We start from the raw sequence: 72,089 nt of genomic DNA, 5'->3' as shown, positions 1-72,089 counted from the left end.
ATATTTCAAGTCTAAGGTTATAACTAACATGAACCGTAGGCTCAAAAGATTTGTTTCTATAAAAGAGGTGAAAAGAGTTATTTTTAGTATCTATTCTCAAAGTGCATCGGAAGAGAACGATATAACGGCTAAATTCTTACAATTCTACTGAGATATAGTGGGAGAAGACGTGTTCTGAATTGTGAGAAATTTTTCTGCTAGATGTAAAATTTTAACAAGTTTTAACCACACAAATATTTGTCTAATACCAAATGTCCCAAATGCGAGCGATATGACTCAGATAAGACCTATCAGTTTGTCCTTTGTTGTCTACAAAATCATTTTGAAGGTGCTAGTCCACAGACTCCAAGAGTGTATAAATAAGGTAATTAGTCCAATTCATAATACATTTTTAAAAGGTAGACTTATTTCTGATAACATTCTTATATATAGCACACGAATGTATGAATTATCTTAAATAAAAGAAGCGAGGCTTGGAATATGAAATGGCACTCAAGCTTGATATGAGTAAAGCTTATGACAGTGTGAAGTGACATTTTCTATGGTTTATTATGGAGAAGTTGGGTTTTAAATCGAGATTCACTAGCTGGATTTGTGAATTGATTATATTTGTTTCTTATTTTGTTATTGTGGAAGATCAACTCTATGATTTTTTAAATCAAATAGAGGCATCTGTCAAAGTGACCATTTATCCCCTTTTCTTTTCTTATTATATGAAGAAGGACTTTCCTTCTTGTTACACAAAGTAGAGCAAAACAATCCCATTCAAAAAATTTAAATAAACAGAAGAATCTCAATTATAAATTACTTGCTATTTCGGTGATGATTCTATTCTATTCGGTAAAACTTTGGAAATATTTGTGTTTCTATTTTAGAATTATTGGAATCTTATGAAAGTTTCAATGGGCAAAGAATTAATCTTAATAAATTGACCATATTTTTTAATAATAACACTCCAGTGCCGATTAGAATCTCCTTAACAATCCAGCTAAATATTTCTTACATAGGTGCATAGACTAAATATTTGGGTCTACATTCCCTTGTCAACCGCTCTAAGAAAGCCATATTCAACCCAATCAAAGATAGAGTTTTTAAAACGACACAAGAATGGAAAAAGTGCTTGTTATCTAATGGAGGAAGACAGGTATTACTCCAAGCAGTTAGTGAAGCCATATTAATCTACTCCTTGTCATGTTTTAAACTTTCGGACAACTTGCTAAATGAAGTTTATAGTATTCTAACCCATTTCTGGTGGGAAAATCAAGGTTATGAAAGACGAATGGTGTGGATTAGTTGGGATAAGATGACTAGGCGTAAAAAAGAAGACGAGTCTGATTTCAAAGATTTCAAAGCTCAAAACCTAGCTCTTTTGGGTAAACAGTACTAAAAAATCGCAACTCAATCTAACTCTCTTCTTTCTAGAATAATTAAAGGTAAATACTTCGGATTTAATTTTATACTTACAGCAGAAGTAGGAACCTTACCTTCTTAGAGTTGGTAAAGTATTCTTGAAGGTATGCGAGTTGTAGAGAAAAACATTAGTTAGAAAGTGAGTTCTAGTGATATCCAAATCTTCAATGAACTATGACTCTCTTCTCCTTGCCCCTTCACTATTCCACTATCTGCGGCACTACTATCAAATAGTTACCATCTGTTATGGTAAAAGACCTATTTTTGTCAAATAAATAGTGGAACTAAACATTATTGTCAAATCTTTTTCCTTTAAATATTGCTCAGCGAATCCTCTCCATAATTGCAGGATAAGGTGAAGACACAATACAATAGGTGATGAACAGAGTAAAAATATATGATGTTGCATCAGGGTACAAGATTACTTACCAATTTTACCATATTTTCATTGAATTTTGTCCGAACTTTATGCAATAGAGGTCAGTTTGGAGACATTTATGGAAGCTGAAAATTCCTCACAAGATTTTGCTCTTTGCGTGAAAAATCCTCCATGATAAGCTTCCTATTCTGCTTCTCATCCACCAGCGGTTCCCATCCACTTTGGCAATTTGTCCAATATGTAAGTCAGTTCCAGAATTACTCATGCACGACCTATTTTTATGTGGAGATGCCAATTTAGTATGGAAGAAGAGTCCTTTACCTTACCTAATTTTAGATCCTAGATATTCCTTGTTATTCGATTGGTGGAGGAATTTGGTGTTACAAACTGAATTTCAAGAAACAAACTCTCATATAACTCGATTGATTTTGATTATAGCTTGGAATATTTGAAAGGAGAGGTGTGAGCGAGTCTTTGAGCATGTCAAGGAGCCTTCGGAGAAAGTGATAGCAAGTAGCAATATTGCTTAAGTTAAACCATGAGCAATCTATTTTGTCTTATGCATAATGCCTCAAGATTTTTTTTTCTATTTACTTTTCTATGTTATTTTCTTCTTATAATTTCACTTGTTTCTGATTATTTAAGAATTCTCTTTTTTCTATTTTTCTTGTCTTGACTTTTGGACATTATATTTATTTTTCTGTTATCTTTAAAAAAAATTCAACAAATTATTTGTATTTGTAGGGAAGAAAAAAATCTGATTTCTTTTTAATCAACCTAATCTATCAGTGATAAGAATATTTTAGAAAATTTAAATCCCTTAATAATGTAAATAATGTGATAGCATATATATACACATAATTGAATAACAATGCAAGTTCTTTACTTGTTTTTTTATATAATAAACACATTTAAATTATACCATGATGTAATATATAAGTTATTTGAGTAACTAAATTTAACCAAATTAATTTAATAACTAAATATTTTAGTTAAAGAAAAAAAGAGATATAAGAGAAAGAAAATAATTTTAGTTAGACTTAATTATAAAAATAAATTATATACTTAATATTTTTTTAAGTTATATTGTAGTTTTAGTCTATTCCTTTACAGTTAACCTAGCTGATATTTACATGTTATGGTCATTTGTGCAAACTTGTAATAGTAATAATCACCATGAATCTTACTATAATTGCTTTTGCATATTTTAGGCTGTACATAAACGTCATACACAACTACACATTTATTGCACAATTTTGTTATGCTGTTAGGCTGCATTAGAGAGAGATAAGGACTAAATTAAATTTTTGTATTGTGCTTAATGTAAAATATGCTAGACTGAACTATATTTCAATATCATATTTAATTTAAAATAAATATCGCGACTGAGAGGTAAATTTAAAATTTGAAAAATTAAATAAGAATATTTTTAAAAAGAAATGTTACAAAAATTTTAATTTCCATCCCTAAAAATTTCTGACACAATCCCTCTCCCAGTCCCAACTTTCAAACGCTACCTTATAGTCATCTAACATCTTGTTTGGAAGATCATCCCCAAAATTTTACCGTCATATTTTAAAGCAGAACTCTATATCTTAACATTGATTAACTTAGACCGTCTTCAAACTTCTCATAAGCACATATTTCATCTGAGCCTGTTCATGACACCACAATATTTGCCCATCCTTATGTTCCATGACAGGGCTTGACTTGTCACCAGAAAATAAAATGAAAAACAAAATAAAATTAAGCTAATAGTAACACATGAATCTTACCAATTGATTATTAACCATATGGTACATGAAAAACAAAAAATATAAGCTGCTGCTGCAACCAAAAAGGGAGAATTTAGCGTCTCCCAGATGCCACCGATTCGGCAGAAAAGAGATACTTTACTCGGGAAAGAACTGAATCATGTGCAGGGTCATAAGGATGGTCTTTGGAAGGGATTTCCAGAATTGCAGGAACAGGCTTATTATAACTGTCAACCAGAAACCTTATCATATTTGCAACCTGCACAGTGAAAAAGTGTTAGATCTTCCCAGTGTGATCAAAATGGAGAAATAAAAGGGGCGGAAAAAAAAAGGCTAGTCATAAGTCATAACCCAAGCTCGTAAGCAAAATTCAAGTGATTAAGGCGGCCAAACAATGAGCAAATGGCATTGAATACATTTTGACTCTCACATAGAATAATGGTTGAATGAAATTAAAATGGAGCCAACAATAACAGTTAACTGTGCGAAACCAGGTTAATTAGGTATTTAAACCCAGAAGACTTCTGAAAAGCAGGAAAACGGCATAGATAGTGCCACTTTGGTCAGCTGAATAAAAAGTACCATGATGCATTATTCATTGGGAAAATTGTTCAACCAAAAGCTCGTGCGTAAGTTTTGAAAACCTGCTGCAATGCATAAAATATAGGATTTCTCATGAAAGAAGATATGACTTACATATTGGCTAATCAGCACAATTGCAATATCCTCCCTTGTTGTGAATTCTTTGAATGCATCCTCAATTTGTTTGACAGTTGTTTCTGGAAACGAACCAAAGTGGCGAAACATAAACTTGGGTAAAATCAACTTGATTTAAAATTGATCATAAAGAAAGCAGGAAACTAATGCTTAAGCCCCCCCCCCCCCCCCCCCCAAAAAAAAAACACACACAAAAAAAAGACACACAACAAAACCTGAAAAAAGAAAAAAAGGTTTGATGCTTTCTTCTGTATTTTCTTCCTAATCTAGTTACAGGATATCTCCTACTAGTTAAATTGTACATAGTGAAGTGATTTTCTATCAATAAAATTATTCTAAATAAGAGTTTATAAGAAGATAGGCTTTGCTTTTTTTATTAAGGATTTAAGGAAGAAATTCATCTAGCTGAACACAAGCATAATACAAGATAGTGGACAAGACTTCCTCTATACAAGGGGCAAGGGCAAAATAATTAAAAGTGTTATCTACAAAGCATAGCTTTCCAACTTCTCAAAGTGTCTCAGAGGGAAAGTCCTTTACAGAGATCATGAACTTTACACAAGCTGTATTTTATATGGTATCTATATATTAGAATCTAGAGTTAGTTAAACAGGTAGGAAGTCACTTCACCATGCACAAAGAACAACGTAAAATATAGTTCGATCACATACTTGAATCCACAATGAGATAATTTGTCTTTCTACGGATGTCAACGTTTCCCACTCCAGCCAACAGAAATCCAACAACAGTATCCTGTGTAAAATGTATTAGCCACCATAAACATGCAGGTTTCATAGAAGGGGGAGAAAATAAGCTTAAATATTAAAATACAATTTGACCCCTTCACACATCTTATGGCTTGTTTCCTCATATACACTAGCACCTTCAATCCACTGATTTTTTAATCAGTCTGAAGTCTGAACCATTCAACCAAGTCATATGCCTAACCATTCAACCATTCTTATACCTTTTGTTGTTCTATACCAGGAACAACATATTTTGTTATTTAATTTGCAGCGGTGCAAAATCATTTTATACAAATAGCAAAAAAGATCTCAAAAATATCGTGGAAACTCTTGTTGCAGACCTATAAACATATAATCAGGGTGATGACACTTAGAGAAAGACAACTAGAAAAACCCATCTTTGTTCTATCAATCCGCGTGAATGGGCCCTAATATACACATTTACTTCAATTGCTAACTTTTAGGCAATATGATCAGAATTCACAAGAAAACATGTATATGACATAAATTAGTCAGCATTCATGTTATTTAGAGATGAGAACGTTGAAGTTCACACACAGGCATACTATTTTCTCAGTTACAACTTGCAAACTGAAATAAGAAGTTAGAGGAAGTGAATTCTATGTGTCAGCCAATAGGCTCGATAGCTATTTCAACCTTCACAACAGAAAATTTAATAATGTTTAGGAGAAATCTAAAAGGCCTGCAACTTGAACAAGAACATAGCAGTTGTTATAAGGAAGAATGCGAGGCATTGCTACACTTTTACCTCATCTGCAATCATGGCAATAAGAGCTGAGTTTTTTGTAGGAATTTGAGCTCTGTTAGCCATTGGGGCCTGAAGATTACAAACACGAAAAGATGGAGATACTGTCAAATAGCAATAGTTTATTAGACACAGAGTACTTAGTATTGAACAATAACATGCAATTCATTCATAAAACATGTTATGCATAACAATATCATATTATACGATCATCACTGTGAGCCAATTTGGCATGCCTTTAAAACTTGGATGGAATCTTCAACAATAGTTTTTTCATATAGATTAAAAATCCTCAATGTATTTTGTAATTCTCAGTCAATCAGTGCTTTTGAACTGACAACAACAACAACAGATCTTACACGTGAGACATTTTGATCCCTAACTAGGTCATTTTTCTCTCAATAACAAACAGGGAAGCCAAAATAAATATGATCTATAATAAACTGAGAAACAGAATGCGAAGTGAAGAACCCTAAACGAAATATTGTGGAAGATCGAAGCACAACCAGCAATCCAGCATCAACATCAGAATAACTACACCGCAAAAAAACTTCAGCTCAGAACAAAGGAAAATTAGAACGAACCAGATCGGAAGGCCGGTAACTGGACGGTTGATGCGACAGAAAAGTTGAGAGGCGTACGGCGGCGCAAGGCCAACAGCAACGGTTGGCGACGGAGGTAGGAAGGTGCGCGGGTGGTATGGAGCAACGATTAATGCGCTATTCCGATAATGGCCTCTCTTTCTCCAAGATGATCAGTCCAAATTATGCATGTCAATTTGGTTTTTGAAATTTTTAACTTCTATTATTTTTTGGAGTTTAATGTTGATGTATGCCAGTTTAGCGAGGGCCAATTTTTTTTTATATGAAAAAAAATTGTGTATAATTCATCATCATAAATCATTGGTGTGTTTTTCTTGAATATAGATTAATTTTTTTTTAATTTTGAATAACAAATCAGACCCTCAGATTTAGGGGAGTAGAGAAATCTGAGGATCAGATTTCATAGGGTTACAAATCTGATTTGTATTTTTTTTTATTTTAAACCACAAATATGACCCACAGATTTGTGGTTATAAAAAAAAAAAGAAAACATCACAAATTTGACCTTTAGATTTGTGGTATCCATATTAAAAAAAACACACAAAATTTCCATCTTATTTAAAAATACAACCTTCTACCCCATATTAAAAATACAAAGCGCAAGAGCTTTCTAATTTCCTTTATTATTGAGACATATATGATGGATTTTTTATTTTCATAAATAAAATAAATATAAAAAATATAAATAGAAGATTCTAGTATTAATATTTACCATTATAATTATTTTATTATAATAATAAAAATAATTAATATATTTACTAGTATTATATATATTTCAGCTTAAAACTAGAAAAGATATAGAAAGAGAAGGAATTTTTATTTGTTATTGTAGTGTATGTATGTACAATTATGTTTACATTTTCAAATCTCTTTAATGTAATTCATTTTTGAAAATGTGTGAGCCGTCCATAATGAATGTCTACATCATAATCTTTATCATAATACTCCTTTTTGGATAACCATTTAGAATTATGCCTCGCTAAAATTTTATTAAAGAAAAATCCAATGAAAAAAATTTTAGTAAAAGAAAAATAGTATAAAATTCTTTGTGATGGGGACTGCCTCATTAAAAACTTTGTCAAGAAAAATATAATGGGAAAAAACCTGACAAAGAAAAAAAAAAGTACAATTTTCCCCTCTTGTCGATATCATTTAATGTCTCAAAATCGACGCATCCCAATCTCATGTACCAATCTTTCAACGGAGGATTTTGGGAGTGACTTTGTGAATAAATCTGCCAGATTGTCACTTGAATGGATCTATTGGACATCAATTGTCCCTTGATTTTGAAGATCATGAGTGAAGAAGAATTTGGGAGAAATATGTTTTGTTCTATCACCTTTAATGTATCCACCTTTAAATTGAGCAATGCATGCTGTATTATCTTCAAATAGGACCGTTGGAGTTATCTTATAGTCAATTAGTCCACATGATGACAGAATATATTGAATCAAACTCTTGAGCCAAAAACACCCGCGACGTGCTTCATGTATCGCTAGTATTTCAGCATGATTAGAGGAAGTTGCCACTATCGTTTATTTGTGGACCTCCATGATATAGTTGTACCACCATATGTGAACAGGTATCCTGTTTGAGATCTCCCTTTATGTGGATCAGACAAGTATCCTGCATCTGCATAGTCAACTAGTTGTGGTTTGGATCCATATGGATAAAACAATCTCATATCAACCATTCCATGAAGATATCGAAAGATTTGTTTGATTACATTCCAATGTCTTCTGGTTGGAGATGAACTATATCTTGCTAGTAAATTCACAGCAAATGATATATCGGGTCGTGTATTATTAACAAGATACATTAGCGCTCCAATGGCACTAAGATATGGTACTTCAAGATCAAGGATATCTTCATTTTCTTCTTTAGGACAGAATTGATCATTTTCCACATCCAAAGATCTTACGATCATTGGGGTACTTAATGGATGTGACTTATCCATATAAAATCTCTTCAAGATTCTTTCTGTGTATGTTGTTTGATGAATAAAAATCCCATCGTTTGTATGCTCGATCTGCAGGCCAAGACAAAATTTAGTCTTTTCAAGATCTTTCATTTCAAACTTTTCTTTTAGAGTTTTTATAATTGTTGGAATCTCTTCAATAGTTCCAATGATATTTAAATTATCAACGTACACAGCAATTATAACGAATCCAAATACAGATTTCTTTATGAAAACGCATGGGCAGATATCATCATTCTTAAATTCGTTTTTGGCCAGATACTCAGTAAGACGATTATACCATATTCGTCCATATTGCTTTAGACCGTATAAAGATCTTTGCAATTTGACTGAGTATAACCCTTGCGAATATTTATTGGATGGTTTAGATATATTTAGTCTTTCATGGACTTTCATATAGATATCACGATCTAATGAGCCATATAAGTAGGTTGTTACCACATCCATTAAATGCATATGTAATTTATGATATGCGGATAAACTAACCAAATAACACAATGTTATTGTATCCACTACAAGGGAATATGTTTCTTCATAATCTATACCAGACCTTTGTGAAAAACCTTGTGCCACAAGTTGAGCTTTATAGCGTACAACTTCATTTTTCTCATTTCGTTTTTTCACAGATACCCATCGATATCCAACAAGTTTTACATCTTCTGGTGTACGGATTACAAGTCCATCACGTTTGTAAGTGAGTCTAACTCAGCTTTCATAGCTTCTTCCCATTTTGACCAAACATTTATTTGTCAATATTTTTCGACTGATCTTGGCTCAAAATCCTTACTTTCATATATGATATTTAATGCTATATTATATGCAAATATTTTATTAACAATTTTCTTAATTTGGTTCCATTTTTAAAATATATCGATACATTAATATTTTAATAAATTTTAATTATTAATATTAATTATATTATATTATATATATATATATATATATACATATATATATATATATATATAATTAAGATAAATTATCAGTATAACAATACACTTGGAAAGTTTTAAAATCGTTGAAGTGAATTTGATATTTTCATTTCTGTATATTAATATATTATGTAAGATAATAGACTATGCAAATTATTCACGGTGGATTCTAAGGTGTTTTTTATTGTGGTTGTCTAAATTGTCTAATTTACTTTTATAAATAAAAAATAAAATATTTAAAGTTTATTAAATATTAATTTTTTGCCTTTTTTTAATAAGTTAGACACCATATCTTAAATACCATAGCATTTACGGTTATTTATATACAGTTAAAAACTACAAAACACGTGAGTACTCTGCATAAGCAAAGTTAGTCAGCGCTTAGGATTTTAAGGATGAGTTTTTAATAATTCTTTTTTTGAGTTAATTTTTTTAAAAAGATGTTATAAAAAAAAAGAATAATTTTATGTTTAAATATTTCATAGAAAAAGATATTTTTATTTATTAATTATGTTTAAATATAATAATATAAACATATTTTTTTATTTATTATATAAAAAAAAAATTTTAAATATTTATATAAAAAATATAAATTATAACTTCTCAAAAATATATTTTTATTTTTTTAGTATTATTGATTTTATTATTAAAAATTTAATAAATATGTTAAAAATAAAAAATTATTAAAAAATATTTTTTATTATCATCTAAACAAAATAAACAAATAAATACGTTAAAAATAAATAAATACTTAGTGCTTGTTTAGACGTCATATTTAATAAAAAAAAATTTCAATAAAAAAGTTTTTTTATTTTTTTAGTGTAATTTGCAAATTTCTAATAATAAAAGTAAAAGTATTAAAAAATAAAAAATATTTTTTTAAAAAATTACAATTTACATTTTTTTCAAAAGATCTTTTTTATATAAAAAATATTTTTTACATAATAAATAAACAAAAAAATATTTTTATCTTATTTTATCCATACATAATTGATATATAAAAAAATCTTTTTATATAAAATATTCAAATATAAAATCACTTTAAGTAAAGATCTTTTTCAAAAATAACATCTAAACAAATCCTAAACTCTCTTCTCGGTGAAGGATACATAGTTCATCGAGGTAATAATACTTATTATTAATTAATGATACTGGAAAAAAATTCATCATGAACCATATGGGAATAACAATATTAAATTCAAGAACGCATCAAGAATAACAAAATAATTTAGGAAAAATCACTTCTAAGAACCGTTAAGATTGGTCAATTAATAAAAAGGATAATTTAAATTAAAATTATTAAAAAAATCTACTTAAATGATATTTAATTATTTAGAGAGAAGAATTATCAAATCGTCATTATTGTTGATTGAAGATTGAACAATTCTTCTTAAAAAGATTATTTCTCTAAAAATGATTAGTCTTGATTCTTGAACGATGAATATAAATAGTCTTAATAATAATTGTTCCTAAATATATTGTTTTTAATGGTTAAAAAAATTTATTTAAAAAAATTGATTTCCTATGTCCACTTCTCGCTATTGCACCCATATATCTCGTGAAATTTCTGCCGAATCAGATCAACAAATTTGATTAGAATTTGTGAATAATTAATTCTGGGATAACCAAAAATTAAATAAATAAAAAGAAAAGAAAGAAAGGCGTGCCATGTCACGTGTCAGTGAGTCACAAGAGCAAGCATTACTCCCGTCAAAAATAAAAAGAATAAAAACACATAATTTTTTTTAAACTAAAATTAAAAAAATCTTTAATTCCAAGAAAAAAGTTATTCTGTCTTTAATAGAATATATATTTTTTAAATTAAATATTTTTTATTTTAGTTTAGAAAAAAATCTCAGAGCAGCTATCTAAAAATAAATAGATAACAAAATCTTCGCAAACAAATAGATACTAGTGTTAAATCTGTGCCATGCACGGGCTTATATTTAAATTTGATAAGTTAAATTAAAAATAATATTTTATAATCATATATTTTTTAAATTTAGTATAACACTATCATCATCGTTATATAATAAACGTATTAAATATGTTGTTTTATCTTTATTCAAAGTAAAATATGAATAGAAGAGTTCGAAATTTATAATATTCTTGAACCATAAGGAGAGAGATAAAAAAATAAGAACATATATAACTGTAATAATAGCATGTTAATTTTACCCTAAATTTTATATCAAAAAGCTAATAAAAATTTATCAACAACCTAGTATCTTACTAACTTCATTAGAAAATCATTTGATGTTGTGCTCCTTGTTACACATTTCATTTCAAATTTGAAAAAGTGTTATAGATAAATTAGTTATATCTATAGTAAAGATTTGTACAAAAGTGTAAATCATAACATGCTATTAAAATAAAAATAATATTATTATTACCTAAATATTATTAAAAACCTCTTTGAACCCGACATTTGTTGTTGATGACTTTGGATTGCCGTCTTCGTTTAGAATTAAAACCCTGAGGCCACTGCGACTCTTAACTCTTGACAAAGCAACATAAAGTTGTCCATGGGTGAACACTGATTTTGGCAAATAAAGCCGTACATGTGATAATGATTGACCCTGACTCATGTTAATGGTCATTGCAAAGCATACTGTTAATGAAAATTGTCTCTGTTGGAACTTAAATAGCAATCCTGAATTTGAATGGATCAAGTTCATTCTTTGAATGTACACTTTATCTCCAATATTTCTACCGGTCACTACCGTCGCTCCAATTACGTTGCTGCCAAGTTCGTTAACTATTAATCTTGTCCCGTTGCATAAACCTGAAGTCTGGTCTATGTTTCGCAGTAGCATTACAACGACTCTTGGCTTCAAAGTCAACTTGTGATTGGGTAGTCCCGAACATTTGATGTCATTTAGAAACTCTGGTGTGAACCACTCTTGTTTTACATCTTCATTCTCATCAGCTTGACATGTTGTGTCAGAGTTCAAATACTCCTTTTCCATCCCTGGAAAGATTGTCATGACAAAATCGTTTACCTTCTCAACACTTTTAAGTGTGGGTGCAAGAATTGCTCTACTCTGAAAATACATGTAAGCTATTTGATTGTAATAAAAATCAAAAATCAGAGCGAAGTACCATTTGTACAAATAAAAATCCCCCTCGTTACAAGATTTCTTCTTCATATAGATAGATATAGGATCTATGGAGCAATTACTTAGAAGTACATTAACATGACCCAAATAAGCCTCACTTACTGGTATCTGAGCAATTCTTCCTGTTGCTTTTACCGAGCTTCCCTCTTGTATCATCAAACCACTGACATGTTTTGCAACAAATTTGGATATGCAAAGTCTACCAAATGAGAGAGAGGATCATCAGTAGTTATAATCAATAGATCATCTAGAATTTCAACTTCTGATTCATCACCAACAACAGAGCCAATATTTTCATTTCCAACATCAAGTATCCAATTAGCAAATCTCTTCATTTCACCTTCATCTTGATCCGAAGAAGACATTAGAAGCCTCATATTCGTATGCAGTTTCAGAACCTTACAAAATGACCACAGATGGGATGAGTTAATAGCAGATGCTAATATATCGTGTCTACTTCCTTTCGGAATCATCGGAAGTATTTGTCTGAAATCACCTCCTAGAACAACAATCTTACCACCAAATGGTTGATGTGTCTTATGTTAATCGGTAATTGACATAAGATTCCTGAGCGTCCAATCAAGTGCTTCAAAACGGCAGTTGTACCTTTCCTCGCATACAACATATTGAGAACTCAAAATTGGATCCTGTTTTGGACTTCTCTGATCTCTCCTCATACTACATCATGGCGTCGCAATGCCGACAAAAAATTTTGGATCACCACTATCTATCACATCTAATAATCACCAAGATAATAAATTGTTTTAGTTATATCTGCAACAAATACTTTATATAAAAATATACCTTTCTTTCACCATGTTAAGTATAAAAATAATATTTATAAAAGATTACCGAAGAATGCAATTTATGGATTAAAAAGATGAGATCATATAATACAATTTTATTGTGCCAACCTCAAGATTTAAGTTTTACAATAAATCAATGTTCAAATACAAAAATTATAATATATAACCATATCTTAGTTTGAATTTTAAAACTTGAACACTAAACGATAATTTTTGTTTATAAAAAGCATAACAATAGTGTTACGGTAGGTAACCGGAGATTAATGCTGAGGATGGCGTTTGGCGGCCCAAGTGTATGATGGAGGAGAACTCCGGGTAGGTCCGCAACTCGGGAGGCTCCGTCCGACTTGTGCTCGCGCGTGAATGGGGGGTGGTACCTGCAAAGACACTCCGATGCCTAAGTTAGCAAGAGTGTAAGCAGGTCTTAGAGAGTATTGGACTTAGCAATACCTGAGGGAGTGTCAGTGTATTTATAGAGATGAGCCAATAACCACCGTTGGTGTAGTGCCGTATCTTTAGGGTGGTAACCGTCCCTATTATCTTGGGGAGGTTAAGATATGGCTTTATGAGGCGGTTAGAGAGATTTTAGGGGCGGTTACTCATTTGAATGAGTGTTTATCTGCCAGCTAATCTTTCATCCGACCTCTTCTGACCAAGTCGTGGTTGATACCGACTTCTTATGTGAAGGTCGGTACTTAGCTAGGCTCTAATCCTTTAGATTAGGCCTTTTAGTTGGACCTGGGCCTTTGTATTGGGCCAGGGTATGAACAGTGCCCCTACTTGAGCCCAAATTTTCTTTTAAAGTTTGGGTTCAAGTATTCAACTCGGGTTCGTAGTCGATTTGTTTGAAAGAACACGGATCTTGGAAACCGACGTGATTTTCGCGACTTTTGGTTTCTGACAGTTACGTCAATTCAAGCGTCGTGTCCGTTGAGGGATCATTTAGGGATTGAGGACTTTGGTAATGGTGCAGTCTCATTAATGACTGCTTCGCTTTTTACCATTATGCCCCTTAGCCTTTTTTATAAATACTTTCCCTCTCTTTCCATTTTCCGTTTCTGCAATCTTTCAAACTTTCTCTTTATCTTGTTCGTATTGCATCCTTGGGTTCGAAGACTTCTGCCCTTCACCAACCTCCCTTTTTGGATAAAGGTTAGTTTTGCTTTTTCCATGTCATGCTTTATGTTTGCATGTTTTGTTTTGCGAGTAGATAGGTTGACCCGTAGATTCTAGTTTCGAATCTCTCTTCTTTAGTGGCCGTGTTTTTTGATTTTCTTTTTCTTTTTCCTTTTGTAGGTTTTCTGCCACTTTTCTTTACGTAAAAAATGGCTTCTGTAGACATTCTTTCTCAGTGGGTTGACGTTACGGTCCTTGGGGAGGAACCGTTGGTTGACGCTGAGTTTATCACCCATCTTCGTACTCATCATAGGCTCTGTACTTCGGACGAGGACGAGCCCAAATATGAACTGATAGTCCCGGGTCCTGAAGACCGGGTCTGTTTTGGGAGAGTTAATGAGGCGGCCCCTCATTTTTTCTTCATGTATGAATGTATGATCACCCGTTTGGGTGTTTTTCTTCCTTTCTCAGATTTCGAGATATCCGTTTTGCACCACTGTAAGGTTGCCCCTACTCAACTCCACCCCAATTCCTGGGGTTTTTTGAAGATTTACCAGTTTATAAGCCACGCTCTGGACTTCCCGACTTCCTTGAGAATCTTCTTTTATCTTTTCCATATGACTAAGCCCTTTAGTGGGCTAAACAACAAACAACAATGGGTATCCTTCCGAGCCATTCAAGGTCGGAGGATTTTCACCCTTTTTGACGAATCTTTCCACGACTTCAAAAACTTCTTCTTCAAGGTTCAAGCTGTAGAGGGTCACCACCCCTTTTTACTGGACGAGCATTCCTCCCCTCGCTTTCCCCTTTACTGGCTGCCGGCCACCCCTTGTGAAAAGATTGGTCTAGATGACCTAGACGAGGTGGAGGCGGCCATCGTGGGGTTTTTCCGTGAAGCATGGGGGAGGGCCCCATACTTAGATACAAGAAAAATCCTTCAGGGGACGTCGACTTTTGTTCAATCTTGCATAGGTAGCGCATGCATTTCCTATTTCCGAGTTGTATTTCACCGACTTGTCTTTTATCCGACTTGTATTTTACCGACTTGTGACTTGATTGTTTCTTTTGTAGATATGGCAAAAAAGAATGCTCAAGAGTCTTACCAGAGGGTGCAGGAAGCCAAGGCAAAGTCCCGGGCTAGGTCCGGGGGTTCCAAGGCGGTCGTCTCTCCTCCTCCTCCTCCTCCTCCTCCTAGGAATGTTGGTACTCCCTCTCAACCTATTATCATCTCCTCCTCCTCAAGTTTGGCCCGACCACTCCCTTCTGCCCAACTACTCTCCGAGCCGGAGAAGAAGAAGCGCAAGACTTCCGAGTCTGGCCCTTCTTGGGAAGGTGGTGTTAAGGCGGATGCTCTTGCATTCGTCCGAAAGAACATCTATCCTCTTATAAGTATGGATGATGCTTCTGTTCGGAGCCACCTTACCGCTCTGGCCGAGGAGAGCTTTAGGGCGGCGGGAGTTTGTGGCAAACTTTTGGATATATTCGAGAAGACTCCCCTCAACTCCTTGGGGACTACCTCAAAGGTTGCGGAGCTGGAGGAGAGGCTTCTTTTGTTTGAAAAGCATCAAGAGGAGTTGAAGGAGGAGAGGGACAAGTTGAGGAAGGAGAGAGATGTCCTCCGGGAGAAGGAGAGCCAGCTGCGAGCCCAATGTACTATGGAGGTAAATCTAAGGAAGGCAGCCCAGGAGAGTTACCAAAGCCTATTTAAAGATATGGTGGAGGTGAAGAAGGATTTGGTGAACTCTCGGAATGCTTATGCTGACTTGGAGGACTCTATCGCCGATGGCGCCGAGGAGTCTTGGAGAATTTTCCTAGAGCAGGTCAGGGTTATAGCCCCCGACTTGGATCTTTCTCCACTACATCCTGACAAAGTGGTGATTAATGGCGCCATTGTTGATCCTCCTGCTCCCGAGGTCCTTTCCGAGTCAGACCTAAAGACTCGGGGGCAGAGGATTATAGAGTCTCCTCCTCATTCTAAAGATGCTCCGAGTTCTTCAACCCTTGCTCCGACTTCCTCTTTGGCTCTTCCTCCCGGCCCTGGTGGTGTTCCTCCTGGCGGTGGTGATTCCTCTACTCCGTCCAAAAAATGACTTCTTTATTTTTGTGGCTATATGGGGGCCCGGCCTGTGGGTCCCCCTTTTTTTTTAAACTTCTATTTATTTGTTTGTGGTTGTGAACAATTTGCTTCTTGGCCCTTTGAGGCCGTAAACAAAATGTTCCGTTTGGTGCCCTTTTTTGGATAAGGGTTTTTAAACAAAAGGAATGCCCTTTTTTGGATAAGGGTTTAAGTTACTTTGCGCGTGCACATGCTTTTTGTTTTGAATATGTTTGATCTTTTCGGAGAAACCTTTTGTTAGCTTGCATTGTTTTCCTGAGCCTTTTTCGTGCAAAGGCTTGTATGCAAACTTTAAACTTTTTCAGGTTTTCATATCTCTTTTGTTATCCTTTAAACTCAACTTTGCTTTAGTGAGTTTTATGACTTAGGTTATTTTTGTGATGCGCTTTTCATCTACTCGGAACTCGGTTTCCTTTTACTCGGAGTTCTTTCGAGTTTGTGTTACTCGGATTTCCTTCCGACTTGAGAATCGGATAGTTTCCGAGTTTAGTACGATCAACTCATATAACCTCTTTACGCCGACTTGTACCTCGTCGTTTTATCCTGACGACCATGTTAGGTCGGTTCATGGGATTTTCACGCTTTGTCGAGCTTAAGTCGGCACGTTTCGTAGAAAGACTTATAAGAAATAGAGGAGGATATAGTGATAAAAAAGATCTTTATTAATTGGGAAGGTACCTTTTTGCTACTAAGGGTCTTGACAGCATATTTTCCCTTAGCCTCTACTATGATGCCTCGTTAAAAACCCCTCTCCAGAAAAAAACCCTTTTTTGGGAAAAAATCATGAAGCTGGGAAAAGAGTACATCAGGGAGTAGAGTTCGCTTCTAACTGTAGTACCTTTTCATATTACAAGCATGCCACGACCTTGGTAACTCAGTGCCATCCAGGTCGGTTACTTTATAATAACCTTTCCCTAACACTTCCTTGATTTTGTATGGCCCTTTCCAATTTGCGGCGAGCTTTCCATCTCCTGACTTGTTGACTCCAATGTCGTTTCTGATTAGGACCAAGTCATCTACGGCAAATGTTCTTCGAATGACTTTCTTGTTGTATCTGGTAGTCATTCTTTGCTTTAATGCCGCTTCTCTTATCTGGGCGTTCTCTCGGACTTCGGGGAGCAAGTCGAGCTCCTCTTTGTGCCCCTGTACATTTCCGACCTCATCATGAAGAATTACCCTTGGGCTTTGCTCACTGATTTCTATAGGAATCATGGCTTCTACGCCGTATACTAGTCGGAAGGGTGTTTCTCCTGTGGCGGATTGGGGGGTTGTCCTATAAGCCCATAACACTTGAGGGAGCTCTTCAGCCCAAGCTCCCTTCGCTTCCTGTAATCTTTTCTTCAAACCTGCCAGTATGACCTTGTTAGCTGCCTCGGCTTGCCCATTGGCTTGTGGGTGCTCTACCGAGGTGAATTGATGTTTGATTTTCATACTGGCTACCAGGTTTCTGAAGGTGGCGTCGGTGAATTGGGTTCCATTATCTGTGGTGATGGAATAAGGTATCCCATACCTTGTGATGATGTTTTTGTAGAGGAACCTGCGACTTCTTTGAGCGGTGATAGTGGCTAACGGTTCTGCTTCTATCCACTTTGTGAAGTAATCTATTCCCACGATTAAGTATTTAACTTGCCCTGGTGCTTGGGGAAAAGGACCTAACAGATCCATCCCCCATTTTGCGAAAGGCCAGGGGGAAGTTATACTAATGAGCTCTTCTGGTGGAGCCACGTGGAAATTTGCATGCATCTGGCATGGCTGGCATTTTTTCACAAAGTCTGTGGCATCTTTCTGCAAGGTCGGCCAGTAGAATCCTGCTCGGATTACTTTTCTGGCCAGCGACCTTGCTCCGAGATGGTTTCCGCAGATCCCACTATGTACTTCCTCCAAGACCTCGGTGGTTCTTGAGGTCGGTACGCACTTCAGCAATGGTGTTGATATCCCTCTTCTGTAAAGGACATTTCTCACCAAAGTATAATGTTGTGCTTCCCTTCGGATCTTTTTAGCTTCTTTCTCCTCTTTAGGGAGGATGTCGAATTTTAGGTATTCGACTAAGAGATTCATCCATCCGAGGTTTAGGCCGACTACCTCAAGTACCTCTCGTTCATCTTCTGCTTTTGATACCGAGGGCTCTTGGAGGGTTTCTTGAATCAGGCTTCTGTTGTTCCCTCCGGGTTTGGTACTTGCTATTTTGGATAGGGCGTCGGCTCTGCTATTTAGATCCCGAGTTATATGCTTGACCTCGGTTTCCGCAAAGTGCCCTAGGTGTTCCAAGGTTTTTTCCAAGTATTTCTTCATATTGGGGTCCTTTGCCTGATATTCCCCACTTATTTGGGAAGTCACCACTTGTGAGTCGCTGTAGATCGTCACCTTTGTGGCACCAACTTCTTCTGCTAACTTTAATCCTGCAATCAAGGCTTCATATTCTGCCTGATTGTTTGAAGCCGGAAATTCAAATTTTAAGGAAACCTCTATCTGGGTTCCTTTTCCATCTACCAATATTATGCCTGCGCCGCTCCCTGTTTTGTTGGAGGATCCGTCTACATAGAGTTCCCATGTAGTCGGTTTTTCCTCTTGTTCACCTGCGCATTCTGCAATGAAGTCGGCGAGGCACTGGGCTTTAATTGCAGTCCGAGTTTCGTATCTCAAATCGAACTCGGAAAGCTCTATCGCCCATTGAACCATTCTCCCTGCAACATCCGTCTTTTGAAGGATTTGCTTCATGGGCTGGTTCGTACGAACTCTTATTGTGTGAGCCTGGAAGTAAGGTCGTAGCCTTCGTGAGGCTATCACTAAGGAGTAAGCAAACTTCTCTAGTTTGCGGTACCTTAGCTCAGGACCTTGTAGAACCTTACTGGTGAAATAGACCGGGTGTTGCCCGACCTCGTCTTCTCTGATCAGGGCTGATGAGACAGCTCTGTTTGCGACGGATAGGTATAGGACGAGGTCTTTTCCCGGTTCTGGTCGGGTTAAGATAGGAGGTTGGCTTAAGAATTTTTGAACTCTTGGAACGCCTCCTAACATTCCGGAGTCCATTCAAACTGGCATCCCTTCCTTAATAGGGAGAACAGTGGAAGGGATTTTAGTGCCGATCCTGCCAAAAATCTGGAGAGGGCTGCAAGTCGGCCATTGAGCTGTTGAACCTCTCTCAAACAAGTCGGGCTTTCCATTTCTAGGATGGCTCTGCATTTGTCGGGATTGGCCTCAATCCCTCTTTGTGTTAGCATGAACCCTAGAAATTTTCCTGCCTCTACTGCGAAGGCGCATTTTGCGGGATTTAGTCTCATCCCATGCAACCTTATAGTGTCGAAGACTTGTGAGAGGTCGATTAAGAGGTCGACTTCTTGCTTGGTTTTTACTAACATGTCGTCGACGTATACCTCCATTAGGCTCCCTAGATGGGGGGAAAACACTTTGTTCATCAGCCTTTGGTACGTGGCTCCTGCATTCTTCAGTCCGAATGGCATGACCACGTAGCAGTAATTGGCCTTTGGTGTGATGAACGATGTTTTTTCCTGGTCGGGTTCATGCATCGGGATTTTGATTATACCCCGAATAGGCATCCATGAACGATAGGTATTGGTACCCTGAGCTGGAGTCCACCAGGGTATCAATACTCGGTAGGGGATAAGGGTCCTTAGGACATGCCTTATTCAAGTCGGTATAGTCGACGCACATTCTCCATTTACCATTTTGTTTTTTGACTAGCACTACATTGGCTAGCCATGTTGGGTATTTGACTTCTCTGATAAAGCCGGCCTCCAGGAGCGCCTGTACTTGCTCTTCTACTATGGAGGCCCTTTCTGGGCCGAGCTTGCGTCTTCTTTGCTGTACAGGTCGGGATCCTGGGTAAACCGAGAGCCTGTGAGACATGAGCTCGGAATCAATCCCGGGCATGTCGGAAGCCTTCCAGGCGAAGAGGTCGGAATTAGCTCTTAGGAGTTCACCCAACCTTTGTTTCAGGGTTTCCCCTAGGTTGGCTCCTATGTAAGTGTTTTTTCCTTCCTCCTCTCCGACTTGTATCTCCTCGGTTTTTCCTCCCGACTGGGGTCGTAGCTCTTCTCTGGTTCTTGCGCCGCCTAGCTCTATGGTGTGGACTTCTTTGCCCTTCCCTCTCAGATTTAGGCTTTCGTTATAGCACTTCCTTGCCAATTTTTGATCTCCCCTTACCGTTGCTATTCCTCCTGGAGTCGGGAATTTCATGCAAAGGTGGGGAGTTGATACCACTGCTCCAAGACGATTAAGGGTAGTCCTGCCAATTAGGGCATTGTAGGCTGACCCTTCATCGATGACTATGAAGTCTATGCTCAGAGTCCTTGATTTTTCCCCTCTTCCAAAGGTGGTGTGAAGGGGTAAAAATCCCAGTGGTTTTATTGGCGTATCCCCTAACCCATATAGGGTGTCGGGGTAAGCTTTCAATTCTTTTTCATCCAACCCTAGCTTGTCGAAGGCGGGCTTGAAGAGGATGTCCGCCGAGCTTCCTTGGTCTACTAGGGTTCTGTGGAGATGGGCGTTGGCTAGGATCATAGTTATCACCACGGGATCGTCATGCCCGGGGATTATCCCTTGCCCATCTTCCTTTGTGAATGATATAGTGGGGAGGTCGGGTGTCTCATCCCCGACCTGGTAGACTCTTTTGAGATGTCTTTTGCGAGAAGATTTGGTGACTCCTCCTCCCGCAAATCCTCCTGAGATCATGTGGATGTGTCTCTCAGGGGTCTGCGGTGGAGGATCTCTCCTATCCGTATCATCCCGCTTTCTTTTTCCATGGGTGTCCGACCTCTCCATGAGATATCTGTCAAGCCGACCTTCTCTAGCCAGCGTTTCTATCACATTTTTGAGGTCGTAGCAGTCGTTGGTGGAGTGACCATATATTTTATGGTACTCGCAATACTCGCTGCGGCTTCCCCCTTTTTTATTTTTGATAGGTCTTGGGGGTGGCAGCCTTTCGGTGTTGCAAATCTCTCTGTATACATCCACTATAGAAGTCTTTAGAGGAGTATAAGAGTGATACTTTCTGGGCCTTTCGAGACCGGGTTCTTCCTTTTTCCTGACTTCCCTTTCTCTTTCCCTAGAGGAGGAAGTAGGTCCAGGCCGCGAACTCAAGTCTCTTAGTCTTGCATTCTCTTCCATATTGATGTACTTTTCGGCCCTTTCTTGTACATCACTTAGAGAAACGGGGTGTCTTTTAGATATGGACTGTGAGAAGGGACCTTCTCTAAGTCCATTGACTAACCCCATTATTACTGCCTCCGTCGGCAGATCTTGAATCTCTAAACATGCCTTATTGAACCTTTCCATATAGGCTCGTAAAGACTCTCCGACCTCCTGTTTTATTCCCAGGAGGCTCGGTGCATGTTTTACTTTATCCTTTTGGATTGAGAACCTCATCAAGAATTTCCTTGAGAGGTCCTCAAAACTAGTGATGGATCTCGGGGGGAGGCTATCGAACCACTTCATCGCTGCCTTCGATAAAGTGGTCGGGAAAGCTTTGCATCTCGTAGCGTCGGAGGCATCAGCTAGATACATCCGGCTTTTGAAGTTGCTAAGATGATGCTTTGGATCCGTAGTTCCATCATAGAGATCCATATCAGGGCTTTTGAAGTTCCTTGGAACTTTTGCCCTCATTATGTCCTCGCTGAAAGGATCTTCTCCGCCCGGGAGTTGATCTTCTCCTTCATCGCGGGAGTTCTTGAGGGAGGATTCTAGCTGCAAGAGTTTCCTTTCTAACTCTTTCCGCCGCTCCATCTCCTCTTTAAGGTACCTTTCGGTTTCCTTTTGCCTCTCCCGCTCTTGTTCCAATTGCTCCAAGCGGCTATGGACCAATCCCATTAGTTCAGTTACGTGAGGTGGTCCGCCCTTTTCTGATTCACGTCCATCTGAGGAATTTACCTTCGGATTCTTTACTCCGGAGGTGCCCTCTCTGTGTTGATCATTGTCTTCATTGCCATTGCCCATGTCTAGATTCTCTTGTTCAGAATCTGTTTCCACATGGCCTTCTTCGTGGGATCTATCCGCCATCGTTGAGTGATCTCTCGGGTCCCCGGCAACGGCGCCAATGTTACGGTAGGTAACCGGAGATTAATGCTGAGGATGGCGTTTGGCGGCCCAAGTGTATGATGGAGGAGAACTCCGGGTAGGTCCGCAACTCGGGAGGCTCCGTCCGACTTGTGCTCGCGCGTGAATGGGGGGTGGTACCTGCAAAGACACTCCGATGCCTAAGTTAGCAAGAGTGTAAGCAGGTCTTAGAGAGTATTGGACTTAGCGATACCTGAGGGAGTGTCAGTGTATTTATAGAGATGAGCCAATAACCACCGTTGGTGTAGTGCCGTATCTTTAGGGTGGTAACCATCCCTATTATCTTGGGGAGGTTAAGATATGGCTTTATGAGGCGGTTAGAGAGATTTTAGGGGCGGTTACTCATTTGAATGAGTGTTTATCTGCCAGCTAATCTTTCATCCGACCTCTTCTGACCAAGTCGTGGTTGATACCGACTTCTTATGTGAAGGTCGGTACTTAGCTAGGCTCTAATCCTTTAGATTAGGCCTTTTAGTTGGACCTGGGCCTTTGTATTGGGCCAGGGTATGAACAGTGCCCCTACTTGAGCCCAAATTTTCTTTTAAACGAAGTAAATAGAAAAAAATTATAAATATGAAAAAATAAAAATTTTAAATTTAAAAATCAAAACGGTTAAGAAGCCACTTAATTAGGAATTAGTGTTAGAGTTTTAAATTTTAAATTTTTAAATAGAATTTTTTAATTAGCTAGTGCAAATTTAAAATTTTTAAATAAATTTTTTTAATTAAACGTTTGTTATTCATTAAGAATATAGGAATTTGTTAATTTAAAAATAATTTTTATTAGTTTCGTCATAAATAGTATCAATCCTATTATTTATCGATAAAAATAAATAAAATTAAATACAATCTAAAAATTAATAACCTTATAAATTACGTAAATTTAGAAAAAATACTTAAAAAGAGAGAAAAAGATGAAAGTACTTCTACTGTGGAGAGATAATCTAAAAAATAATAATAAAAATTTATAAATGTGGCAAGTAAAAAAATTTAAATTTAAAAATTGAAATGGTTAAAAACTTACTTAATTAGAAATTAGTATTAGAAATTCAAATTTAAAATTTTTAAATAGAATTTTCTAATTAGCTAGTATAATTTTAAATTTTTAAATAAAATTTTCTAATCAAACGTCCGTTGTCCATTACGAATATAAAAATTTGTTAATTTAAAAATAATTTTTTTTAGTTTCATCATAAACAATATTAACTTTATTATACTTTTTCTAAAATTTAAACAGTATTACATTTTTTTAAATAGTATAAATAATTTCACATCTTAATAAAACTGATAATTATATTTACTTTATTATAATCCTTTGTAATTAGCATAGTAGCTTATAAATTATATAAATTTTTAAAAAATATTCTCAAACCCAATTGTTTACGTAAAAATTCAAAAAAAAGTATATTTGAATTTAAATTTAAAATTATAAACATAATACTTTAATTAAAAATTATAATTAGATTTTTTTAAATAAGTACACATTAAAAATTAATAACTAACTTAATTGTAGCAACAATAATTCAAAGAAAAAATTTATAACTTTATGACATTAAATATTAAATTAAAAATTATCAGAATATCAACGGTGAGAATCAAATTAAAAATAAAACCACAAGTAATTACCAAATAACTTCAATTTATATTTAAAAAAATTCTAAATTCCAAATATAAAAATCGAAAAGAACCAAAAGAAAAATAACAACTCAAAAAAATACAATGTTTCTATCAAAACAAACATATGCTTGGCATTATTCTATTAGATAGACTCTAAAAGAGATTCCAAAACATGTGCATCCAAATTCTCAAGTTTATTTTTCAATCTTGATCTTCTTGCAAGTTGAGGTATCTCCTTCCACCTTCAAATCTTTCGACTCCGAGAATAGTCACTTAGTTGGTGTAAATAGCACTTTCCAACCATTCAGATTCATCATTGGCCGCAACTTCATTGGAGAATTCAAGCAACAAATTCTGTACAAAAATCCACGTTAAATTAAAGACTTCTTTCTAACATTTGATTTTATCTCACTAATATTTTTTGAATAAAATTAAGATCTAATTTTGAGAGAACAAACAAAAAAAATTATTTTTTGAACAAATACCTTAGTACCTTCTACTTTCTCTCCTTTAATGATTGAGGATGTCTTTGAAATTGGAAATAAACCACCGGTGTAGTCAACATCTTAAAATTATAATTAATTATTATTTATAAATTAGATACCTCTAATGACCAAGAAAGTAAAAAGTAAAATAATTTTTAATAGAAGTACACTTATACATACTCACAATTTGAATAGGGTGAGCCTCTTTGAATTTATTTATGAGATCCACATTATTAGTCATCTTCTTAACTTTATAAGAAGATAAAAAATATGGAATATCAGATATTTGAACTTCAACGATGAAGAGAAAGATCTTATCAATTAGGTTGAGCAAAAGTGTAGGTATATCTGATAGATTTACTTTCTGCAGGATATTACATAATATATTAATAATAAATAATATAAAAAGTACCAATAAAAATATCTTCACTAATGCTTTTAGAAATAAATATTGGTTAGATCTTACCAATAGGAGTGGATCAAGTATCTCTACACAGCTCTCTTCCAAAACTTGTTTTGCCTCATTGTCAAAGACTACATAATATGCACAGTCAGAATCATCAATGACACCAAGTTTTATTTGATATCTGCTTAAAAAAGAAAATAACATAAGAAAAAGTTAAATATAGACTTATTTAATATGTACATAGACTTTAATTTAAATAAATAAATAAATAACCTTAGAGTCATGGATAAAATGATATTAGTAGAAAACTCGCGTCTTCATCGAGTCAAACCATCTCAATTGAGTATGGCAATGGAGAATTTTCGTAACTTGATAGTGTCCATAACCATATCACTCGTATACGTACACACAAATTGTCGATTGTAGGATTGATGTCAGCAATTTTGTGAATACCAGCCATTGGAATAAGTAGGGAGATTTTGGATATATGTAAAGAAAGGAATTGATGTACTTTAAATTGTGGTGCTTTACATCTCTCATAACTTATCCTTTTATAGTTGCATCATAACTAAATTTTTTAAAATTTGGTTGACTTTAATTTAAAATTTAAAAAAAAAACAAACTAAGTAAAACAATCCAAATTTAAAATTTAAAAATAACAACTTAAATAAATAATAATTTAAAAATTCTAAATTAACGTAAATATTTATTTATTGTAATATTAGTATGTAACAACCGAAGAATAATTAATGTAAATTTTTTTAAAACTCTAAATTTCTTTTAAAGAATTTATGTAGCTGCAATTTAAAAAAAATCAACAAAATTTTAAAAAATAATGCTAAAAAGAATTAACAGATTTTTAAAAAATAGTGTTAAAATATAAAAAAGAACAATCTAAGTAAAATCTAAATAAAATTTAAAAAATAACAACTTAAATAAAATAATTTAAAAAATAACAACCTAAGTAAAATAATTCAAACAAATAAAATAATTTAAAATTTAAAAAATAACAACTTAAGTAAAACAACCCAAACTTAAAATTTAAAAATTAACAACCTGAGCAAATAATAATTTATAATTTATAAATATAAATCTAAAAATTTCTAGTGACGACACGTAAGTAAATAAATTTCCAGACTCAACGTATGAGCGCCACGTCAGCAAATGAGCTCCCCATTTGTATTACTACTAGTGTTAAACCCGTGCGATGCACGGGTTTATATTTAAATTTGATAAGTTAAATTAAAAATAATATTTTATAATCATATATTTTTTAAATTTAGTATAACATTATCATCGTTATATAATAAATGTGTTAAATATGTTATTTTATCTTTATTCAAAGTAAAATATGAATAGAAGAGTTTAAAGTTTATAATATTCTTGAACCATAAAGAGGAAGATAAAAAAAATAAGAACATATATAACTGTAATAATAGCATGTTAATTTTACCCTAAATTTTATATCAAAAAGCTAATAAAAATTTATCGACAACCTAGTATCTTACTAACTTCATTAGAAAATCATTGGATGTTGGGCTCCTTGTTACACATTTCATTTCAAATTTGAAAAAAGAGTTATAGATAAATTAGTTATATCTATAGTAAAGATTTGTACAAAAGTGTAAATCATAACATGCTACTAAAATAAAAATAATATTATTCTTACCTAAATATTATTAGAAACCTCTTTGAACACGACATTTGTTGTTGATGACTTTGGATTGCCGTCTTCATTTAGAATTAAAACCCTGAGGCCACTGTGACTCTTAACTCTTGACAAAGCAACATAAAGTTGTTCATGGGTGAACACTGATTTTGGCAAATAAAGCCGTACATGTGATAATGATTGACCATGACTCATGTTAATGGTCATTGCAAAGAATATTGTTAATGAAAATTGTCTCCGTTGAAACTTAAATGGCAATCCTGAATCTGAAGGGATCAAGTTCATTCTTGAAATGTACACTTTATCTCCAATATTTCTACCGGTCACTACCGCCGCTCCAATTACGTTGCTGCCAAGTATGTTAACTATTAATCTTGTCCCATTGCATAAACCTGAAGTCTGGTCTATGTTTCGCAGTAGCATTACAGCGACTCCTGGCTTCAGAGTCAACTTGTGATTGAGGAGTCCCGAACATTTGATGTCATTTAGAAACTCTGGTGTGAACCACTCTTGTTTTACATCTTCATTCTCATCAGCTTGACATGTTGTGTCAGAGTTCAAATACTCCTTTTTCATCCCTGGAAAGATTGTTAAGACAAAATCGTTTACCTTCTTGACACTCTTAAGTGTGGGTGCAAGAATTGCTCTATTCTGAAAATACCTGTAATCTAATATGTTTTGCAACAAATTTGGATATGCAAAGTCTACCAAATGAGAGAGAGGATCATCAGTAGTTGTAATCAATAAATCATCTGGAATTTTAACTTCTAATTCATCACCAACAACAGAGCCAATATTTCCATTTCCAACATCAAGTATCCAATTAGCAAATATCTTCATTTCACCTTCATCTTGATTCGAAGAAGACATTAGAAGCCTCATATTCGTATGCAGTTTCAGAACCTTACAAAATGACCACAGATGGGATGAGTTAATAGCGGATGCTAATATATCGTGTCTACTTCCTTTCGGAATCATCGGAAGTATCTGTCTGAAATCACCTCTTAGAACAACAATCTTACCACCAAATATTTGATGTGTCTTATGTTGATCAGTGACTGACATAAGATTCCTGAGCGTCCGATCAAGTGCTTCAAAACGGCAGTTGTACCTTCCCTCGCATACAACATATTGAGAACTCAAAATTGGATCCTGTTTTGGACTTCTCTGATCTCTCCTCATACCACATCATGGCGTCGCAATGTCGACAAAAAATTATGGGTCACCAATATCTATCACATCTAATAATCACCAAGATAATAAATTGTTTTAGTTATATCTGCAACAAATACTTTATATAAAAATATACCTTTCTTTCACCATGTTAAGTATAAAAATAATATTTATAAAAGATTACCGAAGAATGCAATTTATGGATTAAAAAGATGAGATCATATAATACAATTTCGTTGTGCCAACCTCAAGATTTAAGTTTTACAATAAATCAATGTTCAAATACAAAAATTATAATATATAACCATATCTTAGTTTGAATTTTAAAACTTGAACACTAAACGATAATTTTTTGTTTATAAAAAGCATAACAATAGTAAATAATAAAGTGCTGATATTGCTACTTCTTAAATTACCTGTATTCTCAGCAACATCGAATATGGCTGGGTATTAAATTTGCACAGAATCATCTAAAATATTCGTATTTTTAGTAATATCCTCAACTTCTTGAAAATTTTTTGAAAGATTTGTAGTCAATTCCTTCAAAAATATTTCTCTTTGTATCAGGTGTCTTTTTTTTTCAGCTATGCACACTTCTTCTAATTCTTTAGTATCTAAATTTGAATTAAATGTACATCAAGTACTTTATTTTATAAAAAAAGAAAAATAAATATATGTTAAATGTTTAAATCAGCTGAATTATGAATATATATTATGAAGGTAGTATTAAAAATAAAAGAAGTAAAATTTTAGCTTTGTGATAATTACAATCTATCATTCTTATCTTACCATGTCTCTTTTGAAGTAGCATAGTCTTCCTATTCAGTCTTACATCCCTTTGCAATCTAATTCGATTTGTGTATTCCAATGAATCTATAATAATTATTTAGCATATACCAATGATTGTTTGTAATAGACCAATTAAAAAGTTAAGTGTTTGGTCTTTAAGTAATAAAAACATATTAACATAGTAACTGGTAGATATTTTTTTATGTTTGTTGAAGATGTTGTTGACTTATCTAATGACATGGACTATCATATGCTTCATGTGTGATACTCGAATTACTAATATCACTAATATTGGAACATCATTTTTTTTCATCTACAGAGTGTAGATGAGTAGTTGGAGACCTTGATCAATATGGTGTTGGGTTATTACCTAATAAGATAACTCGAGATATTAGTTTTGAACATATTTTCTGTTAAAGTTTATAATTGAATAAATAATAGGAAAATCAAAATACATAAAGTGCATGTACATTTCCATAAGCAAGTTCAAAAAAAATCATCTGAAAATAAATTTGTATTAATGCTATTTGTAATGTTTGACAACACCGATTGAAAATGCACACCATTGGAACTATCACTTGAATTTTCTGTAATTTTTTCATAAACAAATTTAGTAACATATTACGAAGATAATGTAAATTAATAATTTATTACTTGTCAATAGCTAAATAATATATAGAAAATATTGTATTTTATGGACTTTCATTCGGCCAAAATACTCATAGTTATTTTGTATACCCAATAAAAACTAAATATATAGAACTGACATACTTAAAAATACCAAATAAAAAAATATATTATTCTAACCTAAAAACAAAAATGATAAAATAATTAATTTATTTTTTTATATGAAATATACCTTAAATTGTGCTTTGCTTTGTATTTTCTTTGTCTTTTAATATCAATTTTCTTTTCAATATAATCTTACTTCTCTTTAGACTTCTTGCATCTTTCAATATATACCTAAAAATATCAAATAAATAAATTTTTTAACTAATTAAAAATACATATACATTATACATAATACATTTTTATTATCAAATTTTTTATATTATTAAAAAACTAAAGTAGTACACATATGACAGCGTCTGTTTTTGGTATACATGTCCATCAAAATATAGACACAGGAGTACATGTATGGTGTTTGTTTACTGAGACAAAAATGATGAAAGACATAGTCGTACACAAACACCCATTAAAAACATGTATTTTGTGTCTCTCTAAAATGCTTAAACACTAATTTTTAACTTGAGACACTAATTGTTTTACAATTTTTTCTCATGTCTAACTTACCAAATAGAATATGAAATTAGTGTCTTCTTATATCTATGTAAAATTGCACAGATTTTATTTTCAATGGCTGCTTTAATTTCTTTTTTATTCTCATTTATTTAGTTACGTAAACATATTTTATAGAAAATAATGTATATTTTTTTACAAAAGTATCTTTTTTCAAATAAATATAAGTTTAATCTCACGATCAATAAATTCAACTTATAGTTAAAGAGATTGAAAATGAACAACTTATAAGCAAAAAGAGAGAAAAAGATAAAAGTACCTCTATTGTTATAATCTAAAAAATAACAATGTAAACGAAGTAAATAGAAAAAAAATTATAAATGTGACAAATAAAAAAATTTAAATTTAAAAATCAAAACGGTTAAGAAGCCACTTAATTAGGAATTAGTATTAGAGTTTTAAATTTCAAATTTTTAAATAGAATTTCCTAATTAGCTAGTGCAAATTTAAAATTTTTAAATAAACTTTTTTAATTAAACGTTTGTTATTCATTAAGAATATAGAAATTTGTTAATTTAAAAATAATTTTTATTAGTTTCGTCATAAATAGTATCAATTTTATTATTTATCGATAAAAATAAATAAAATTAAATACAATCTAAAAATTAATAACCTTATAAATTACATAAATTTAGAAAAAATACTTGAAAAGAGAGAAAAAGATGAAAGTACTTCTACTGTGGAGAGACAATCTAAAAGATAATAATAAAAATTTATAAATGTGGCAAGTAAAAAAATTTAAATTTAAAAATTGAAATGGTTAAAAACTTACTTAATTAGAAATTAATATTAGAAATTCAAATTTAAAATTTTTAAAATAGAATTTTCTAATTAGCTAGTATAAATTTTAAATTTTTAAATAAAATTTTTTAATCAAACGTCCGTTGTCCATTAGTAATATAGAAATTTGTTAATTTAAAAATAATTTTTTTAGTTTCATCATAAACAGTATTAACTTTATTATACTTTTTCTAAACTTTAAACAGTATTACATTTTTTTAAATAGTATAAATAATTTCACATCTAAATAAGATTGATAATTTTATTTATTTTATTATTATCCTTTGTAATTAGCATAGTAACTTATAAATTATATAAATTTTTAAAAAATATTTTCAAACCCAATTGCTTTAAAAATTCAAAAAAAAAACTATATTTAAATTTAAATTTAAAATTATAAAAATAATACTTTAATTAAAAATTATAATTAGATTTTTTTTAAATAAGTACACATTAAAATTAATAACTAACTTAATTGTATCAATAATAATTCAGAGAAAAAATTTATAACTTTATGACATTAAATATTAAATTAAAAATTATCAGAATATCAACGGTGAGAATCAAATTAAAAATAAAACCACAAGTAATAACCAAATAACTTCAATTTATATTTAAAAAAATTCTAAATTCCAAACATAAAAATCGAAAAGAACCAAAAGAAAAATAACAACTCAAGAAAAGACAATGTTTCCATCAAAACAAACATATGCTTGGCATTATTCTGTTAGATAGACTCTAAAAGAGATTCCAAAACATGTGCATCCAAATTCTCAAGTTTCTTTCTCAATCTTGATCTTCTTGCAAGTTGAGGTATCTCCTTCCACATTCGAATCTTCCGACTCCGAGGATAGTCACTTAGTTGGTGTAATAGCACTTTCCAACAATTCAGATTCATCATTGGCCGTAACTTCATTGGAGAATTCAAGCAACAAATTCTGTACAAAAAATCATGTTAAATTAAAAACTTCTTTCTAACCTTTGATTTTATCTCACTAATATTTTTTGAATAAAATTAAGATCTAATTTTGAGAGAACAAACAAAAAAATTATTTTTTGAACAAATACCTTAGTACATTTTACTTTCTCCCCTTCAATGATTGTGGATGTCTTTGAAATTGGAAATAAACCACCGGTGTAGTCAACATCCTAAAATTATAATTAATTATTATTTATAAATTAGATACTACTAATGACCAAGAAAACAAAAAATAAATTAATTTTTAATAGAAGTACACTTATATATACTCACCATTTGAATAGGGTGAGCCTCTTTTAATTTATTTATGAGATCCACATTATTAGTCATCTTCTTAACTTTATAAGAAGGTGAAAAATATGAAATATCAGATGTTTGAACTTCAATGATGAAGAGAAAAATCTTATCAATTAGTTGAGTAAAAGTGTAGGTGTATCTGATAGATCTCCTTTCTGCAGGATATTACATAATATATTAATAATAAATAATATAAAAAGTACCAATACAAATATCTTCACTAATGCTTTTAGAAATAAATATTGGTTAGATCTTACCAATAGGAGTGGATCAAGTATCTCTACACAGCTCTCTTCCAAAACTTGTTTTACCTCCTTGTTAAAGACTACATAATATGCACAGTCGAATCATCAATGACACCAAGCTTTATTTGATACCTGCTTAAAAAAGAAAATAACATAAGAAAAAGTTAAATATAGACTTATTTAATATCTAATCTAATGTACATAGACTTTAATTTAAATAAATAAATAAATAACGTTGGAGTCATGGATAAAAGGATATTAGTAGAAAACTCGCGTCTTCATCGAGTCAAACCATCTCAATTGAGTATGGCAATGGAGAATTTCTGTAACTTGATGGTGTCCATAACCATATCACTCGTATACGTACACACAAATTGTCGATTGTAGGATTGATGTCAGCAATTTTGTGAATATCAGACATTGGAATAAGTAGGGAGATTTTGGATATATGTAAAGAAAGTGATTGATGTACTTTAAATTGTGGTGCTTTACATCTCTCATAACTTATCCTTTTATAGTTGCATCATAACTAAGCTTTTTAAAATTTGGTTGACTTTAATTTAAAATTTAAAAAATAACAAACTAAGTAAAACAACCCAAATTTAAAATTTAAAAATAACAACTTAAATAAATAATAATTTAAAAATTCTAAACTAACATAAATATTTATTTATTGTAATATTAGTATGTAACAACCGAAGAATAATTAACATAAATTTTTTTAAAGCTCTAAATTTCTTTAAAAGAATTTATGTAGCTGCAATTTAAAAAAAATCAACAAAATTTTAAAAAATTATGCTAAAAAGAATTAACAGATTTTTAAAAAATAGTGTTAAAATATAAAAAATAACAATCTAAATAAAATTTAAATAAAATTTAAAAAATAACAACTTAAATAAAATAATTTAAAATTTAAAAAATAACAACTTTTATAAAATAACCCAAACAAATAAAACAATTTAAAATTTAACAACAATCTAAGTAAAATAACCCAAATTTAAAATTTGAAAATAACAACCTGAGCAAATAATAATTTATAATTTATAAATATAAATCTAAAAATTTCTAGTGATGACACGTAAGCAAATAAACTCCCAGACTCAACGTATGAGCGCCACGTCAGCAAATGAGCTCCCCATTTGTATTTGTATTACTATTACTATAAGGATAAGGATAAAGATAAAGATAAAGATAAAGATATAAATATAAAGATAAAGATAAAGATTTAAAATTAGAAAATGCATAGATAATAAAGTAGATTTAGTTCGTGATTCTTTATATATTCCATCCTGTAATAAAGCACAAGTCTCATTAAAAATTTTCAACATCAAACAATTTGTGTTCTCTTATTCAAAACGAGATGGTGGGGATGAAGAAAGTTAATGTGCACACGAGGAAAGGTGCCAAGACGGGAAACAGAAAGAAAGGTAACTATATCACATGAATTGTGATCTAATTCTTAAGAAATTTATCCTTTTATTACTTAATTTCGTATCCTAGTCTTGACTTTTTTTACTCTTTCAAAAAATTTTATACTCAAAGATGAGCTGAAATTAAAACGTTATTTTATGTTTATTAATTTTTGAGTTATTACTTTAGTTTAATTTTTTGAGAAAAACCCAAAACAACTGTCTCAAAATGAGGTTTTTGACAAAAAAAAAACAACCCGACTCTTGAGCTTTATTTTTATGGGACGAATTAGTCCCTATATAAAAAAAAAGTCAATGTTATTTTTTTTTTGCACAGAGCTAATTAATCCTAAAAAAATATCAAGACCGGATTGAATATTTTTTTTGAAATCTCGTTATCCTTTTGAGATAATTGTGAGGAGTCGAATGGGGTATTCATTCTTAATTTTTTATTGGAATATTATTTTAAGAGTAAAGCTAGGGAACCAAAATCATATCAGCCAAAATCCAGCCAAATATCTTTGGATGAATTCAAAATCTCTACGAATTAATATATATGGATGTTTCTTCTACTAAGTATCAGAATGTTTCTTTTTCATATTAAATGGATGTTCTTTTATATATTTTTCGAATTTGTGATTTTTCGAATTTGTGATTGTTGGAGGTGGATAGATTAATGTGAGAGAAAAGAGGAAGGTTTTTATAGGTTTTAATTAAGTTTACTTAATCAATTTAAAATTTTTTAAATTTTAAATTTAAAAAATTTAAAATTAATTAATTATTAATATAAATTAATGTAGTTTTGTTTAGTTTTTGGCTTATAAATTTTGGTTTCTTATTCTTTTCCTTATTTTAATTTACAGGTAAAGGAAGATTTGATGAAGTTGATAACGATGAAGATCATGTGTTGCCACAGCGTGCGTTTTCCCCGTTTCGTGCTCCAATGACAACTTTCTCATGTTTCATGCAACAATTGGAACATAAAAAGTATGTGGCTTTTTTTTTTCCTTTTTTTAAACAAAAATTATTTTATATGGTACGTTTGTATTTTTTATATGGTTAATTGTAACTTTTTTATTTCTTTCATTATTGAAGGGCTTCCGTTAGAGAGGAAGGATTAGCGGCTTTTATTAAAATCTTTAACGAAGGAACTCAAGACAGTATTTTAGAAAAACGGTAACGCTATATACTATTAATTCTTGTTCAATTTTCTTAAATAGATTTGAATTTATTGATGAGTGTATTTTTTTTCCAGCTTCGTCACTTACCTGTACCAAGTTTTGAATTGCCTTAAAAAAGGTTTGACTAAAGAGAAACAATTGGCTTCTCAAGCTCTTGGTTCGTCTTAAACTCTTTTTTTTCGGTCATCAAATTTAATAGGCTAATGCTAATTGACTTTTATTTTTTTTTAGGCAATAACTATAACCTAACATGATATTTTTAATTTCAGGGCTAATGGCAATAACAGCTTTTGAAACTGATAATGTAGAAGAAATATACACATACACAATTTCTTTAGTTACTGAACTACTGCAAATTCCTAACAAGGTACTTTAGGATACAATCTCATAAATTTTTAAGTTACTAATAAATAAATATAACAGAAAATGATAAATCAATCGTGACTTTTTAGTTTGCGGATATTTAAGTCCCTAAAGATTCAAAAATACATTTAAGTTCTTGATTTATTTAAAATTTGTACACATTTATTCCTGAGTCTAATTTGTCCCATTTAAAAAACTTTTCCACGTAAGCATCCGTATCGATCGGTCAGTATAACGGGAGTCACGTTTGATTTTTTTATTGGGTTTGACAGATCAAAGTGAATATGAGAGATCGATATGGCCAAATTTTAAAAATATTAAAAACTTAAATGTATTTTCAAATTTTAAAAGATTTAAATATCCACCGATCAAAAGGTCAATAAACTATTTATCTTTTTCTCTAAATATAAATATATGAAAATATGTTCAAAATTTAACAAAATCCTAATCTCCATGCAGAGTTTGGAACCATGCGGCTTTATCGCTCTTATAGAGTGTTTGGTCATAGTCACGTCTTTCTGCGCAAGCAATTCAACGCAAATTCAAGAAGTCATGCAAGTGATTTGGGAATATATCTGTCCTAAATCCAAGCTTGGTGTAAGTACTTCACTTAATTAATCCTTAGTTAGTGTTTTATTAATTTAAGTATGATCTGTTTTGTATATATTTATTATTACTTACTTACGAAACTTTTCTTTTTTTTTTTCTTTTTGTTTTTTCAGGCACTTAAAAACCAAGCCTATGCTGCTAATCTATCAAAATTGATTTATGCTTGGTTGTTCTTACTTACAAAAGTAGATAGCTGGGAAATCATCTACGGTCATTGGCAAGGGTGAGTACATTAACTTTTTATCTTATATAAAAGTTTAATTTTGATGCATAAAAAATTATATTTTGTTGATATAATGTGATAATACTTTAAAAGTTATATTTTTAATAATGTGATAATACTTGATTAAATGTTTGTGTAAAATTCTTTGGTGCATGAAAGTTAAATTCTCAATGTGATCTTAGTTGTTACAATTTATAAATAGAAAATGCCATTCCCCTCTCCTGAGAGATGTTAAAATGACACTCTCTCCCCTCTATTTATAAAATATACATTCCCCTCCCCTATAACCTTTAAAAAAATGAGAAAATGTCATTCCCCTCCCCTAAGAGATGTTAAAATGACACTCCCCTCCCCTCTATTTATAAAATATACATTCCCCTCCCCTATAACCTTTAAAAAAAATCCTCTTTAATCCATTTTAAATTTTGTGTTAACTAATGTTAACTTTATTCATTTTTTTTTGAAAAACAAAATTATTTTTACAAAAATATCCTTTAGTAAAAAATTTTATTTTTTTGTCATTAAATTTTGCTTACTAAAATATCCTTTAATAAATTATTTTTTTATTGATTAAATTATATTTTTACTAAAATATTTTTAAAAAATTAATAATTAAATTATTTTTTCTAATATACCCTTCAATAATTTTTTAATTATTAAATTGTGATTTTACCAAAATTTTTTGTTAATAATTATTTTTATATTTTACTATTATTTTAACATTAAATAAAAAATCTGACCACTGCTAATATGTATAACAATTAATATTGATAAATAATTTGTTTCATAAAACTATTGAAATTTATTAACAACTTTATCAAAATTTAAAAATAAGTCGAGATGAATAAATCCCAAATTTAAAAAATCAACATCTCATTCCTTCACATCCCTATAAAGTAAGTTTCTTAATCTAAATAAAGAGCATTGTGCATAATAGAATATGTTTTTATGTTGGTGTATTGTCCCTTGTACAAGCTGCAATCTCCAATACCCAACTGTTGAAACTTCTAAATACTTATTGAATCGTCAAATTTGAAGAATGCTTTCTAAGAAGTTTATCTTTCCTAATATCCTGCAACATCAAATAAATAGTGCATTTTAATTTTTTGCTTTTACAAAAGCTATTAATAAACATATATTTGTTGTAAAGTTAGATAAATCTAACCCTTTTTATTTGTTTGGCTTGTAGTTGTGACTTTGCTTTATACCAGGGTAATTATCCGTATCATGTACGTGATAAAATTGAAATTATAATTTCATTGGAGTACTATTAATAAATAGTACTCCAATCTTACTATGCTCCCCCTGTTTTTTTCTAGTAACAGATTAGCAAACTTAACTATTTTCTTATAACTTCAACTTCTTCTCTTCCTTTTCTTCTCTTCCTTTTCTTCTGGCCCTATATAATTGCTTAGGATGGACTTCATCTCCAAACTTGGTAATCAATTCATTAGACATGAGTTCATAGCTCATATTTGGATCAGCATTTAAAGATTGTTTTAACTTTTTTGCTATTCATGTAGAATTAGCATTTCTCTTCTCAGATTTTCTAATACAAGTATGCCTTGGCTCATAATTCTTGATCATAAAAGCAATACCATCTCCAAGAACAACCTTCAGAAGCACAAATGGCAGTCACTCTTGCTTTCTCATTTTTTACTCTTATTATATCAAAATTCTCTTGAATTATGTAATCTCTCAATACACTCTGAACTCATGTACGTCAACAAATATCATAAACTTTTCTAGACTAATTTTTCATTATCTTCAACATCAAATCTTTTCATTATCTCACCTTCATTTTCTATGTTAACTTCTACTTCACTTTCTTCCTCTGAAGTGTAGTCATCCTCATTCCACTCCTCATCATCCAAATAACTCTCTACGCATTGATCCTTATTAACATCATATTCTTCATCACTATCGGTAAATAATTGTTCAATAGGGGGTTCAGTTCCATCGTATTCATTAACACTAGATATAGCTTCAATATTGGTAGACATTTTCCTATGAAAAAAAAAATTGGCGTAATTAATAATGAATAACTATAACAGAAACGACGAAGAAAAGGATTTTGGCGTAATAATTATTTTAGTTACTCTTTTAATTTCTATAGTTTTACCAAATTTTTAATTAAGTTTCTATAATTTTTTTTAATTGGGTTCTTACACTACTTTTAATTTTGTAATTAGGTCATTTTCATATTAAAAACGTTAAAATTAACAGAATATTTTTTCCAAAATACATGCTATCAAAAATCTAGTTAGGTTTTTAATTATGAATACCTTCAATTTGCGAAGAAATATTCAGTTAACTCTAATATTTTTTATACTAGAAATGACCTAATTATAAAATTAAAAACAGTATAAAGACTTCATTAAATATAAATATATATATATATAGACCTAATTGAAAATTGGTAAAACTAAAAAAACTAACAAAATAATTAAATCATTTATAAATGACAGGAAAATATACATGGTAGAATTTTGCGACTAATTACCCAATATTAAAATTCATAAAATTGCTATTTATTTCGAAACTAAAAGAAATTGGTTAATGTTTAACTTTGCTTTAATTTACGATTCTTGATGCAGGGCAATTTGTCAATTCTTATCTTTACTCAAAGAAGATGCAACTTGCGTTGTTGCCGGTGAAGCATTAGCTTTGATATTTGACTGCGATAAAATTGATAAGTTTTTTGTTAAAACTGAAGAATTATTATTAGAGTCTTACGATGGATTAAGAAAATACGTTAAAGACATTATTTTGAAGCAATTAGAGAGCACTTCAATGGAAGCTAAAACTGCACTTCCTCTGAAACAAATGTTCAACAATGCTGCTAGAGCCGATTGGGACGTCTTAATGTACTTTAAGGAAGATAAATGTCCAAAATATTATGAAAGATTTAATGGACAAAAATTAATTCTATCATCATGGTCTTCAATTATACAGGTATATCGTTGTTTGTTTTCCATTATTGCTCTAATCAATCTAATTTGTTCTTAATTTTGATTTATTTCTAACACTTTTTTTTCCTTTTATGAATAGCTCAAGTTTCTCAAGAATTTTCTGGGAGAAGAAAATTTTTCAAATTATCTGCTGGTTAGTTTTTTAAAAAATAAATAAAGATAAATTATTTATTATCAAATATTTAAAATTTTCTATCATTGTTATATCAGGGAAATAAAGTCATCCAGCAATTATTTACATTTATACCGTACCATGAAGAGGAAGATACTCCGTGCCTCTATGAACCTATTTTAGAAAAGGTTAACAAAATGAGAATTTTGTTTTTGTTGGATAAATTCAATTTCTTAGTTTACTAATAATTTACTTCATTTCTAGCAGGTTGAAGCAAGGGTATATTTTCCTGTTACTCGAGAGAAAGATCCTGAGCTGTTAATAAAAAGTGAAATAAAGAAAGAACGAGAACAAGTATAGCTAATCTTCTTTTTTATGTGTGTATCTTTTTATTTATGTGTATATTTATGTTACTTTATTATTTCGTGATTCTTCTTTTAGATAAAGTCAATTATTGATAGATCAAAGACAAAACTTATGAATAAAAGACGCATATTTGCAGAGGTGATGATTTTTCTCCACTTTTTGTGATCTTTTAATTATATATAAAAATATGTTTAATTAACTAATTTATACTTAAATTTATTTTGTCTCAGGAGAGGAAAGGCAAAGTGTATTGCAATGAAGTTGAATAGTAATTCTCTTAGAACTACTTTCTTTTTCCTAATCCATATTAATTTTTGTACATGATTAACTTTGAAAATCCATTTGATTTTCAGTTATTGAGTATTATTAGATTTGTAATTTTTTATGTTTATCTTATAATGTGACCTTCATATGCATTACAACATATATAATTAGATAAAATATACAAGTGTTAAGTAAATAATAATTTTTTTATATTTATTTTGTATTTCAAGTAATATAAACTAATTTTTCAAAAAAAAATATTGACTTTTAAGCTTTTCTCATAATAAAATAGACTATAAAAAATTGAAAATTTACCTGTTTAATAAAAGGGCAACTCTTCTCATAGTGTTTTTGTTACATAAGTGATTCAGATTTCAATGAGTGCGCAAATGATGAATATGCAAATTAATTTAATTTTCCAAAAATAAATAATAGGATAAAATACATAAACAAAATAAATAGGTGTCAATATTACACGAATATCCTAAATGTAATAACATTATATGGTTGTCTTGTTTGATATTTATATATAAATTAAATTTATTACACTCGAATTATCATGCTAGTGGTAAATCGAATTAATAAGATTCGAATTAGTATGTATATATGTAAATCGAAATAACAAACTTAGATTTAATATGGTTTAAAATTCGGACGAATGAGCTACATATAGTAAATCGAAATAGCTAAATTCGATTTATAAGAAACGTACATTATTGGTAAATCAAATATATATATACTTATATATACAATTTGAATTCACTTGTTTCAAATTTCATCTTGCTATCTCTCAACCCTCCAAACGCACCATCCAGAGAAAAGTTAAGCAACAAAACCACAAGATTTAAAATTGCGGAAATAGAAGACGACTGGAATCATATATATGGGTTGGATGGAGTTGTCCATATTGCTAGTGACATCCTTAAAGAGGTTAGTAAATGGAATTTATTTTCTTTAAGATAGACCGAAATTGTTAGTAATATTAAGTTGTTTAGAATTTGATTATAAGCATTATTAGAATTTTTAAACTACAAATGATAGTTAGAGTAGTGATTTAGTAGTTTGTTAAAATTTTAAAACTACAAATGCAAGTTAGAGAAGTGATAAATAACTGATAGTAAGAGAGTGATTAGAAATTCTGTTAGAATTTGTAAGTTTTGAAGATTAGAAATTTTGCTAGAATTTAATTTAATTTAATTTAAGTTTTAAATGTTAGATTAAGTAGACACTAGAAGTTTAGTAAGAATTTAATTTAATTTAATTTAATTTAATTTAAATCTTAAATATTAGATTAACTAGGCACTAGAAGTTTAGTTAGAATTTAATTTAATTTAAGTCTTAAATGTTAGATTAACTATATAGGTTCTGTTAGAATTTCATTTTAGGTTTGCAATATTTTTTACATTGAAATTTATTTTTATTAGAATTTTCTATTTTAGGTGATTTTAGATTTAGCTTGGATATGATTTTTTTGAATTTGTTGGGAATATGGGCATTGTAAGATTATTTGTTTGGGTTTAATGTATTTTGTCCAAAAAGGCATGCATTACTTAATAGTCGTTTGGTGAATTGTGTTTATTGACTGTTATGGTTCTTAGGGAATTTTTTTAATCGTTAATTCGTTATGCAGCCCACCGATGTATCACCAGCATGAGGAGGTAGCACAGTATTGTTCTAGACGATAGGATCATACCGTACACGCAGATAGTAGGCTTAACCCATCTTGCGAGACTCAACGACCACTGGTTTAGGTTGGATGAGCTACTAGTTAGTACATTTGTCAAGTGAAGGCGTTTGGAGATGCATGTCTTCCGTAGATCTCAGCTCGCTAGATTCCACACACCTTGATGTGGACCTGAACGAGCCTCCATCAAGACCTTTGGATGACACATTTGCACTAGGTGGGACTCCCCTTTGGCAATTGCAGCAGCTCTCCCCGCACATGCTGGTCCATCTAGGTCACCTGGACGCGCTTTAGACGAGATAGAGGTAAATGGTGACAAAGACGAGGATGAGGCACCTCTCACCTAGAAAGCACAGAAAATCAGGCACTGTCGTTTCTACTTTACAAGGTCACATCTATTTTATTAGCCGAATTGTTGTTAGATATTGTTAGTATTTGATGTTCGCATTATTATCTAGATGCTCATATTATGTTGTTAGGATATGACATTGTGTAATATGAATACTTAAATGTCTTGTATAGATTGTCATATTTATTCGGCTGGATGTTTTCTAACACAGGCCGATAAAATACGATAAAACTGGTAATCGATATGTGAAAATTCATTAATGAAGTGAAAGGGTGAATACAGAACACAATAAAAAACTAACACAATAATAAAGTAGTTCAACAAAATTTAACACAAACCAACACGATAAAACTAACATAAAGATAAAGTAATACAATGAAAACTAAGGCAACTCAATATGATCAAACTTATACGATTATACCACAATGAAAACAATCCTACACATTACTAGTATAACCAGAACCCATGTTGACTCCTCTCTGTGGACACCTCCTCCGTGTGTGGCCAAGCTGTTTGCAAAGTTCACATTGCTTGGGTCTATTTGAATCAACTTCATTCATGGTAGTCCGAATCCTAGTAATCCTGGGACACCCTTCAGACACACGTCTCTTGGTGGGATCGGGTATAACTGTGGGATTGTCATATGGTGGTCAAAAACCTTTTAGGATCGGAGGAGTAAATCCCATATGATAGACATTGAAGACCGAGGTAACATAGGTATTAAGTTGCCCAACTTAGATGTGAATATGCACAGCATGCCAAGGCATGGCGACAGGATGATGAAGTGCCTGAAAATATCCGCAATCACATATCTGATCCCTTAGGGATATTCTGTAAGAGCCAAGTGAGAAGTTACCAGTCGAAATAGTATCGGTCACGGTAAACTAAAAATTATCTCTATCATACAAAGTCACGGTGAAACACCTTAATGCTTTCATCTTAGCCTCTATTACCTTCATCAGATGCTGACTAAATTGCTGCCAAGTCCCTAGTTGTGCCTCTACTTCTCTTTTTATGGACAAAGAGCTTAGTCAATTTTCTATAAGTGGACTTCACCAACAAACAAACTGGAAGGTTCCTCACACCTTTTAGTATGGAGTTTTACACACACTTGGAGATGTTTGTTGTCATATGCCCGAATCTCCGACTTTCGTCTTGATGATGAGTCCGATGATCATACTCAATTTTATTAGCCCAGTAACAGATTGTGAGGTCTTTGGATTGGAGAATGTCAAATCAGTAGTCAAACTCAACCTCAGTCTTAGCGTAAGCAGTATTCACTAAAAACCTCTTTGCATCCTTGCCCTTAAAACTCAGGGTAAAATTTGCTGCCACATGTCGGATACAAAATGTCCGGTATACACAAGGCGGAAGTCGACCACCATCTGAAGCATCCAATACAGCCTTGATGCTGTTGTACTTATCGGATATGACTAGAATATCTGGTTGAGACATTACGTGCTACTGAAGGTGAGACAAAAAAAAAAGATCACGACTTTGCATTCTAACCCTTTACAAGTGCGAAAGCAATGAGAATGATGTTAGAATTTTCGTCCTGAGCAATCGCAACCATCAGTGTGCCCCCATATTTACCGTACAAGTGGGTTCCATCAATACTAACCAATGGCTTACAATGCTGAAAGGTTTCAATACACGGTTGGAATGTCCAAAAAAATCTATGAAAATAAGCTGATGACTCATTTACTTGCCCACCAACTCGCATAAGGCTCGTCTTCAACACTGTAACATTACTTGGCATCGTTATCTGCACATCATGTACCCATCTCGGCAACTAATTACATGACTCCTCCCAATCTTCGTAAATCTGCGACCTTCTGCTTAGCCAACCAAATCCTCCTGTAAGTCGGTCTGAATCTGAAATGTGTCTCTGTCGCATTCTGCAGTACCTTGATCGACATGATAACATTAGCTCTAATCATAGGCAGTATGAAAGTAGATATAACATGATAATCAAGCATACTGTGATCACTAGATATTGACGTGGCCAGACATGTATGAGGTCCATTATATCGTCTTACCTCCCAATACACTTTCGTTAGCGAAGAGTGATCCGAATCAACCATGTGCAACCATTGCCAAACTCCTTACACTTTTCATGGTATTTGATATGAATAGATTCCAGCATTCTGTATTCAACCGGCAAATGCTATAAGTCTTCATGCTTAAGAGGACCTCCTCTTTATCCTGAAATTGCTGACCAACTTGAAACTCAATTAGACCTCATGTATCTTGTGTATTTTTTGTCCCAAATCTAAATGCTACATCCGGTAACATCTTCTGTGTCATGGCCTCTAAGTCTAAAGTCGAAAACTGGGGTGGGTATTGCTAAGTTCCCGAACTAAATACTTCACTACCCTTAACTGGAATATTCTTCCCTATATCATCTTTAATTATGGTGTGCTCCACATCATCATCATCCCGCAGTACATCTTCAACACTATCTAGTGCTCCACCCTCTCCTAAAATTGGGAGGATAATAGGAGTACCGGTCATCGCAATAGCAAGCTAACTGAAGGGTTGGTTATCACTTATTTGTCCGTCACAATCGTAGTTTAGATTACGACGGAGATGCAACTAAAACTGTCTAAAGTGTAATGCTAGCACAGATGATAAGGCACTAACAGACATTGAACTAGAGGCTCCTGACATTGCTAAAGATTGAGGATTCTAGTTTGAATCTCCTGAACTACAGACCACATCTCCAAACTTGGCCAATAGCTCATGGATCATCACCTCGAAAAACTGACGACGATAGTGGAACAAAACTTGAAAATTTTCGTCATTGTCTATCATGAAGAAATCGTACTTCACACCATCACGTACAATAGAAATCGGGATTTTATAGAATAACTTCTCCACTCGTTTTATGCCATGCAGTCCCAATTTTTAGATTATAGTATTCTGAAACTCAACGAAACTCATATAGGGTTTGATAAAAACACTCAACGAATTCTTATCAGTAAATTTTATTTCCTCTCATGTTTTTTTTCTTAATCGACCCTCTATAATGCATAAGAACTAAAAATCTCTCATCACTAGCCATTGTGAGTCCATTTTAATAAGGATCTAACGTTTTGCTCCTATTTATATACGTAAGTATCTTCGAATTTCGTCTTGTGCATGCAGCAATCTATTGGGCAGCGACAAACTCTTAAATAGAGCTCATTACCGCGACAAATTAGTTTTTAACTTACTGAATTACAGAATACCGTAAAAAATAAAAAAATATACATAAGTATTATAATAAATTGAATTAATTAAATTCGATTTATTACCATTGGACCATATATATATATATATATATATATATATATATATATATATATATATATATTAGTTTTGATTTAGTATCATTGTAAGCATATATGTTATACCATGTTGTGCTATAGTAAATTGAATTCATTTATTTTGATGTATATGTTACAACATATTATCTTAATAAATTGAACCTACCTATTTTGATTGTCACTAATATGATTAAATCAAATTCATTGATTCGATTTATATAAAGGGAAAGAGAGGATGGATAAATCAAAGAATTTTATCGACAAAACCGAACATATGTTGGCGTTTCCATTTTTAGGACAATCATGTAAATTTAAATGCTATTTTATTTATTTACGTGATTTATCCTAAATAATATAAAAGAAAAATTGAAGAAATAGATAGAGACATGATCGCATGAGGTAGCGGAGAAGCCACACCTACCCAGTACCCACCCACTCTCGCCCACAGTTTGACAAAGACTCAACGTTACAAGTCAAAGACTCCAAGTTTAAAACTAAAACCAAGCCAAACACCAAAACACACACTACACTAGTACACTATTCACAGGCACACCCCCTTGTGCCTTGAGTGAGTCTTCCACCAACAACATCCACTACCGTTGTTGACTCTCTGTCACAAACCCTAATTCAACCATGTCTTCTTCCACTTTCACTACTGTCCCGCCCTCCTTCTTCTCCTTTGCTCGCTCTCAATCCCTCCCTCCCCCTAACCTCCCTTTCCACATCCCCATTCGCCGCTCCTTCCCTCGATTCACCGTCTCCGCCCATTCCTCTACTTCCAATTCCACCACCGCCACCAATCCCATTCTTCGCAACCTCAAAACCCTAGCCGGTGCAGCCGTATTCGCCGCCGCAATCGCCGTCAAGTTCTCCGCTCTCCCCGCCCGCGCCGAACTACCTCCCACCACCTTCACCTCCGCCGAGCCGTCCCCTCAGATCCTCGAAGAATCCACTACCGAAAACACCGCCGCCGAAGCAGCTGCAACAACAGCAGCAGCATCTTCCTCTTCTTCGTCTTCTTCCCCTCTGTCTGAGTTCCTCGGAACCAACGACGAAGCTGTCAGTGCGCTCAAGTCGCTGCTGCAGCAGAAGCTCGAAGTAGGCGAGGACGAGGAGGCGCTCTCCATTCTCAAACGGTTATGCACCGCGCAACCCGAGGTAACAGACTGGAAGTTCCTCACGGCAAGGCTAATGAGCGAAATAGGCGAAATTGAGAACGCACGCAAGGTGTATGAAGAAATTCTCGCTTCGAATCCGCTCTCGTTCGAGGCTCTATTCGAGAATGCGTTGTTAATGGATCGGAGCGGAGAAGGAGAAGCGGTGATGAAGAGGCTGGAGGAGGCTCTTGCGGTAGCAAAGGAGAAGAACAAGGCGAAGGAAGCAAGGGACGTGAGACTAATCATGGCGCAGATCCAGTTCCTTCAGAAGAATGTTGATGAAGCTTTGGGGATTTATCAGCAATTGACCAAAGAGGACCCTTCTGATTTCCGGCCTTACTTTTGCAGAGGAATGATTTATAGTTTGCTTGATCGGAATGACGAGGCGAAGGAACAATTCGCCAAGTATCGAGAATTGTCGCCAAAGAAGTTTGAGGTTGATGGGTACTTGAGGACTCCTTTGTCAAGGATGAAATTGTTTGGTTCCGACGAAAGCTAAAAGAAAGTAACAATTTTTTTTTGGAAAGAAGTTGAGTTTCTTTTGGATAATTAGAATAATAATAATAATAAAGATGGGTGGCTGGATACACCCAGACACAAGAATTTGGAGTCTGATTTTCTCCTGTGTGAGGTGAGTGTTAGTCTCATCTGCATGATTCCAAGTTAAATTCTTTCACGTTTTAAGAACTATAGAGACTGTACTAATAATGTGACAAACAATTGAGTTCTATTGAACTCTGATACACTTTTTTAGAAGCTCGGCACCTGTAACAAATAGTGTTTATGTTTCCACTTTACAGTGTTTTATTTTCCACTTTAATCCATAATGTTTCCTAAATATAGTTTTCTGTTGATTCCCCTCATTTTCAAGTCGATCATGTTACTGATTTGTTATTATCGAATCTTGCCTTTCTATATGTTTTAAGCTGGTGGGTTTGCCAACGTATTTGGTATGGAGTGTGGATACATGCTTTAAGGCGACCAGAAAATAGAAAAGTGGCTTAAAGTTGCTTGTTTCTTTAAGTACGCCCATGATTCTATTTCTATGGCACATGGCATAATTCCTTTTGTCTCTTCTTTTGTTCACTTTATGCGTGGTGATCACCAAGTTAATTACAATTACACTGCACAAATTTTAAACACGCTATTTCTGCATTGATTCCATTTTACATGCGACAAAAATATGTCAACAATTTGCGATTGTTTCGTGTGTTCATCAATATGTGGAACTTAAATGCGATTTGGTAACTGTTAAGTCGATATGTGATTTGGTATATTTTACAACAGCCATTTTACATGAACTATTATATTAGTATTAGTAAACTTCTTCTGTTCAATTGAAATAACTATATGAAAATGTATTAGTCGATGTTGTATTATAAGAGTTTATAATGAAGACTAACTTTGGGTTTTTATCTAAAGAAATTGTTAGAAGAGCCGTGTTTTTCTGATCGAAGATTCTCACAACTGAATGGAAGCGTTAGAGAAACTACGAAGGATATTTTGTTTATGTTTCAGACAAATATTATTCAATCTTGATTAACAAATTCCAAAATACAAAGAACACAATGGTTGAGTTTACGGGATAAGATTTCTGCAAATTTCACATTTAAAAATCTGAATTAGCGTTTGTTGCGCATTTGGTTGTCGTGTGAGCAGTGTACTTGTGTTTAAAATGAGAGAACAAATGGCTTTCATTAAGCAATCTATCACAGCTGCAATCAGCAGATACGTGATGGCCAAGAAATGCAGGAGCCAAATCTTGGGTTTGGGGAAATTACTGGTTAAAGGTTTATTTACAGCAAAGGATATACACAATCAGAACAAACAAAACCAGACAGTTCAAGCATATTTAATTACTACATATCTGTCTACACAAAAGCTGAGAAGCATAATTAATTACTACATCTATGTCTACACAAGCTGACAACAGTTCTCATCAAGGGAAGTAAGTGCACTTTCACTTCGCTTTTCTGCCTCCCTTCTTTTTCTTAGAATTGTTTTTCTTCCCTTTTCCATTCCCCTTGGTATTTCCGGATCCTGAATTGATGTTGACTCGAGAATTCTTGGACATTTTGTCTTTTGATTCCTCCAGAGCACTTTGCCCGTGGTCATGATTGTCCAATGCTGCTGTGCTCGCTTCTGAAGCCACACCATAGTCAACAACTACTTTCTTCTCGCACAGCAGAAACAGCTGATCCAGGATATGTGATACTTTCGGTTGTCTTGAAAGAATTTTCTTAGAAAGTTCACCAATAACCGGAAGTTGGTTCTTCAAATCACTGAAGGAGAAGACGATCACAGTTCCGGCAGAAAGTTAAAAATACTTCTATAACTTACTGATTTGATAGTACAAGTCCAAAATAAAATTCAATAAGAGAGAATATTTCTGTAACTTACGTTGCAATCAATGACGAAGAAAGCTGCTTCAGTTCATCAAGCAAGTTCAACACCTCTCCCATTTCATTTTTGTTTTCAAGGTTTACAGGGTTTTTCGGTAAGCTTCCCCATATTGAAGAAATTAGCAGCTCAATGCAAGGGGCAAGGAAATTTTCCTGAAGAGTGTGAAAGGTGAGAAGCACATAATTACTTTTCAAAAGATATAAGGCTGATCTTAGTCTTTAAACACGAACACACGAAAACATTGAAGGAAGAAGCATACCTGTATCATGATGGAATAATGCGAAACCTTTACCATACATGATTCATCTACAGCCAACTGTAACTTCTCCAACACATCCCAGAAGCCGAGAACATTCATAGACTCATTATGTCTAATTCCCCCACTGTTCGATGGCTGATCCGAAACAAGAACAGAACTTCTATTTGGGAGATCTGAACAATTTGTTGAAGGAAACACATTAGATTTTGCGTCAGAAGCTTCTGTTATAACTGCGGCAGTATCATCTACTTGTTTTGGAAGCAATACTTTTAACATGAGCTCTTGTTTCTGGCATGTCATTAAATCAATAATGGTAGCATCTGGGGACACAAATTTTGAAGCATTCTTTCGTAAATTGACAATTACCAAGGGATCGTCAATCACTTTAAATGCCTCAGCATATACTTTCAAGCCCAGGCTATTCTTTCCCTTGCGAAGAACATCGAGAAATTCCCGAGGCAGGTGTGCACATTGAGCAGACACGCTGCTGTTCTTCCGGAACAAATCATGAAGTAAATCTAGATAGAGCCCAGAGCTGAGATGAAGCAAACATAGTAAGACAACCAATCTTAGAACAAACAATGGATAATAATGTTCCACATTCATGTTTGATTTTCTAATCCACTTTTTTACTGTAATTGGTTCACTAAGAAGCACGCGGATGACTTTGTAAATGAACCTATGGACATCTTCAACAATTTGTGGTACACCATCCTTTGAACTCAAATCTTTAGGGGAGTTTCCTTCCTGGTAAATGAGCCATTCAACCAAAGATGACTTTGTGGCAACAACCAAACCCCTCCAACGGGATGCTAAGAGAAAAAGGTGTTCAGTGAGATATATAAAACAACCGGGAGAAATATAGTCAATTTCAATCTCCCAATCGACATGGTAAGTATACCGCACAGCTTCATAAAACTTGCGCATGTGAAGCAGCTCTTCACTTGCTTCATTGAACTTCGAAGATTCCTTTGTTGAATTCTTATACAAGCTCTTAATGAATTCTTGCCAAGGTAGATTACCTTGCCATTTTGTCACAATTTCCACAAATAGTTCCCTATTAAATTTAGGTGTACCAAGAATCATAACTACCACTCTTCCAATTTGACCATAAGTCAACCTATATTGTTTAAGGTTCTCAAAGACCACCTTTTCGACCAAATCCCGATAAGTCCCAGTTTCCTTAAGAGAAAACATGTCTTTTGTTAGTAACTTCCCATTTAGAAGAGCTATATAACGCGGAAAATCATCAATTGGATATCTGGAAAATTTCTCCAATGTTTTCATGCTACCATGGCTGCAGCTAAAACACTTGGATTTGCACAGAAAATTCGCAACATCATAGATAAGCATCAAACACCTGAGTTGACAAAATTCTGAAATAACCTTGTTAACTGAGTATTTGTAAAGTGCATCAAGGTTGTGCAAGACATCCATACCAACAGAAAATAGCTCTGAACACCAATAACTCTCTGCTGCAGAGACTAAAGCATGAATATCAACAGATACTAGCCTCCCATTCTTCTTCAGAAATTTTTCACCCATTTTTATCACCCAATTAGCATCAGGGACAAGTAGAAGGTACATGTCATTCTGTTTTTGAACACCCAAATAATCCAATGCAAACAATCCATAGCTGTTATGCTGGTGAATTTCTTGGCATTTGAAACTTGGAAGATATTCCAATACAAGGAGAATGTTATCCTTCCAACTTGTCCAACAGTAAAACAAAGTCTCCACAGAAAGCTGATTCTTCACAATCATTCCTTCCACAGAATCATCAAACACATTATTTTTCCAGAAATACTTTGAGGTGTTCATCTGAAAATGTACATCCAAAAGTTTCCACAAACACAATATTTCACCTCTGATACTTCCATGCATTCGAGAAGATTTTAAATGAATCATTATCTTGAAGATATTACTATCCTCACGTGATAATATTTCAGCCTCAGTAGAAGCACGCTCATGAAAGCTGCTAGATGTTTCCTTAGCAAATGACAAGGCTCTATTCAAAAGCTCGACCTTCTCTGCAAACTGTTTCAAGGGCCATCCTTTGCTCCCCGAAGACCAAAGAGAATTTGCAATAACGTAGAAAAGAATTCGTTCATAAGCTTCAACAAACTTACAAGCTTTGGCTAGCAAATCAGCCTCACACAAAATGTCACCCATCATCTTAGCAATGTCTGCTGCCTCCACAAAGTTTCCTAATTCCTCTTCCAACAAGAGGAGCTCATTAAGTAAACTTAACGAACGTAAGAACTCACGTTTCGATTCAATGGAATCGAAAGCTCGAACAAATTTCATCATGGATCTGGTATCTTTACGATCATAATAATGACGAGCACAACTTTCAAGAAACTTTTGCTCCATTGTGTATAGTTCATGACTTCTAGCCATAATGGGGCCAGCAGACTCATTATGCTTCCAATGCTGAATGTAGTATAAGCCAAGGTCAAAAAGCCCTCCTTTTGCACAAACAGTCAAACAATCTGAGAAAAACTTGCCTTTAGCATACACTTGAGCTGCCATTTCACAACATCCAGCTAGATAAAAACAATCTCCTGCTCTTTTAAAATCAGGCTCCTCACACTTCTCCAAATAAAGCTTCCCTAATAGCAAAAGAAAATAAATCTTCTAAGTAGAGAAGTTTACAAATCTTAAAAGTGATCATATACATTTTCAAGATATATAAATATTCTAATATATTAAAAATGAAACAGAAAGTAAAATAATGGAAGGATTAAGATATTTTATGATCCAAAATATTGTTACTATCTTGATATGAATGGAAGAGCTTGGTTTATGATGAATCACACAATAATGCATGTTTAATAGGGGACATAGAAATGTCAAATATGATAATGCTGTTAGATATTAACTGTTAGTGCTACCGTAGAAGAGCTTATATTTATGGGTTTCAACTTGTTCTGTTTTTAAATGTGTTCAATTCAGCAACCTGGGTAACTTAGCCCAACAGGCCTAGTCATTAATTTCTTATGTCAAATCAGAAAATCTTTAAAACAAGAAAAGAGAAAAAAAAATGTGGAGAAGTAACTAATAACAGATGACAAGCATAGATATAAGAAGCTAAACTTCAAATTTATACCAGCTTTTTCATGATCCCCCAAATCTGAAAAACATTGAGCTGCAATATCAATCATTCCTATTCCTTCAAAAATTTCAGCAGCTTGCCTAAGAATTTCGTGCGCATCCTCAGGATTCAAATCACGCAAACGGTTTGCAGTTGCCCTAAGACCAGCAGCCTTAGACTTTTTCTCCCAGTAGGAGTCCCCTGCTCTTTCAAAACACATTGTTGCCATCTCATAGTTATTTTGATTATAGAGCTGCAAAGGAAGAATCATAATGATATAATCTTGGTTTGGAAAAAGAATTGTCAAAACAAAATGGTTCGCAAAGATTTTCTCTATGGTTCACATATTATAGACCTATATGTGAGAACTGTGATATACCATGAGAGCATTTAATAGCTATACAGATATTACTTCTATATGGCTAAACAAATTATAATGAACTACCATGACATGACACCAATAAATAATGAGTCAATCTAAATTCAAAAGTAGTATACTGAATAATGGATATGTTAATTCTTTCTTAAGGAAACACAATGAAAATAATGCTTGAGAACAAAAAGAACCTTTATGCCACGCGACTTCCATTCTTCTGGACTGCTTGCAACTTTCATTGCTTGAGCAAGTGAATCATCCAATTCTTTGAACTGGACAAGACATTTCTTTTTCCAGTAGTCAAACATGGGTCTCGAGAATTCTTCTGTATTCTCACAAATCCACAATCTCTGCCTTGTACGGGTTATGGCCACATACAGCTGCTTGAGTTCAGAACACAGAATATTGTGTTTTGATTCATTAAAACTTGGATAAGCCTTAAGTTCTTTAGGTTCCAACATATCTTGTTCCTTCATATATTCATATACCACCCTCCATTGATTTTTCAAGGGCGAAGAGCCAAAAAAGTTGTAGAGCAATACATCCTGGAAAATAGCACAAAAGACCATTAAAAAGATATAACATAGCATAAATAAACTAAATGGGATAGTTATGAGATAACCTGAAATTCTAGGCCTTTGCACTCCAAAATGGTTAATACAAGTGCCTGTTTCCCCACATAATCCAGAACTTCCCTTCGAACAAAATCATCTCGTACCAAAATTACTTGTTCAGCTCCAAAACCAACAATTTTTCCTGTCATATGTCCACTATTTCCAAATATAGTTACAATTGCATTTTCTTTATTTCCACATTCAAGAACAACGGGAGCTTCACCAAATATCAAACTGGTTTCCGGCTTCAAGACATCAATAGAATAAGGGAAAAAGCGAAAAAGAAGCTCAATGGTACTTTGGGATAACTTCAGCACTCCAGCATGGGTGCGAAAATTCTGGTTCAATAAGAAAATATCTGAAATTTTCTCTTTCTCTTTTCCATAATTGTATGTGTTTCTCCTTGACTCTAACACAAACTTTTTGTAGAAGAGAGATTTTATATCCTGGAACCTAAAATCAATTCCCCTTGCTATAGTTTGTGCTGTATCTCCAGAAAAAACAAACCCCTCTTCTACATTTTGGCACACATATCTAAACAAAGCAATTTGACTCATTGTTAGATCTTGCACCTCATCAATATATACAAAATGCATTTCATCACCCTCATATCTTTTACTTCTGAGTCGACGATGCAGGTCTACTACAATATCAGCCATATCAAACTCTCCTTTATCTAGCTTCAGTTTTTCATAACTCAGATAAACATCATATATCATCTCTCTTTTCTGTTTAGTTAAGCTTGAAGCACGATTTTCAGACAGCAGGAGATAATCGTTTCGGCTTAGCTTACCCTCACCAGGCTCCATAGCTTGGATACCACCTTTTATATGTGATATGATTTCAATGAATACTCTAGAGCAATCAAGCTTCTTAGTGTGTTGGAGATTGAAATGAGGCCAATATAATGCAGCAAACCTATCATACGTCACCTCCTTATTTCTTATGAAGGTCTCTAAAGCAACAGAACTGACACCAAGATTTTGACTATTAGAATCAAGGTTACTGAATCTTCCAAAAAAGGAATTCCCCAAAGTTCCATCAAGCATCAGTAAAAACTTCTGAAATGTTATGACAAGTGGGTAAGCATCTGCAGGCAAATCAATAAAAGAATCTGCAATATTCTTGAATTGCAATGCATTAACATCAATATCTTCATCCATAGGATTCCTCTCAGCAGAAACATTGCCACCACATATAGATCTGTTAGCACAATGTCTGATGATATTAGTTATAAACGAAATCATGCACAAAATATATGACACAGATGAAATTTAAGAAACTTACAAAGCGCATGAGAACCAAATTAACTTAAATGACTTTGACATGCTAGACTCATAATGAGGACAACGAATTAAGGAGCTAAGAGAGTGTGAACTTATGACAAAGTTTCTTAGAAAGGAAAAACTAAGAAACTTTACATGCAATTCACTACAAAGCAGCAAATATGTTTCTACTATGGTTCATGAAAACAGAAGTTGGAACACACTGGCAATATATTTTATCATATCCAAACTGAAAGGGTTGACAGTTGGCATATTTCCTATTTTGACTGGAGCAGAAAGTGAACTATTTTTCTTTGAATACATCTGTCAAGTTGAAAAATATTTGCTTCTAAACAGTTTCTAAATAAATATGCATGAAAAAATGTAGCTATACTTAAATTATAAACTTAAATCCATTTGAAACTCCAGATTTAACCACTAGGGACTATATTTCCTCCATTAATACAACAAATGGAAGCTGCGTCTGGAATCAACAAAATAACATTTTTTTTAAAACTATCACATTTCCAAAGTTTCAATGCATAAAATGTTACGAAGATAAACATTGATGGATAACAATCTGATGGACTTCAAAACAGATTACAACAAAAATAGTACGCATATTTCAAATAAAAAAGATGTTTACCCTGCCATTCATCTGAGATGATGAATCAAAGAAGTTACACACCTTTTTAGACGAACAACGTGATATTTTACTGCTTGACACAACTTGGGGCTCACTGTTACAAATAACTGACGTAAGACAGGCCTGTCATCGACAGAAGAACTCTCTTTGTAATCCTGATTCAAACAAGGAACTGCTGAACTAGTAGTTGCATATGCTGCTTCAACAGCCTTGTGGTGCAAGTCCTCCTTTTGAAATAACTTCATGGTCAGAACAGTGGTTTTTCCAGTACCAGAGCGACCAAGCACAAATGTGCTTTTAGGAAAGAGGATTATCTCTCGTTCCTCGTCTGTTACTTCAAACGGAAGATCCAATTCATTGTTGTCACAGTCAGAAAGCAAGTGGTTGACCACAACCGAGGATAGAGAGTAGAATTTCATCAACAAAAGACTCTCTTCAACGTTTGAATTCTCAATATAAAGTCTTTGATCACCTTGAGGACCTAATTCTGCATCATTTACACTAGTATCAAGATTCTTAAATCTGATGATCTCAATTGACTTTTCCCAGCTCATTGGAATCTCAATTTTCCTGCAAAAGCAAAACACATGACATCAGCTAGCCATAATAGCATAGGTACAATAAAATGCAAACTTGACATACTTACCCCTCAAAATATTTCTCATTGCAACGACTAACAAAATCATCACTATAGCTTCCAAATATGTTATCAAGGCGTCTCACTAGTTTAGGGATATCCTCTGGAGGCAGTACATCCCATATCTTTAAAACTTGTTTATACCTTGATTCCTTTTCTATGTCCGTTGAACAAACGACATAGAGACCTTCAACCTTGAATTGCTTCAACATCTGCGATGAATTCCCACAAAGCACATCCACTTTCATCCTTTTGGGTCTCCACCCACTGGAAAGTTTAAGTAAGAGGCTTATAACAGACTTTTTGGTTCGCTTTGATCGCAGTTTTTTAAATGATTTAAGGAAGTTATCACTGAAAAGAACCTGCAAAACAATGGAAGAATGGCCATGGTTAATCAAAGGTTAAGCAGATGCTGAGAATATCAAAGTCAGAAATAATAAGTCAAAACCACAAGATTGAGAATCACAAATACCTTCCATATGGAATTTCTGAAAAGGAGACTATCAGCATTCAGCAAATCATCAAATTGATCAAGTTCTTTCCTGACATCCCAAATGGTTTTTGCCAATTCTTCATTTTCATCAGCATCAAAGAAACATTGACGCTTTTTAGCATCAAGCACCAAAGCTTTCCAAACATTATCTTGACTTGCTAAGGCTCTTTCATTCCCCAATATCCATAGACAGTGTCTGTTGGATATCAAAGCAACATTACAATTTCAGACAAAAGGGCAATGCAAATTTAAAATAATAATAGATATTAAGTTCTACCTAGCCCTTGTAAGAGCAACATTAGTCCTCTGAGGAGAAGAAATAAACTGGAGAGTGCCTCCATTGGTTCTAACTGTTGATAATATAATAATGTCTTGCTCTCCACCTTGGAAGCCATCAATTGTTTTCACATTCACATAAAACCCATCATGCTTGTTATACTTCTGTCCAAGCATATCCTGAATTGCAACAACTTGAGCAGCATATGGAGACACTATACCTATACTAACATTCTCCTTCGAGTCGAGCCAACCTGCATACCAAGAAAAGGTAGCAGTACATATTCAAATAAAGGGAAGATTTTTTATTGTTTATTTTGAAGGAAAGAAACGCTAACAAAGTAGTTATTTTTTAAACAGATTTATGTATCTTGTATGTTTCCCAAATTACCATACTGTTTTCTTTAGGCTATTTGTAATTGTATAATTTAAACACTGAAATGGTACACACAATGACATAACAAAGTCTTAAACTCCAAAAATAATTTTTTTGTTACTGACTATTAAATAATAAAATGCAATAATATTATAAATTACTACTGAGAATTCAAAAAAGGAAAAAGAGGACAGAGACAGGAGGAGAGACAACCACAAACCTTGGAAACAATTTTTAAGTATCTTCATCACAATTGCCACCTCAACCATATTTTTTCTGCTGCGTCCAGCATCATCAAATTCTTCTCTGCCACCAACTATGTTTATGAAAGAGTAAGGACCAAACATTGACCCTGGTAGATACTTCTTTCTATAGTTCTTTCTCCCCACATTCGGAGCATCGAGAATTTGGTTTAAATAGAAGTGTGTATTTGGAAAGTAACTTATAGCTGGATGCATCCTATACTGCATATTGAGAAAGTGATTTTGATGACCCAATGAGCTCAGCCTCCCAAATAAGCTTCTTCCGAAACCAGCTTCATAAGAAATCTTCAAGAGAACAGTGACAATCATAAATATTAATTTGTGATGGAAATTCTAGGATTTAGATGGTGGATTGCAGGGGCCAGAGATATAAAATTGACCAAATTAAAGTATTAAACATTTATATAATGTGCATGAAAGCAAAGAAGCATTCATGTACCTTACTTTCAACCATTGCTGGAAGCTGGCATTCATCTCCAACAAGAATGGCATGATTTATGCCTTGAAGTAGCAAAGGAATTGTTGATTCACATTCCTTTAGCTGTGCAGCCTCATCAATGACCAAAATGTTTAGTGGCTCCATGGCAACAGAATGTAGCTTAGAAGAACTAGAAGCAGTGGAAAATATTATTGAGGAAGTCCGGAAACAGAACTCTCTAATTGATGTTTCGATTGAAAAAATTGGCAAGTTGAGTACATCAAGAGAACTTTTAAGGGTTCTTAAAGAAGACAAGCATTCAGTTCTGTTCTTGTACAATAAGCTTTCGTCACGCATAAATGGCCCAGAAGAACTGTGGCACATGTCTGAAGGTGACAAAATCTCTTCCAACACTTCACTGTTGATATTATTTTGAAACAGCAAATCTTGAAACGAATCAAGTAACTCAATAAGGCAGCCCAAGTTTTCAAAGTTATACTCCAAAATGTAACTTCTGGCAACATGAGTACATAAGATGGAAATACGGTTTCTGAGTGCTGTTGCCAAAGAAAGAAACCTTTCTCTCATAAACTCAAGAAACGATTTCTGTATCCCCTCACTACAATCTGATGAGTTTCCATCTTTTGTTTCATCAGTAGACTTATCATCAACGTGCCCTTGCTCCTTTAACAACTCATTCTCAAGAAATATATGATAACTGGAAACACAATTTTCAAGAAGGTCAATCATTGAAGCGAAACAATATTTCCAATCAGCACATGTAAGGAGCTGCTTGACCCGATAATCCAAATATATATCTTCAATGTCTGCACCAACTTTGAGCCGCTCATGATTCCCAAACAAGAGCATATCTCCTAATGACCAGAACACATCATCAGATTTTCCATCAAAGGATTCTCTCACGATACTTAAGAAACGTGATGCCACTTCTTTAATGGCAATATTTGTTGGGGCACAGACAAGAATCCTAAAGTTCATTTTCCATAGAGCAAAAAGAAGTGTTCCCAAAGTCTTGGTTTTCCCAGTTCCTGGGGGACCCCAAATGAGATCCACAGTAGCATTATGATTGCAGTGAGAGGAAGAAAGGCATGCACAAATTGCCTTATATTGGGACTCATTCAGCTCAGATAATAAACTTTCATATGTTGTGTCATTTCTTAGATTATCAATCTCTGAAGAGCAGTAGTCACAAATTTCCTCAGCCTGTATTGCATCACACATCCATAAGTTGTTGCAATAATCAGATGGTAAAATAAATTTTAGTTAGAGATGAAATATAGTTACATAACAATTAATAAGAAAATGTTATTTACATTTTTATAATTATAAAAAAGAATTACATTTTCACAAACAATTAAGCTAATTGGCATGAATCTTCTCATATATCAATAGCAAAACAACATTACACTATTTGACTCATACACAATCAGCAATACATCTTTAAATTACTTGAGTTCATTACAATGTTATACTTTGCACATAATGATAATATGAGTGTTTTGACATTAACAACTTATCTTTTTCCTACATTATATATTCCTTAGAAAACAATGCGAAAAAAGCCATTACAAGAAACAAAATGTCTTACCACATCACTAGCACATAAAATTTTCTTGATCAGATTTGAATTCCGGGACATGTGCAATGCTTTCCATATTCTTCTGTTGGGGATTATATTTGTTAGAAACACCATAAACAAAGATTTTTCCCTTAATTCATCAACGTCAATGTCTTTAGATGCAGTAAACTTAAAAGAAGATACAATATCAGTGTCTTCCTCAAGTTCCTGCTCCGGTATACCAGCAGACAATACGAAGGTCCACATCCTTCCAACCCTTTGTAAATCATTTGCAGTCTCCGGTTTAAAATCAGCCAGAAGAAAAACATCTCCAGACAACGTTTTGTATAGCTCTTTTCCATGACCGGAGAACCTGTTTTTCCAAATGCCAGTCTTAACACCATAGAGTTTCTTATCAGTTGAATATAACTCCTTAAGAGAGATTACTTCTGCAAAAGGTGCACTGGACAAGATTTCCATACTTGAGCATAGCGCTGTTCTGGTTTCTTCTAACAAGGGGTACACATATGACCCAAAATAATGTTCAATGGAGCTAAATCTCATATCAATTTGTTTCACCTGTAACGTGTAAACAGCAAAGAGAATAACTCAAAATGGATCCGCACGTAACATGTTTAGCATGACAAGAATGCAAACTCTTGAATTAAAATACAAATTGTGACATTCTGATCCCAATAACATATTACCAACACTGCAACACAAGTAATGATAGTGGATACAAAAAAGATAAATCAAACCTTGTATCACTTAATAATAATAATAATAATAATAATAATAATAATAATAATAATAATAATAATAATAATAATAATAATAATAATAATAATAATAATTAAAAAAAATAAAAATAGTAGTTTTGTAATATTGAAATCTTAACCTTGTCCCTGTAAAGATCTTCATTCAAAATGTTTTCAAGGGACCATGAAAACACAGTGTCCATAAAGCCATGATCACTATAATCAATGGCCTTCTTTCTTCTTGAACTCCAATTCAACATGTCTCCCATGCAACGAGGTATTTCAGTAGCGCATAGAGTGCTGAATGCTTGATAAAAAACACAAAGACCCTTCAAAATGCAAAGCCATTAGAGTGAGTAAGAATAAGCAAAAGAAAATGGTTTTCTTAGCTAGAAAGGAAAGGGAAGAAAAAAAAATCCTCGTACAATTATTTTCTCTCGTACATGCACTAAGGACACCCCATTATCATGTTTTGATGAGCATGAGTGCCTTTAAGCTCAAAGAGAAAAAGGAGTAAAGAACAATAAAAGATTATCCAAAAGTTAGTTTCTTCACAACATTAAAAGTAAATTTTTTTTTTCAGAAAAACAGTGAGAATAGAATTAGAAAGTAGTAATAAATTAGTAATAATTATTTAAAACTTATCATCAGCAACACAAATATAAAGTATTTTCCTATTTGAGTCTTTTACCCATTCCAAAAAGAAACAGGAAATTTTTTGAAAGAGAGAGAAAATTGATTGAAAGTGTAATGTTGATTGTGTTCTGTTGTTTTTAATAACTGGTCAGTTCGGGGGTGGTTCCTTACTCAGCACGCTCATGGAGTGACTCTTGACTTTCTTTTTTTTTTTTTTGGTCATGGACTCTTGACTTACTTTGACCAATGTCATCGTCGTCTCTTTCTCTTTTTTTTTTGGTCATGGTCTCTTTCTATTCTCTTCCATACTTTTCGAGCATTAATGGGCCCAAGCCCAAAAATAGCCCTACATAGTCTTTACCCAGAAAATATAGATAAAAACCATGTCTCATGAACAAAAAAAAAAAGATTTTGAATGTGGAATTTCCTTATCAATCTATCTTCTGATGTTGAGTATGGTTTTCCACCGGATCGGTCAAAGATTAATTTGTTGTGTTACTAAGTTTCATTTAAAAATTTATTATTGACCAATGAGTTATTGCATTCACAAGACGGATTCGAACATTCTGCACTTACTTAAATGATTTAATGAACTAACTACTAAATCAACTCAATTTAATTCTTCTAATGTTAATTATGATCGAGCAAGCAACTCATCAGAATTTGTTGGAGTTGATATATTCTTTTCCTTTTCTCTTTCTTTGCTTCTTGCGTTATATCCAGAAAATGGAAGACATTGTTGCTCTTTTCTTGTGCTTCATCATCACCCTCCGAACAAGGTTATATAGGTATATTTATAGGTATTACTCCGCATTATTTTTACGCTGTCGTTCTTTTTACGCCATCAAAGTGTCAAACTTTCCGTTTTAGATATTTTCTTTTTTTATAATAAAAAATTTAGATTAATAGTCAAATTAATTTCTAAAAGATGACTTATTTTTTAAATTAGTCTTTTAAATAGTATAAGTTCACTCAATTAGTATTTTTGTAAACAATTGATAATATAAAAAATTATTTCATATCATAAATGACATCTAACATATCTAATTAGACAATAACCTGTGGCTTTCGAATTTTCAAAATTCTCAACCCAAAGCGGTCCGAAATACAGTTTTTCGCTAGTTTAGTAACTGATGATAGGGAATTGCTTCTGACACAGTAAAGGTACTTGATGATACAGTGCATATGCAGTAGAGGTGCTTGTTTTACTAAACTTTCGAAAAAATTTGGTTTCCTCACAAAAAAGTTTCATTGTTGGTAGAAATAGTTACCTAAGTACCTAACAAATTTAAAAGGCTCAATGTTGCTTCATCTTCGAAGGTCGGCGTTTTCATCACTGCAAAATTGTGGATGTAGCCAGGAGAACCAACCGGCCCAATTGGACTCCACTTTCTCTTTCTATTTCATTTATTCTCTTTAATTGCAATTTTGTCTTTTATGAAAAATTTTAAAATTATCCTTTTTGTCTGTAGTCCTTTAAAATCGTTTTTTCATCAATGAAAAATCTATCTTGAACAAAAAAATATAATAAAAAGATATAAATATATTTGTCCTTAAATTCAATTTTATTCTTATTATTGCTGATGATAACGATGATAATGACTATAATAAATGAAATTTAAAAAATTTAAAGAAGAAAAAATTATAATAAAATATGTCTTAACTTTCTGATAAAATATTAACTACATATATTTTATATGTCATTATACGTCACATAGCTTTTCAAAATTCGTGTCAAAATAAATAGTTAATATGTATGACCGATTTACCGTGTTTATACCTTTTATGCTAATTCACATAGGGATAACCAAATACAAATTACACACATTTTAAGAACATCACAAAAAATATTTTAGTATAAATGATTAAAACACATTAAATATATTAAAAACTTTAAAAGAATATTATTACACTCTTAAAATGTATTATTAAATTATAAATGAGTTAAAAAAGATTTATATATAAGCAATTGAGATTTTATTAGTTTTCCTACATTACTTTTTCTTGTGAAAGAGTTATCCTACATTTGTAGTGTATGCTTTTATCTTATTGTAAGTTTATTTTTATTTTGGCGAAAATTAGGCCGTTACAGTTTGAACATCAGAATAAAAATAGATTTTTGACATAAAGATTTCTATTCAATTATTTTCTAATTCTACCCTGATACAAACCATACTCCAGAATGGGTTTATGAGTTAACTCTTCCTAACAGAACATGGAATCAAGCAATAATTCAAACTATTTTAAGCCAAGATGTAGCCGCAGCAATTCTCAATACTAGATTACATGAAGTAGATGATAAAATTACTTGAATGTTGAAAAAAGAAGAAACTTACTCTGTAGCCTCTAGATACAAAAGGACTTTCTAACTCTATCAATTCCTAGGAGAGTACGTGCCAGAACAATGCAAAAAAAGATTATTATGGAGTAAACTATGGAAGATAAACTGTCAACCGAAAATCACGAATTGTTTATGAAAAATTTTGTACAAAAAACTCCCTGTCACGAAGAGGTTGAATTCTCGAATCCCTTCCATTAATCCGCTTTGCCCACAATGCAATCAAATAGAAGAGACAATTTACCATTGTCTTTGGAACGTCTAAATTCTATTGAAGTCTAGGTGTGTGTTTGGATTGTGGTTGGTTAAACTGGAGTTTGAATAAAAGTGATTTTATAAAATTGATTTTGGGTAGAAGTAAGTTTGTGTCAACATGATTTATGTTTGGCAACTCTATAGTAAAATTGATTTTGATAAAATAAATATTGTTTGGATAATATTAGTTAAAATCACTTTTAAATAGATAATTACTAAGAAGGACATGACATTAAATTATAATGTTATTTTTTATATATATATTTAATTTTTTTATATTTTTTTCTTATATATTTTTATATATTATATTTTTAGTATTCTTAATATTCTTTTTTGGTACGCTATAATTTTTTACTATTATTATTATTTATGGTTAATTTTTTGTTTAATTTATTTTACCTAATGGGATCAATAAATTATATTATAAAAAGATAATAATAAATATAATGCACGAAAATTACCATTATAAAAATATATAACATCAAATAAAAAATTAGTAAAAAATATAAAAAATAAATAATAGAAAAAAGAGCTTATGTAAAGAGAAATAATAAAAATTTTATAAATAATACAATAATATGTATAAAGGATAAAGTTGGTAAAAGAAAAATAAAAGTTAAATTTCAATGGCTAAAAGTCAGTTAGTGCAACGCAGAAGTAAAAAATTCTTGCTTCTTGTAAACGTGGTTTTGTAACCAAAATCACTTCTGCGTTTATAGATTGAAAAATTAGTCAAACTAAAAATTGAAGCATTCACGAAACTGTAACGTGCTTTTTCTCTTTCAACGTGGTTGCCAAACACACCCTAGATCGTAGCAAGTAGCAACTCCACCATGTCCAACCCAAAGAGAAAAGTTTTTGAAATGGTGGTTGAGGTTAGAGGAAGAACTAAGCAGAAATATATAATCTGTCAAAAAAGAGAGAAATAGTTGGTAGCAATAGTTACTTGGCAAATTTAAAAGGTTGATTGTTACTTCATCTTCGAAGGTCGTCGGCGTCTTCATCCCAACGAAATAGTGGATGCAGCAAGGAGAACCAACCCATCCAATTGAATTCCATTTTTTCTTTCTATTTCATTTATTCTCTTTAATTGTAATTCTGTCATTTTTGAAAAATTTTAAAATTGTCCCATTAGTGTGTAGTCCTTTAAAAATTTTTTTAATCAATAAAAAATTTACCATTGATAAAAAAATATAATAAAGAGACAGATATATTTGTTATTAAAAATTAATTTTATTCCTATTGTTGCTTATGATAATAATGATAATGAATATAGTAAATAAAATTTAAAAAATTTAAAGGAAGCAAAATTATAATAAAATATATATCTTAACTTTCTGATAAAATATTAGGCACGGACCCATGCATAGTAGTGAGGGGGCACTTGCCCCCACTCTCATTTCATATTTTTTAACAATATATATATATATATATATATATATATATATATATATATATATATATATATATAATTATATAATATGTCTCTATTTTAAATTTTAAATGACCCCATTACAAATAAACAAAATTCAATTGTTAAAATCTCTAAATCTATTTTATCTTTCTATCATTTTAACTATCAGTTACCCTAATCAAATTTAGTCTTCTTCTATTCTCAAATCCCAACCGTCACTCATATATTCTTTTAAACCCTCTTTTTAATTTTATAATTTCAACCTTCTTTTCTAATCCTTATCTAGTGGACATTTTCTCTTCATCAGAAGATAAATTTTAAATTCTCTATTTTGTTTTATATAACTCTCTATGACTTTATTTATTTTTCAATTTCATTATTTCTCTTTTTGATATTTTCAATTGCAAATTTTAACTCAAACAATTATAATTTATGTATTAATCTATTTTTTTATTCTCTTCATGAATTTATATATTTTATTTTATTCTCAATTTAGTGATCCTTATTATTTATTTGTTTATCTTTCGTTCTATTCTATTATATGTAATTATGTTGCATATAAATTTTTAAAGTGAATTGATCAATTTACTAATTTAAAATATATATTTTTTTATTTTTTAAAATAATAATGAAAAAATATTTCAAAAGAACCACTAGAATTTGAAGTCACTCTGTTAGTCTCTTCTAATAAAAAGAAATTCTTAGAATTGAAGCGAAAAAAGTTAGCGGTTAATGTAATTTTTGGTTTTTTTTGTATTCAAATAATTAATGTGCATTTTTATATTTTTAAATTTAAATTAATATATCTTTTGATAGTAATGTGCATTATTTTTGCCCCCTCAACATAAATTTTCTGGGTCCGTCACTATATATATATATATATATATATATATATATATATATATATATATATATATATATATATGTCATTATAGGTCACATATGTTTTTAAAATTCATGTCTTAATAAATAGTTAATATGTATGACCAATGTATCGTGTTTATGCCTTTGATACTAATCCACATAGGATTAACCAAATATAAAATTGACACATTTTAAGAACATCACAAAAAAATGTCTTACTATAAATGATTAAAATATATTAAATATATTAAAAAATTTAAAAGAATATTATTACACTCTTAAAATGTATTATTGAAGTATAAGTGAGTTAAAAAAGATTTATATATAAACAATTGAGATTTTATTAGTTATCCTACATTACTTTTTTTTGAAAAAATTATCCTACATTTGTAGTCTATGTTTTTATCTTATTGTATGTTTATTTTTATTTTGGCAAAAATTAGGCTGTTACATTTTGAACACGAGAATAAAAGATGATTCTTAATTTAAAGATATCTATTCAATTATTTCTTATTCTACCCTGATACAAACCATACTCCATAATGGGTTTATGAGTTAATTCTTCCTAACAGAATATAAAATCAAGCAATAATTCAAACTATTTTCATCTCACATATAGCCGCAACAATTTTCAATACTTGATTAAATGAAGCAGATGATAAAATTATATGAATATTAGAAAAAAGAGGAGCTTACTTTGTAGCCTCTTGATACAAAGTGGCTTTTCGATTCTATCACTTTCTAGTAGAGTACCTGCCAGAATAATGTAAAGAAAGAGCCTTATGGAGTAAACTACGGAAGATAAACTATCAACTAAAAATCATGAATTGTTTATGAAAAATTTTGTACGAAGGAGTCCCTGTCACGAAGGGGTTGAATTCTCGAATCCCTTTCATAAATTCGCTTTGCCCACAATGCAATCAAATAGAAGAGACAACTTACCATTGTCTTTGGAAACGTCTAGATTCTATTGAAGTCTGGATCGTAGCAACTCTACCATGTCCAACACAAAGAAAAAAGTTCTGGAAATGGTGGTTGAGGTTAGAGGAAGAATTGAATAAAAATGCTAAATCTGTCAAAAAGAGAGACAGAGTTGGTAACAATAGTTACCTAACAAATTTAAAAGGCTGATTGTTGCTTCATCTTCGAAGGTCATCGACGTCTTTATCCCAGCGAAATAGTGGATGCAGCAAGGAGAACCAACTCATCCAATTGAATTCTACTTTCTCTTTCTATTTTTTTATTCTCTTTAATTATAATTTTGTCTTTTTTGAAAAATTTTAAAATTGTCTATTTTTTCCATAGTCTTTTAAGACATTTTTTAATCAATAAAAAATTACCATTAATAAAAAATATAATAAAGAGACATAAATATATTTGCCATTAAAAATCAATTTTATTCCTATTGTTGCTAATGATAACGATGATAATAAAAATAGTAAATAAAATTTAAAAATTTTTAAGGAGGCAAAATTATAATAAAATATGTGTCTTAATTTTATGATAAAATATTATATATATATATATATATATATATATATATATATATATATATATATATATATGTGTGTGTGTCATTATATGTCGCATATCTTTTTAAAATTCATGTTTAAATAAATAGTTAATATATATGATCGATTTACCGTGTTTTAGCTTATGATGCTAATCCACATAGGGATAATCAAATACAAATTACACAAATTTTAAGAACGTCACAAAAAAATGTTTTACTAAAAATGATTAAAATACATTAAATATATAAAAATTTAAAAGAATATTATTACACTCCTAAAATGTATTATTAAAGTATAAGTGAGTTAAAAAAGATTTATATATAAGCAATTAAGATTTTATTAGTTATTCTACATTCCTTTTTTTTTTGTCAAAGAGTTATCCTTCATTCATAGTCTATGTTTTTATCTTATTGTAAGTTCATTTCTATTTTGTCAAAAATTATGCTGTTACAGTTTGAACATCATAATAAAAAAAGATTTTGGCTTAAATATTTCTATTCAATTATTTCTAATTCTACCCTGATAAAAACCACACTCCAGAATGGGTTTATGAGTTAATTCTTCCTAACAGAACATGAAATCAAGCAATAATTCAAACTATTTTCAGCCTAAACATCGCGGCAACAATTCCCGATACTTGATTAAATGAAGCAGATGATAAAATTACATGAATGTTGAAAAAGATAGAGCTTATTCTGTAGCCTCTTGATACAAAATGACTTTCCAATTCTATCACTCCCTAGTAGAGTACCTACCAGAACAATGCAAAGAAAGAGCATTATGGAGTAAACTATGGAAGATAAACTATCAACCGAAAATCATGAACTGTTTATGGAAAATTTTGTACGAAGAAGTCCCTGTCACGGAGTGGTTGAATTCTCAAATCCCTTTCATAAATCTGCTTTGCCCACAATGTAATCAAATAGAAGAGACAACTTACCATTGTCTTTGAGAACGTCTAGATTCTATTGAATTCTGGATCGTAGCAACCCTACCATCTCCAACACAAAGAAAAGCTCAGGAAATGGTGGTTGAGGTTAGAGGAAGAACTGAGTAGAAATGCTGAATTTGTCAAAAAGAGAGAGAAAGTTAATAACAATAGTTATATGACAAATTTAAAAGATTGATTGTTGCTTCATCTTCAAAGGTCATCGGCGTCTTTATCCCAGTAGAATTGCGGATGCAGCGAGGAGAACCAACCCATCCAATTGAACTCTACTTTCCCTCTCTATTTCATTTATTCTCTTTAATTGCAATTCTGCCTTTTTAAAAAAGTTTTAAAATTGTTCATTTTGTCTGTAGTCCTTTAAGACCTTTTTTTATTAATGAAAAATCTACCTTTAATAAAAAATATAATAAAGAGACATAAATATATTTGTCATTAAAAATCAATTTTATTCCTATTGTTGCTGATGATAACGATAATAATGAATATAGTAAATGAAATTTAAAAAAATTAAAGGGGGCAAAATTATAATAAAATATGTGTTTTAACTTTCTGATAAAATATTAAATATATATATATATATATATATATATATATATATTATTTGTCATTATAGGTCACATATCTTTTCAAAATTCATGTCTAAATAAATAGTTAATATATATGACCAATTTACCGTGTTTATGCCTATGATATTAATCCATATAGGGATAACAAAATACAAATTACACAAAATTTAAGAACATCACAAAAAAATGTTTTACTATAAATGATTAAAATACATTAAATATATTAAAAATTTAAAAGAATATTATTACACTCTTAAAATGTATTGTTAAAGTATAAGTGAGTTAAAAAAAATTTATATATAAGCAATTGAGATATTATTAGTTATCCTACATTCCTTTTTTTTTGTTAAAGAGTTATCCTACATTTGTAGTTTATGTTTTTGTCTTATTGTAAGTTCATTTTTATTTTGTCAAAAATTAAGCCGTTACAGTTTGATCATCTGAATAAAAGAAGATTCTTGGCTTAAAGATTTCTATTTAATTATTTCTAATCCTAGCTTCATACAAACCACACTCCAAAATGGGTTTATGAGTTAATTCTTCCTAACAAAACATGAAATCAAGCAATAAATCAAACTATTTTCAGCCCAAACATAGCAGCAGCAATTCTCAATACTTGATTACATGAAACAAATGATAAAATTACCTGGATGTTGGAAAGAGGAGGAGTTTACTCTGTAGTCTCTTGATACAAAGTGGCTTTTCAATTCTATCACTTTCTAGTAGAGTACCTGCCAGAATAGTGCAAAGAAAGAGTATTATGGAGTAAACTATGGAAGATAAACTACCAACCGAAAATTATGAATTGTTTTTTAAAATTTTGTACGAAGAAGTCACTTTCACGGAGTGGTTGAATTCTTGCATCCCTTTCATTAACCCACTTTGCCCATAATGCAATCAAATAGAAGAGACAACTTATCATTGTCTTTGGAAACATCTAGATCCTATTGAAGTTTGGATCCTAGCAACTCTATCATATCCAACACAAAGAAAAAAATTTTGGAAATGGTGGTTGAGGTTAGAGGAAGAACTATGCAGAAATACAGAATTTATCAAAGTGAGAGAGAGAGTTGGTAGCAATAGTTACCTGACAAATTTAAAATGCTGATTGTTGCTTCATCTTCGAAGGTCGTCGGCATCTTCATCCCAGCAAAATAGTGGATGCATCGAGGATAACCAACCCGCCCAATTGAACTCCACTTTTTCTTTCTATTTCATTTATTCTCTTTAATTGTAATTCTGTCATTTTTGAAAAATTTTAAAATTGTCCCATTTGTCTGTAGTCCTTTATGACCATTTTTTCATCAATGAAAAATCTACCTTTGACAAAAAATAAATAAAAATAATAGAGACATAAATATATTTGTCTTTAAAAATCAATTTTATTCCAATTGTTGCTGATAATAATAATGATAATGAATATAGTAAATGAAATTTAAAAAATTTAAAGAAGGCAAAATTATAATAAAATATGTGTCTTAACTTTATGATAAAATATTAAGGTAAATGCTATCTTACCCTTTCTAAAATAACATGTAAGTTATCCTCTTTGATGTATCACATTTTAATTGGGTGTTTATTTTAACCTGAGTTTACCTTCTCCATTCTTTCGTCGTCGTTGCGCCTCCCAAACATCACCGTCTTATTGGTGTTTCGTTTTCTCTTCTCAAATCATTCTTCTAGAAAAGGTAATCCAGCTCTCTCTAGTTACGTTTACTCCTCCCCATTCCTTTCTCGTTGTCATTTTGCCTCCCAAGTATCACCGTTTCATTGGGTGTCTTATTTTCTCTTCCCAAATTATTCTTTTAGAAAAGGACCTCCCAAACATCACCGAAATGATTCTGTCGCACAATATGTGTCTTATTTTCTCTTCCCAAATTCTGTTGCACCAGAAGCTGTTGATGTTCTTGCTCAAGCTCCTCCAGATGCTGCACCAGTTGATGTCCAGGAAGTTGAGATTGAGCTTTTGTTTAACAAACTACATGTAAAATTATTGTGCACAGTCAACCTAAATTTATGTACTATTTAAATAAAATAGACTCCACCTACGAAGTTATCCAAGTTGCAGACCAGAAGGAGGTCCTCACCACCATCAGGATTGGTCACTATGGATCCACTACAAGGAATAAGCTCAGCCACAGCTTTTAGATTGGCAAGCTTCTTGAAATTTGTCCCAACGTCCAGCTTTAAGCCACCGAAGAAGAAGAAATGAAGATGTAGTTGATGGTAGTAGACCATTTTGAATGATACTATGAATCTTTTTGTGAATGATACTTTTATTTTGTGACTTAAGTTTATGGCAGCAGACCGTCTATCTATTTGGATACATTATATGATCTGATGGCACTCTCTATACTTGCTATTGGTGTATTTTGAATTTAGAATTAGTTTTTACTTTTGTGGGAGAGTTGTCACTAATATGGTAGAAGTTTGACTTGTTAAAACTCATTGTTACTTTTTTTGAAACTCATTGATATGGTAATATTATTATTATTATTATTATTATTATTATTATTATTATTATTATTATTATTATTATTATTATTATGACAAATTGTTCTACTTTTAATTATGCTACTGTAGATTCTTTTTTACAATATTTTTTCAATAATTTTGTTGGATGACAAAAAAAATTTGAACAGGACTAATAACTTGAACATTTGACAATGACACTTTTTCTTTCTTTTACTACACATTAACCCTAAACACATTAAAACAAAATCATCCTCAAACTTTAAATACCAACATGAAACTAGCAACAAACATTATAAACAGAGCCAACAATAACATGTATAATTTTTGGATTCTGATATGACCGTTATACATCACTGGAAGGTTATAGCTCGGCTAATTTTCTTGTAACCGACATATTAACTTCGTCGAATTATGATTATAAATGATTTTTGTTTAAAAACGTCGGAAAGAATATTAAAACCTCTTAAATGTCAGAAAACGGTTATCCTCATTCCCTAATTATAAAAGGGAACTATCAGAATTCAAAAGGTAAGTTATCTTTTCCCAGATAATAACTCTTCTCACAATTCTCATCAACTAACTTGATCGTCGGAGTGCTTTTTGCAGGTGCTCCCCCTCCTGTTTCATTTGGTGATCAAAGCACGTCCTGATTCGGATAATTGGTCGGCCAACTCTCGCTGGGAAACAAGTTATAGCTCGGCTAAATCAGGATATAGCTCGGCTAAACCAGTCAAGAACATCTGGCGCCCACCGTGGGACCGAAAATTTAGAATATCTACCTTTATAGGCCCCAAATACCCAAACATCCGACAATGGCTGATGCACCTCCTCCCACCCCGTCCGAGCTCCTTCGGATGGTAACCGAGCTTCAGCAAGCAAACCAGCGTATGGCCGAGGCGAATCAGCGTATGGCGGACGAGAATCAAAGGATGCAGCAACAAATTCAGCAATTAGCCAATGCTCGCCTTGAACACAACAATGATCGGCAGACAAATGATGAACGTCAATCCGAGCCGACCCATATCTCGGAAACGCCTCAGAATGACGATGATGGAAACCCTCGGAATGACAATACTTCACCTGAGGGCGAAGACGATGAGCCTGATAACTCTACAGGGCCGTTCACAGCCGACATCATGAACTACCAACTTCCCAGACAATTCACCTTACCGACGACTCTAACTCCGTACGATGGGCTAGGAGATCCTAAGCAGCACATCAAAAAATTCCGATCTATTATGATCGTCAACGGTGCATCTGACCCTATTTTATGTCGTTGTTTTCCGTCTTTTCTAGATGGTCCTGCACTTGACTGGTTTTGCTCTTTGCTTGCAGATTCTATCTCACGTTTCCAAGAATTGGCGAAGCAATTC

At 32.5% G+C, this 72,089-nt stretch overlaps 4 protein-coding genes and 2 long non-coding RNA genes across 11 annotated transcripts; 3 read left to right on the top strand and 3 right to left on the bottom strand.

Annotated features, from left to right (window-relative positions):
* Positions 1–3,362: 3,362 nt before the first annotated feature.
* On the bottom strand, positions 3,363–6,668 carry LOC112792449 (V-type proton ATPase subunit F). 2 transcript variants are annotated; one of them, XM_025835691.2, is made up of 5 exons: positions 6,357–6,668; positions 5,776–5,844; positions 4,932–5,013; positions 4,240–4,322; positions 3,363–3,802 (listed from the first exon to the last, which is right to left on the bottom strand). In XM_025835691.2, the coding sequence occupies exons 2-5, from the start codon at positions 5,836–5,838 to the stop codon at positions 3,638–3,640; spliced, it is 393 nt and encodes a 130-aa protein (XP_025691476.1). In that variant the 5' UTR covers positions 5,839–5,844; positions 6,357–6,668; the 3' UTR covers positions 3,363–3,637. The 2 variants fall into 2 exon arrangements, with proteins under 2 accessions (XP_025691476.1, XP_025691477.1); XM_025835692.2 differs by having other exon boundaries at positions 5,776–5,876; positions 6,357–6,623.
* Positions 6,669–33,586: 26,918 nt separating this feature from the next.
* LOC140177784 (uncharacterized) lies at positions 33,587–35,217 on the top strand. The gene is made up of 5 exons (XM_072210955.1): positions 33,587–33,678; positions 34,524–34,647; positions 34,756–34,836; positions 34,916–34,998; positions 35,111–35,217. Exons 1-5 carry the CDS (start codon positions 33,612–33,614, stop codon positions 35,215–35,217), a joined length of 462 nt encoding a protein of 153 aa, XP_072067056.1. The 5' UTR covers positions 33,587–33,611.
* A 3,422-nt stretch (positions 35,218–38,639) lies between these two features.
* On the top strand, positions 38,640–39,606 carry LOC140178221 (uncharacterized). Its single transcript, XR_011870486.1, has 3 exons — positions 38,640–38,991; positions 39,088–39,141; positions 39,219–39,606. It is a non-coding gene; the product is annotated as an uncharacterized lncRNA (long non-coding RNA).
* A 5,846-nt stretch (positions 39,607–45,452) lies between these two features.
* On the top strand, positions 45,453–47,086 carry LOC112792448 (protein SLOW GREEN 1, chloroplastic). The gene has a single exon (XM_025835690.3). The coding sequence runs from the start codon at positions 45,725–45,727 to the stop codon at positions 46,745–46,747; it is 1,023 nt and encodes a 340-aa protein (XP_025691475.1). The 5' UTR covers positions 45,453–45,724; the 3' UTR covers positions 46,748–47,086.
* Positions 47,087–47,924: 838 nt separating this feature from the next.
* Positions 47,925–66,450, bottom strand: LOC112792446 (uncharacterized). 4 transcript variants are annotated; one of them, XM_029297327.2, is made up of 17 exons: positions 66,323–66,450; positions 66,155–66,234; positions 65,909–65,965; positions 59,846–60,034; positions 58,978–59,526; positions 57,390–58,592; positions 56,908–57,235; positions 56,313–56,565; positions 56,015–56,231; positions 55,552–55,904; positions 54,948–55,475; positions 53,003–54,197; positions 52,572–52,925; positions 52,020–52,257; positions 48,911–51,522; positions 48,649–48,803; positions 47,925–48,530 (listed from the first exon to the last, which is right to left on the bottom strand). In XM_029297327.2, the coding sequence occupies exons 4-17, from the start codon at positions 59,972–59,974 to the stop codon at positions 48,209–48,211; spliced, it is 8,436 nt and encodes a 2,811-aa protein (XP_029153160.1). In that variant the 5' UTR covers positions 59,975–60,034; positions 65,909–65,965; positions 66,155–66,234; positions 66,323–66,450; the 3' UTR covers positions 47,925–48,208. The 4 variants fall into 4 exon arrangements, with proteins under 4 accessions (XP_029153160.1, XP_072068993.1, XP_072068992.1 ...); XM_072212892.1 differs by adding an exon at positions 63,881–64,032 and having other exon boundaries at positions 66,155–66,348; XM_072212891.1 differs by having other exon boundaries at positions 66,155–66,348.
* A 753-nt stretch (positions 66,451–67,203) lies between these two features.
* Positions 67,204–69,464, bottom strand: LOC114927438 (uncharacterized). Of its 2 annotated transcripts, XR_003817966.2 has the most exons (3): positions 69,329–69,464; positions 68,888–68,972; positions 67,204–67,788 (listed from the first exon to the last, which is right to left on the bottom strand). It is a non-coding gene; the product is annotated as an uncharacterized lncRNA (long non-coding RNA). The 2 variants fall into 2 exon arrangements; XR_011870088.1 differs by lacking the exon at positions 69,329–69,464 and having other exon boundaries at positions 68,888–69,234.
* Positions 69,465–72,089: the final 2,625 nt, after the last annotated feature.

The sequence above is a fragment of the Arachis hypogaea genome, chromosome 13 (assembly GCF_003086295.3).
Source record: "Arachis hypogaea cultivar Tifrunner chromosome 13, arahy.Tifrunner.gnm2.J5K5, whole genome shotgun sequence".
Lineage (NCBI taxonomy): Eukaryota > Viridiplantae > Streptophyta > Magnoliopsida > Fabales > Fabaceae > Arachis > Arachis hypogaea.
The sequence above is the reverse complement of the archived record's forward strand: the minus strand, read 5'-3'. Positions and strand labels throughout refer to the sequence as shown.

Coding starts and splice junctions, on each gene's coding strand:
- LOC140177784 (XM_072210955.1), top strand. CDS start 33,612: ATGGTGGGGATGAAGAAAGTTAATGTGCACACGAGGAAAGGTGCCAAG. Junction 33,679..34,523: donor GACGGGAAACAGAAAGAAAG/GTAACTATATCA, acceptor TTTAATTTACAG/GTAAAGGAAGATTTGATGAA. Junction 34,837..34,915: donor GACAGTATTTTAGAAAAACG/GTAACGCTATAT, acceptor TTTTTTTTCCAG/CTTCGTCACTTACCTGTACC.
- LOC112792446 (XM_029297327.2), bottom strand. CDS start 59,974: ATGGGAGACATGTTGAATTGGAGTTCAAGAAGAAAGAAGGCCATTGAT. Junction 55,905..56,014: donor TCAGAAATTCCATATGGAAG/GTATTTGTGATT, acceptor ATTGTTTTGCAG/GTTCTTTTCAGTGATAACTT. Junction 52,926..53,002: donor GCAAAGGCCTAGAATTTCAG/GTTATCTCATAA, acceptor GCTATTTTCCAG/GATGTATTGCTCTACAACTT.
- LOC112792448 (XM_025835690.3), top strand. CDS start 45,725: ATGTCTTCTTCCACTTTCACTACTGTCCCGCCCTCCTTCTTCTCCTTT.
- LOC112792449 (XM_025835691.2), bottom strand. CDS start 5,838: ATGGCTAACAGAGCTCAAATTCCTACAAAAAACTCAGCTCTTATTGCC. Junction 4,323..4,931: donor TTATCTCATTGTGGATTCAA/GTATGTGATCGA, acceptor GTTCGTTTCCAG/AAACAACTGTCAAACAAATT. Junction 3,803..4,239: donor TTGTGCTGATTAGCCAATAT/GTAAGTCATATC, acceptor TTCACTGTGCAG/GTTGCAAATATGATAAGGTT.